Below are 71839 nucleotides of genomic sequence, written 5' to 3'. Positions count from 1 at the left end.
CATCAATGACCCTGTTGACAGCCTGTGCAACACTTGATAGGGTGACCCTATTGCTGCTGACTGTGTTCCCTTTTCACAACTATTCTCGATGTTATCACAGGAAGATGTGTACTTAATTTTAACCGGCTTCAAGCTATTCAACATTTTCAGACGCTGATTTCTCACGGCATTTCTTCAGCTGGTCCTCGAGATAATATGACCACAGACTTTTGTACTTTCAGACAGCCTCCTAATGAGCACCGCACCGTAGACCGACACACTGACCCAGACCAAGCACAGGACAGAGCATGATGGATGGAGGCTTTTATCTGAGCAATAAACATTATTTGCTCTAGCTTATCATCTTATCTCACTTTAACTTAAGCATTCTCCCAGGATGTCTACTGGACTGCTGACACCTATATCCTTCACTTAAGGATTTACTCATTTGGTCAGTATGAAACAGTATGTGCTGTGCAGTCAGTATGGAACAATATGTGCTGTGTAGTCAGCATGCTCTCAGCATGCGTGATAAGAAAACCTTCGTTAAATTCAAATCCGGATTTGCAAATTCAGGCCACTTACTTGCAGTTCAGCTGCATCGTATTATTAACGTGTATTCAAATTACATTTCCGTTTTAATTCTCACTCTAAACCACCCATAACAATGCACGAGATTCAGTTAAGGCCATGCTTGTTGAAGCTATGAGCTAGTTTTCACTGAAAAGTCTATCTCCCAAGCCCATAAGATTAACTCCGGTGCACATGGGGATAATGGGGGCTTTTGTCTTATTATTACATCCTTTCAATACAATGCCTTCTTTAGAGTGACGGATGAACAAGCCCCAACAACATCAGGGGTCACAGCGTGGAGGGGGTGCGGGGTTGAACGGGGGGGGCACGGCAAGCTGGCTGTTTGGCTGAGCGCGGTTCCCCCTCAGCCTCGTACAGTACAGCTTCCATACATCAGAGTGCACATACACCCCCACCCGCCCACGTCCAGCTGCCTTGCACGTTAATATTTGACACGACAAATTGTTAATCGTTAAAGAGCGACGTCTAAGAAGCTGTCACGTTGAATCAAATTTAAAGAAGAAGAAAAAAAACATCTCGCGCTGTGCTGTAACTGCTTTCTTGGGACACTTGTGAAAGTGCAGAAGTGACGTTTCTTAACTGCGGCCACGCAGCGAGCTGGCATAGGTACTCATGAGTCATTGTGGCATTTTGAAAAGTTTGCCGAGACTTTCCAAGCATTATTGACACGCTTCACTGCTCATGCAATGAGAGGGACCTGGTGGAGCGATACAATAGTGCGGATCCCCTTTGTTAGGCTGCTGAAGCACATGCTCTTACTTTTTGCTCTTATCTTTAAATGGTGGGATTACTTACCCCATGAGAGATAGTAGATAGCAGAGTAAAGAGACGCTCCGGCAGTTTGATATTTGTCTTCAGGTGTCCTCACGTATGCGTCAAAGTTCAGCGCCTTCCTCTGTTACTCCAGACCAACGGTGACAATCAAAACTTTGGTAGTGGACCACACGGCGTGCCTTCTCTAGACAGTGGCAAATCCATACCGGTTTGAGAGCCACCACGAAACTGTTCAAAAAGGCGCGATGATCCCCCCCACCCCCCAAAAAAGGAGAAGTTATGAAAGTCAAACCAGACTTTTTATGTTAAAAAAGGTTTTAAAAAATGAAGAACTAGCAGTTTCTATTCTGTCGATCTAATCCAGTCGGCTGTCTGTCTGTCTGTCTGCTCTGTGAGAACAACACTGGGCTGTGGAGCGTCAGTGAGGCACTCACGCAATACGCGCTCACACACCCACACACGCGAGACGCGGCGTGGAGTGTATGGAAACGTCATATTCCCACGAAGAGCCGTGAGTCTCGCTTTTGAAATATAAAACTAAAACGAGGCAGTTCTGCGGCCAACAATTAATATGGAAAATGCCCTTTAAGCTGATTTCTGGACCTTTTCTTCACTTTGGAGCGCTCAAACAAAGTCCAGATGTTCCGCCTCCCCACTTCCTCTTTTCCTAACAGATCCCAACACTTTTCAACTGACAGAGGCCAAGTATTCCTGCACTGTGAAACAATAAATACCACCATTTGATCTGATTTACTGTGTCTTTAATATATTCTTGTTTTTTGTTTTTTTTTCAGCTGACTTGTTCTCGTTGACTGTTTGTGGTGACTCATGGCTTTTATTTTTTTCCATTTATCCCTCAGGTCTGGGCATATAGGTGCAATAAGATGGGTGAGGTGAAGGTAAGTCAGGACTTGTTAGTCAACAGGGCTGTGCCCACAGCTGGCAGGTGTTCGCCCCAGCGAAAAAGCCTCTTTCCAGCCGCAGGAAAGGTAATAATGTCTTCCCAGTCATTATGTTGAAAGCCAAAGTCGTCCCAAGTGGCCATGATGTCATGCGTCTGTGTAAAAGAAGAAGCTGCATTATGTTACTGCAGCAGTTAAACATCAAAAACTGGACTGGATTTTGTGGGATTGTGAGAGCAGCGTTTGGGATTGTTGAGACACCCTAAATAAATGTTTTGTTTGTTTGTTAAAAAAAACAGATTATTTTTTATAATAGAGAAAAGAAAAATCTGAACGACAAGTGAAAGACTTTGGTTGAAACACAGTGAGTCACTTTCAGATACATTTTCCTCTTAAAAATGACCGCAATCCAAATGGCAGGAAACAGGTGGCATTTGTTCATACTTTTGTGTACCAGAATGTGCTTAATGACATCAGAGAGCATTAAAATGAAAAATGACTACATTGCTCTTATGAAGCCCCCCAATAAGAGTGTATGAGACGTAGCGTGCAACAGCCGTCTCCAGATGAGTCTTTGCCTGTCTGTGTCTACAAGACAGTTTGAACAACCTTGACTCATGCTGCGTCTGCTGATGGTTTACTGGGGTTGAGAAAGATTGTGCAATTCTCTCTCAACACACACATGTCTATCATCCTTGCTGTTGATGGTGTGGGGAAATTACTTTCTCTAAAGAAAAAGAAGAACAACTTGTGACAAAAAACATCAACTTTGCAACACTTCTTTTAACGTTGACTAAATCTTCCAATCTGCAATCCCCAAGTGATGGGGTCAATGCGTAAACGGTCTAGTGGTGTATCTCAAATGCTTTTGTTCTCACGGTCCTTCTTCAGCTAGGTGTTTAATGGCTGTGTAGCAGACAGGCTTTATGGACTGGCTGCTCACTGTCAGAGGGTTTATGATTGGACACTGCTCCACTAAAACTGCCCCGCTGCGGTCTCTCTCTCTGAGCCTTTAGGGGAGGGGTCAAGAGCCCTGACCTCACTTCCTGTTGGGGCTCCTCACAAGCATTCCATTGTCTGTGAGAATGTACATGGGCTCTGGGGACTCTGCACATCTGGCAGCTGTTATTAGCAACCTCCTGTACCCACCCCTAAACCCCCGAAGAAGAGTTCCACATGTGCTCATGGATGTGTGCCCCAAAACACACTTCAAAACCAGCTCTCTCCGATGTTGTTTGTCCTTGTGGTACATTTAAGCGTTTATTCTTGACAATAGGAAGGCGAAATGTTGGGAAACATGTTTGTGTTCTTTCTTGCAGTGTTTTTTAAATAATTGATTTGTGGCTTTCTACAGTCTTACTGTTAAAAGCCAGAGATTAGCTCAATAGAAAGGAGCTTGGTTGAATCTGTCTAACTGTAACCTGAACCTCTAAAGTTTTCTGATTAACACATCACACCTTGTTTGTTATTCCAAAACAAGTAGCAGCTTTGCCAGAGGTTTGTGGGCAAACGCTTTATTGTTTGGGATCTGCTTCTAACTGCTCACCTGCTTCTAGGCAGAATTAGAATCTGCCCTATAGATGCTGTTGTTGTACAGAAAAACAAAAAAGATAAGATGTGAAGACATCTGGTGAAATTTGAGGATTGTAATAGGTGGATTTTTGTTACTTGTGACCATGTTTATTGTCCGTGCAGAGCAAAGTGAGCTAACAGCCAGTGCTGAAGAGTAACAGAAAGTACTTAATCTGGTAGTTCAACCATTCATACTTCTATTATACATTTTACTACATGTCCTAACTGAAACCTATTTGACATTTAACAAGTCCTGGTACTTTGTAATTTCGATTACTATGACGTAATGCTTGACGCATTTCTCATTTAACACTATCTGTGACCACACACTTGAACAGTTTATCTGCTAAAATGTCGGGCATTTCAGAGGCATTGTCACCATGAAAATTCCCTAAAATGCCAATATTAACTAATGCCCAGTTCAGTTACTTGGGTAATTGTGCCTGGTGCAATGCCCTCACCTAGACATCACTGTCTAGAACAAAGGTGATGTATATTATGTACACAAAAGAAAAGTTGATATTCATACTTTGTCATTAAACAAAGAGTGTTTTTGCAAGCTTGAAACTTTCTTGTTAGTTATTATTATCGTAATTATTTCTTCATTTCTGCATCCACCCACTTTCCTAAGTCGTTTCGAAATAGATTTTTTTCTCCATAGAGATAGAACAGTATATATATATATATATATATATATATATATATATGTGTGTGTGTGTGTGTGTGTGTGTGTGTGTGTATAGAGAGATAGAGATGGATTTATAGATACAGATTTTCAGTTTGTCTAAATATATTTACAGAGACAAACTGAAAATGTGTCTCATACACAGGAAGCCTTTATAGAGGTGAGTTGCCCTGTGTTTGACTTACCAGAACTGAGGTACTTAGCAGAAGTGGCACGACTGTACAAAGAGAACACAGCGGATTAGCTTTATTACTCATCACTGGAGGTCTTTGTTGTATGGAACCAGAGAACCAAAACTATAAATGAGTCTATGCAGAGGGGCTAAATATGCTATGTTTCTAATTCTTTGAGCACAATTACACCAAGGAAGTCCTTAGTATTGAGCCTGACTGCTCTCTGGCAGCACCGTGTGAGACACAGGGGCTTTCCATCCCATCTGTATCAACATCTGATAGCATGTAAATTCCAGGTACAGATGAACTGTCATAATGTCACAACAACAACAAAAAAAGATACGTTTTGTATTGTTTTCCAGTAATGAGCGATCTGTTGCTCAAGAAAAAAATTCTGTTAATTAGATTTTGTCGTATTTGCTGTACTGCGTGTTCTTCTTTAAATGGCATTTGATGGGAGTCCTACTATATTTTGTATCTTACATTTATTTTGTATTTTTTATTTTAGGCACTTTGGTGTACTAATTTTTATTCTGGTATTTAAAGATGTATGTAGAGTTTGGTTTTTTTTTTTGTTTCAGACTCTTTGTTTTACTCATTATTAGTCTGACAGATGTATATAGAGTTTGTTGGTTGCCTTTTGGTGTATTTTTTGTCTTGGCAAAGCCTTTGAAGCATTTTGAGCTTGTTGTTTGTCTGAAAGGTACTATTGAAGAATTTTGATTGCAAAGAGAAAACAAATATGGAAAGTTGACCACAAGGGAAAGATCTTGCATCACTTCCTCTTCCAAGAAAGAAAAAAAATCTTCCAGACATTAGAAAAAATCACTGCTAATACCTTCCTCTTTCCTATAAAGATGTTTTACCAATGTGATATGAGTATTTTTAGCTTCTTGAATGTTCCTCAGATGATCGGGACCCATGATCCAGATGAAAAGTAATAGCTCATGTGAAACCAACAAAGGATATCTGGCACTTCAGTTCCATAACATGAAGACAATACACAATGACTATCTATGTTTAGCTTATAGTGAAGAACACAAAGCTCTAATAATCACAATCATTGTGAATACAGCATGCAGGCAGACTGCTAGTGGCATATACCTTAGAGCAGGAGTCCTGTCTGGGGTCTAGCAGCTTATCTCTGCCTGCACTCTAAACATCAGACTTAAGTGCTGGCTGTGCCACATGCCTGTGCTGTTCACAGGTTTAGAAGAAATCCGTACACCCTCCATTCACTCCCTGAAAACCTGCAGTGTTATCTTACTGCTTATCTCTGGACCATCTAGAAACTTTTTTTCCCTTCGGCACAAAAGAACTTGATCCGCTCTGTGTGCAGGAGTAAAAATTTGAATAACTGTTCAGGTCACCTTGTCTGCTCATGCACAAAGGAAATATAGACCTTGTGTTATCTGTCAATGTTTATATTTTCTTGGGCATCATTTAATCCTCTGTGTTTGTGACAAAAACGTTACCAGCATTTTCTTTATTCGTGCAAAACTACAATATGCCATTGTTCCACCCATGTGCAGACGTGTCTCTCACATGGGTATAAAGTTACCATAGTTTTATAGCAAGGTTTAAAAAGCTCGTTCCCATGGTCCAGTTTTGCACTGGTCTGTGTACTGGTTACTATGCTTGGGTATTAGTATTGGATGTCCGTTGTATTCATGATTCACTGGTTTGCTGAGGGAAAAGGTGTTTGTGGATAGTAACATGTGGTGCCCACACAGTCGGGAGGGGGGTTAGTCATGACTCTTGTGGCTTCCTGCAGATTAGGACGGTGTTTATAGAGCCCTGCTAAAGTACCCTTAGTAAAACACATTCAAATCCGCACACTCATTATTAGTCTTTTCCATTAACATAACTCAAGCCTGTTTTTAATAGCAGGGGCAGCCAAAGGAGAACTGATACAACTTCTGTCTGCTTTGTGACCAAACAGTCAATTGTTGGTTGAAACTGAGGGGGATTGTCTGAGATGTGGAAACAGCAAAGTTCAGCATCTGGCAGAGCCAGAGATAGGATCCCTGACATTTAATCTTCAGAGGCTTTGCTAAGGGCACGGTTAAAAATCTGATGTTTTGACCTGAAACCATATGGCAGCCATCAGTGGCAAAGAAGCACAACCCTGACATTTCTTGCTAATTTACTGACTAGAAGTTCAAAAGGTTAGTCAGAGGTTTGAATGAACACGTGGGTGTGTTAGTTTTAGAAAATGGTGATATCAGGACAAAAAAAATCAACTCAGTTTTTTCTCTGTTTACGTTGTTATGTGTTTGGAACATGTGATGATAAAAAGATACGTTTTTGCTTTGAACTGAGATTATTTTAGAAGATGACATTATGTTTACTATTCTGGGATTCTGCAAATGTGATAAAAACAGATGCTCTCACTCTTTGACCTTGACTGTTGACGTGGGATTCAAAAAAATGCTACGTGCCTGTCATGGTAAGTAACTTCAATGTGTGTGAAGATGTGGTCACAAGAGACAAAGGAAGTCTCTCATTTTTTTGGTTCTCTCATGCAGAAAGAGAGAAAAACAAAAAAACAAAACGCAGACAAAACCAATGGAGCGGTACACTAAACGTGTCTATAGAGAAATCAGAAAAGAGAAGGATGTTAGGTCGTTTGACAGAGGGTAAACTAAGTTTTCCTAAACCAGGTCAAGCACACACTGAAATTTGGCTATTGTACTGCTGAGACAGGGAAACCAGACTCGGTGATTTAATCCCATGTATTTTTGCTTGAGGCCATACGCTGTGTTTTTGTTGTTTTTGTTTGCTTAAGTGCGTCTACAAAGGGTGTTTCTCCTGACGTATGAGTCCAAAGGTGCACATTCTCAAGGAGAAACGGCTCTTTTCCCAAAGGGAAGCTGACTGCCTGGGTCAATGTTGGAGGTCATCAGATAAGATGGATCAGGGGCAGGCCATTACTTTAATCCAGCTGTTCTCTCGCATGACCTTCACCCCTTTAGCTAAAGGTGAGCATTCACAGATCCAAATTTTGTTGTCAAAGTTATAACTTGGGCAATGAAAAAACGATGGAAGTGGAGCAGCAGGAGTCTAAATGTCACACCTCCCTGATACAGCCTGAAGCACCTCTGTCTTTAAAACTGGGACAGACACACATAAACATAAACAGAGCAGGAGACAGCCAGACAGTCACAGAGACATGAGAAGAAACCAAAGTTTGAGAAGGGATCAGGACAAATCTGTAAATTCATTTCTTGTAACACTGCAAAACAAATGAGGTAGTTAACAGTTAGATAAAGCAGGGCATTGTTGAATTCATAAAGTAGAATGATGTATTTTTATTGTCCTTTTTTTTAAATAGTAGCACTCTTTAAATCACCTTTGAACCAGGGAGAAAACCTCAGAGATTTATTGACTCCACACCGTTGCCTCCCCTGTGTCTAAGCTCTACACACCACCCAGGAAGTGATGCTTTGATCAGCACACTGCACGCATTCTTCCCATCATCATCTCACTTCCCTCCCCGGTGTTTGTTATTGGCTGCAGCTGGAACACCTCAAGTCGCTCAGACCTCACTCCATCAGGGTTGCACTGACAAAATACAGCTCAACAAAGCTGGAATAGCTCACCTCTGTTTGATTTTAACTTTCGTTAGAATATAAAGTCCAAGTCAAACCACTAAAGGGTCTGCGGAGTTTCACAGCAAATGCTTTGTTTACGTCTCCCTGTAAAGCATCATCACTCTGTTACAATAAGCCATCAGAATATGATAGGGGAAAAAATGATGTATGACGTATGAAACAGAAAACAGGTTGGACAATCCATCCATTTGTCCATAAATGAGTGTGTGTGAGAGGAAAAGTACTGTACATAAATCGGGATTTCCTTGACAACTGTGTGTGTGCACTTTAAATATTTTGATCAGATTGGAAATAAGCAGCAGCAAAGCAGACTAAAACACAGTCTGTCTATGTTAACACACAGTTAACACAACTCTGTGGTTAAAACTAGATGTTAAAAAAACAACAACTTTTGGCCCGCCTCCAGTTGTCTGAGGCATCTATTAGAAACGATGAGGCCATTTTCCAGTGAAATTATTTCTCAGTTAACTGTGGTTTCACACCTGTTGATCTCTACTCAGTTACCATGGTAACTCCAGGTAACTCCTGGATAAGACAATAAGCAGTCTGTATTCACCTTCAATATTGCTATAAACTGATATGGATCGGTTTATGGCTTTTATTCTTTGTAATGTTTAACTTTTGGGTGACAGCTCAAAGACAGAGAGGATAAAGAGGGAGAGAAAGCAAGAGAGACGAGATGAATGTACATGTAAAAGATCTTTGATTCCCATAACATGGCCATATGGCCAAATATGGATATGATTGATCTTCACTTGTTTTAAATTGTTCTTTGCTTTTGAATGAAAATTCACCTGAAATTTTACAGGTGAGCAACAAGAAAACATGGCTCGCCTGGAGTCTGTGATACAAAATGAGAATATCATCAAATATATGTGACTGCCTAAAAAGGAAGTCTTTCTGTCTGAGTCATTTCACAACTCTGAATATTTTTTTAACAGCAAATTTTTATTTATTTTTTAACAGAACTCATCTCACTTAACATTCTGTTCACTGTAACACCAATCAGTCAGAATGAGTTAACATGTATGGCAATAGTCTTTCCTGTTATGTTAAATGAGTTGACTTGCTGTAGGGCTTTGAGTGCAAAATGTTTGGGATAACAAACAAAAGTACTTTTCGGGAAGTTAAAAAAGGAAATGGCACTGAAGCCAACAGACATGATGCCCTCACTTCTCACATCCCAGTTCAAAATTTTTTGTCACACTATAAAAAATGGAATAAAGGTAGTGATATGGGGTACATATAGAAATGTACACGTACATATGTTTTAAACATTACAGAAAGATTAAAAGCACTGCTGTGAAGGCACAATATAAACAATACTTAAAAGGATCATTAACTGTGGCTAAAGAATCAACATACTTGCTTAAGAATTGGCAGATCTTCCCACATACAGTACGGTAACTCCTAACTCAATTATCTCTAAGCTAGCTAATGACATCGAGCCATCACTACTCCCTGGTAAAGTCCAAGATGAGACATGATGACTACAGTACGACACCTTCTCTTCAACTTCCCCCTGAAGGAGCTTTCACATGCTGATGACTGTTAGCTCATGCTGCTTGCTTGCCAGCTGGTCTGGTTTTGCTTGCACATGTGTGAGTCATTGCATTAGAGCTTCAACTGTGCACAGTGAAATAAAAAGACTGCTGCATCATTATCTAATCACCCTGCAGGTTTGATAGGGGCAGTATACACTGTTAAGAACAAAATAAAAACCACTCCATCCGGTTGTTGAGGTGGATCATGGGAAATGCAGAGTCAGAGATATTTAAGTATGCGTAATTTGGCAACATTGCAGCTGCCACAGAGAATGCTCCATAAAACTGACGAATATCGCTGCTGGATAACAAAAAGAAAATGTGGCTTCAATTAACAGCTCGCACAAACTCTTCTGTGACTGGCAGTAATCTCGCTAACCTAAAACAGATTGATTTAGGCATTCCTCCTGATCTGAAAGCACCACCAGGACTAGTGTTTTTGTTCAACTTGAATAACACTACAGCCAGACTCTCAGATTTTTGTTTATTCTACTGTCTCTTACCAACCGTGGGACTTTAACCTCTATGTCGAAGAACTGTTTCATTTCCAGATCTCTCCTTTAAATCTGCAGGTTCACTCCACTGACTTTCAGTAGCACGGGCAGGCTTTAACATGCAAGAGAAAATGTTCATTAGCTCTGAATACTCACTTTTTCTGAGAAACATGGATTTGATGGCCCTGTAAAATAGTGCTCTTATCCTGGCTTCATACCAGTCTTGCCCCCTTACCCCTTCCGCAGTCAACCCCTACGCCCCATCTGAGCAACCCCGAATTCCAGGAAAACTTGCAACAAAGTTCTGGCTCGCATTAATCACAGTTCCACTCCCTGTAGAGCACAGAGGGAGAGACATCACCCCCTTCCCTTTCTGTGACCCCCTTCAGCTTCACACACCCACCTTTGACTGTTTTGATGCAGCCAAAAGTAGGAGATGAGAACTTCCTCCCGTTTTACCACAACCTCAACAGGTCTCTGTTTCACTTTGAGTATCTCACAATCTGCTGAGATCTTAACAGCCCCATTTGTCACACCACTGTGGTGACAAAGTCATGCTGCGTCAGTCAGTCTCTCTGCTTTATTTACCTGTTAGTTTTTCTGCATGTGGTCGTATTGTCGTTAACTCTTTATTGCACGCAATCCACTACAATGGTGTTAGCCAGGTCCCACGGGTTGCTACCTCCTGCCAGTTGTTTTATGGTGAACAAACAAGGCAAAGCGTGACTAAAAACTGGTCCAGATGATCCGCTGGAGGGGAGCTCATGTTTCACAAATTTTACACTTAACTGAAAAGGTAATGTGTGCTGAGAAAATGTTCCATGACACAACACAGTTATGTGAGGAAAGAAAAAAAAACATGTTATGCAACCACTGTTTCACACTGCTAATATAAAAGATTTTTATTGATTGGCCCGTGTTTAAGCCTAAAAGGAGTGTGTGAGTGCAACGCTGCAGCCCAACCCGTTCCAGTGATAGACCTGTCTCTGCATGCCCATTAGATGCAGGCGAACTGAATAATACACAGGATAGTGTTCTCATCTAAAAAACGTATACATCCCACTGGCTGTGTTTCTGGGACAATATGGCCAAGATCTCTGACGGGAATTCAGAGCACAGCTCTCGTGAATAGCACATAAACAGAGAACATCCGTAAACAGTTTGAAGGACTCGTTTGGATTTTGTTCCAAGACGGTGGGTGGGAAGGAGGGATTCAGAAAGGGGACTGAGACAGAAGGCCAAGAGAGTGAAGCACTGCAGCTGATATTCCCTCTATGGCGGCCTGGTTGGGAGGAGCAACATCAAGCTGCCTCTGTTCTCCTTTGGGACGTTCTGCCTGTACAAACAAACCGACCCCGGGCCTCTGGTCTAATGGGAACCAGACCTGCTCGAGGACCAAATCTCCTATGTTTTTTTCTTTCCTTTTCTTCGCTCTCCCTCCCACCCCCACCCCCACCCCTATTCCCCCCTCTCTCAACAACCAACGCTCCGTTGACACGCACTCCAGCTGAAGGACGCACTTCAATTATTCTAAACAGACCTGAAAAAATTCCCCTTCCCTTTATCAAGCTTTCCCACACAGCAATTTTACATGACATTCCAAGTTTGTACATCAATGCTGACCTTCTTGATCCTCAAGGAATCAGATTCCAGTGACCTGTACTTATCACCACAGACACACTTTCTCTCACTTTTGCATACTTTCTTTATCACTCTTCCCCATTCCCTCTCTCTGTGTCACATGTGCACACACAGAGCTTCCCATGCATCTGTTTGCAAAAACGTCAGTCTTTTTGACAGAGTGTGAGTACATTTCTGCACCCAAGTACATGCATAACTAGAGAGTTCCACCAAATGACGAAAGCATAGGATTAGAGGCACCAAGGTGATGTGTTGGCTGCTGTATGAAAGAATGTCATCCCTGGCTACAAAGTCTGAATGTTCTCACTGTTAGGGTTCAGAGTTTATCAGTGAATGTCCTCCCAGTCTCACTGGTGTCTCTATCTGAATGTTCTGTTTTACCAAAGTATGAATACTGGCACAGAGTCAGACGGGGGGAAAAAAGGCTCTTAAAACACATAGAGCCTCCACATTGACAGCACATCTGATTCAAAGAGGCCTGATTGTGATACGGCCTGGTGACACTGCTCCTAACAAACATGTGGAGCTGTTTAAATTGCTTCATTTCATCACTATAGTCTCCTTCCTGCAAGATAAGGCTGGGATAAAAATCCAATACTTCCTTCTGTTTTTAATTTTTCTTTTCTATTTAAATCTGCATACGATCTGTAGTCAGGTCACTGACGCCAAGTGCATGGAAAGGCAGATTTATTGACAAGAATGAACCATGTCTGAAGATGTGGAAAAAACTCACAAACACTGGATATGACTGTTCAGCTCTGTCTTCCTCCCACACATCTGGGCACAAACCCGTCAATGTCCCTCAGGCAAAGATCGCTGATGAACTGAGCTGTCTTGCTGCCCAGTTCACAGTCATTCAACCCCACCATCCCCTGAAAAAAATGTGTGCAAACACTCACGCTCAATCCACACCCTTACATTTGATTTTTGCCCGATCTTGTGAGCTGGTCTGGGCTTCTCTCTCTTTCTCCATGGGATTGCTCTGGGATTTCTGGCAGTGTTTACTTCTTTGTGCTCTACAAGCCTGGAGCGGCCAAGCCCAGGCACACACTCACTTCTATGGAAGGGTAGGTTTTTCTGCACTGTCAGCACAAAGTGTTAACAAACGTGTTGCAACTTATGGCTCTGTGGAAGCGTGTAGGAGTCAGAGTTATATACAGGATGTGAAACAGAAACCACTCAGATATTGGGGTCACTTGGAAATGTCCTCATTTACAAAAGAAAACTGAATTGCTTTTCAGCACATATCGGCTCATGAACCATAAACAGCTAATTTTCAGCAACCATTGTAACATCCTGTGTCATATTCTATCATCACAAGTTTCAGCTGTTGATTACAGAAGCAATCATTTTAGCTACTTTGTGTCTGCAGCATCTACCTTTGCAGGTTTGAATACAGGCTGAATCAGTGAAAGGAAAAAAAGAACTTTCACCTGAATTGTTGCTTTAACAAATACGGCCAAAGAATTAACAATTGATTTCATACAACAGTGTGTACTGTTCCTTTCACACACAAAAACCACAAACAGCTTTAAAACAGAGCAGAGAGAAAAATAGGAGGATCCCAAGAGAACAAAACATCTGTGTTTCTACTTACTAAACATAGCAAGTCTTCTGTTTGCTTTGTTTGATGGTAGTCGCATAATGCCAAGGCTAATGTCAGCAACAAATTAATAGATGCTGGCTTTGTGAGCAAAGCTGGAAAAGAAAATATGTATCAGAAAGCAGTTCATAACTGAAAACAATATTAAATGAGCAAAAGAACAAGCACCAACAATATATTAAGCCCACCTGCACGATACTGTGTATGGTGTATCTTCCCCCTGTGCTTCCAAAGCATCTCTCACATGTCAAGACATGGACACAGGACCCCTGAAGGTGTCGTGTAGTGTCTGGCACCAAGACTTTGGCAGCAGGTCTGTAGGATACAAGTTGGGGCCTCTGAGGATCAGGCTTGTTCAAACATATCCCTCAGATACTCAGTCATATTGAGATCAGGGGGAATTTGGAGGCTAGATCAATGCCTAGAGCAATCTGTCATGATGCATGATCTGTTCTTGAGTAGTTTTCTTTGGTAATGTTTAGGTGGGTTGGACATGCCTGCAATGATTTTACTGTTGTTGCTTTGCCCAGGCTATGATTATCACTTCTCATTTGCATTTGGTAGCGTGCGTTTGTGAGCCTTTGTGATTGGATGATACAGCTCCAGGGCATATTTAATTGGTGTGTCATTGATCTGCTGTTTTCATGTACTCACATGTCACGTAGTCCTGTTACATGAAATAGAGATGGGTCAATGCATTAACGCTATCGGGGTCTGAACATTTCAAAAGTTTGTTTGGGGACTATATAGTTGGTTGTTACAGTGTAATAACACACTGTAATGTGACTTTGTCTGCTTTTACAATATCAATAAAACACACTGAATGAAAGATATGTTGAAATCTTGCAACATAACCGCAAAGTAATAATGTCTTATGGTATTAGTGATGACACCAGGTGGGTGTGTCCAGGCAGGAGTTAATGCCGTACTTGTTTATATTCTCACTGATGTAATTTGTTGAGGCAACAGAACTTTGGCAGGAAGGGACTGACAAACAGTCAAGGTCATTGACCCAGTTCAGGGAAAAAGCCACCAATCAGCTGTGTGTCCCTGATGTTTCAAATTAACGATTAGTTCTTGATATAGGACAGTAGATGGGGCAACAGGGCTGTCTTTGTTTGTTAATGATCACACAGCACTATGACCAATAATGGTTAACCACACATAACATCTTTCACCATTTTTTTTTAAAACCTCCTTCCGCTTCTTGTCTTTCTTTTCCTCTATATTGTTCCACTGCCACGTTGCAACTATTCCGAGTTTGGGAAGTAGAGACACCTGGATTTAGCCTTTTTTTTTTCGCCCCCCAGAAAATGTCTTCCTTCCAGGGTAGGTACGCCAAAGGCTATGGCCATGTGATGACAATGATGATGTGGCATGGTCTGATAGTGAGAAAGTATTGAGCGTGGGGACTCCACACCCCCATGGCCTCGCAACGCTCCCCTATCCTGAATCAAATACACAGAGATGTGTGGGATTACTCTCACAGGAGGCACTTGAACCCTTTGACTTCCTGCCCGCTCATGAGTTCACTGGTCTCAGTGGGAGTGTCTGTGAAATGCATGCGCAATAACAGCCGAATGAAGGCAAGAGAGACCAGAAGGAGGAACGGGACGTGCTGTGAAGGAAGAGGAGTGAATGACAGGTTAGTGGGGGAGGTAGAGAAGGAGGATGAGAGGTGGGGGGAAAGACCATCCAGGGTCTGTCTATAACGAGCCTGAGGCTGTTGGCAGCAATAGCATGTGTTATGGAGAGGACTCAGTTCTCTCTTAAAAAACTGGACGAAGGGGGTGGGGGTGCGAATGCTGCGCAGCCAGGAAAAATTCACAAAATAACAAAAAAAAAAGTTCCTCAGCTGTCTGACAAAATGGTCTGTTTTTCATTAATACGGGCAAGTTGCTATTTTGAGGCAGAGCTTCCATGTAAAATATGACCTTAAGTTTTAATCTGTTGGGTGCAGATAAAGATCTGGACTCTATTTGCTAAACACGCTGCATCAGCCTGAGGCTGGCCTCATTTGTGACCAGCCTTTAGCAAGCCTCGTGACAGCCTGTTATGCTTTCTACGTCCATCATATGCCACAGTAAAGCATTTTGCGCTTATAATATTGTACAAGGGCCGATAACGTGTGGTATCATGTGCTGGTCCCTGACAGCTTGCTTGTCTCTCACTGTCTCCCAGCTAATATTAGAGCAGCGCTGATTAAAGAGAGGGCTGATTTTGGTCCCAGTGAAGGTCAAAGTACTTAAAGTGGCAGCATCGAAGTGCTGTGAGGCTAACAAGAGTGAGCACCTGGTGTCCAATGCCTGCAGCTCGAAAGGTAAGGTTTTTAGAAGGAAGGGAGGGGGCAGGATGATGATCTTATATACAAAGCCAGCTTGTTTGAGACCAGGCTCATATGGAGCTGCTCTGCCAAGGGTCCAGGGCTCTACATCCTGCCGCGCACTGAAAACCCAGTCTTCAAATAAGTCACACGAACAAAGAGCCATACAGGCTGTAATCACCCATAAGCAACCCCATACACACATAGAAAGAGTACACTGTACTTCTCTATCTCCTTTGTTTTGTTTTTACTGTTTGCAGTGCCACCCATTAAGCTCCGAGTATTTCTCAAGAAGTCCCGGTTTTAAAATCGAACTCACAAATCAGTGCAATTAAGTCATTCTCCACAAAACACACACGCATACACACAAACACACTAACTCCCCCGTCATCGTCTCCCCGTGTTTCACCCTCGGGCAGCAACTGCGTAATGCCTTCCAGATGTTGGGATGTTGTATTCTCTGGCCTACCAAACCTTGGAAGTCAGTGCCCCTCTCTCATGGTGTTAATGGTGCCCAGGAGGCCTTTGAGGGGGGAAGGGAGGGGAGTCACAAGACCTTTCAACCTCCTATAGAGAATACAAAAAAGACCTCAGGATCCTTTCCCTTTCACAGGGTAATCGGTCAGCTGTCTTCTCTTTGCATTGATCAGCAGGGTTTCAAATGGAATTCCTGATGAGAAACCTGGGTGTGGTTTAAAAAGACATCCTAGTAACAGTGGAGGCAGGAAGGTGTGCTTACAAACAGGATAACAAAGTCCTCTGCAGCTGTTCTTTCTCCAGATGGGTAGTGGTGGTGAACACTATTAGATTTCATATATCAGCTTCCTTGGGCTGAGTATCTTGTGTCAGCTGCTCCTTGTCAACTTATTGCAAACCTGCCATATTATTCCTTTTTCTGAGTCTTAATAAATGAGTCTTGGTATAAAAAAATCAATGGCTACTCTCTTGAGTTAGCTTGTGTTTCCATCTTTCCATTTCTCTCTCCCTATGAGCTCCACTAAATGATCCTCTGTCACAGTCTCAGTTTTATGTTCCATACTTTACTCCAAGCTGAATGGCCAATCATTGGGGTCCTATCTATTTCGCAGTACAGACCATAAAACAGTATAAGACATGGTAGACAGCCACAGTCCCTCAGGGAATATTTTTTAAAAACAATATTAAAACCAGTGTTGGAACTTTTCCAGTCATGGTTATTCATTTATGTTCTTTTACTATGGAGGTTTGCGGTGATTGGATGACGAATGCAACCATCAGGGATGCAGGACAACTTCCAAAGATGGCTTTGGGGTGTTTCTGTTATTCTGGCAACTTGCACCATATAAAGGATAGATCACTCAAATGCACCAGCATGGCTCAGGCAAAGGGTGCAGACCAAGTGATCCCTAGACTAAAACCAAAAGAGGAGCGAGTGAGCTGAAGCGAGAAGAAAAAAGCTCCAGGCCGAGGATCTCTGTGAGAAAGTGTCCATCTGCAGCACACGCTGGAAACGACCCAAAACAAACAGGTTAAAATTAAACCACAGAGTGAAAGCCAATCTGTGTGTTTAACGTTCTTACAAACAGAGGATTACCGTGTTACCATTTCAAAGGTCTGAGAAATTGTCAGTTTTGTGGTTTAGCTTTTCCCACTAACTCCACTGCATGTACCAGCAGGTTGAGTAATATTTTTGCCATTTTTGGATGATAATGTAACATTTCTCTAGAAATTTCTCTAGTAGAAACACAGACGCTCTGTCTTTGCATCTTTTTAATCTGCCTAACGGGCATCCCATCTTTCTAACCAGTTGATTCTGACTTTCCTAATTGGGTTTGGGCTTTGTTATGAAAGTATGTGGTTGCTGCGGTTGCCACCGCAGATGTTTCCCAATTCCATAAGTACTGCATTCCCCTCCTTTTTCAAAAGCCATGTCAGCCCCACAAGTTACTGCACAGCCATAGGGGATCAAATTTGTTCAGCTGCTAAGGACAAAGTGTACTTCTGAGCGGTGGTGATTTGACACTTTGCTGCCATCTAGTGTTGACTAATGGGTCTGGATTTAGAGTTGTGTCTTCCGATAGTATTGGAAAACAGTGGGAAACCATTTATAAATGAGATATCTGTATAACTGTAGCCATTCGTTAAAATAAAATCTAATATTTAAGGTGTGATTCACAGTGAAGACATGTAAAGTGCTGGATAATAATAATAATGATGGCATTCATTATTATTTTGTTGGCTGTGGCTCCAGAGGGAGCCAGAGATAAAGGGACTAAAGTGAGCTGGTTAACAGATATTCAGTAGAGATTCAGCAATAATAAATTAAACAGTTAAAAATTCACATGCAATATTGTGCAAAGGTATTGAGGAACTCATCTTTTCATTATTTTTTGCTTCCAAGCAGCCAGATTTTCTTGTAATTTTTAAAGTGCTCTTGAGCAATCGTTATAGAATTTCTTAAGGTCTCTCAAAGTTTTTCTTCTTTGCTTTTTCTGACCATTCTCCATGGAATGTTTTTTTTAACCCTAACACTGACCCAGGAATCATTCGAACATAAAAAATGGCAGTTAGGTCAAGGAATGAGCCAGGTTTGGGTCTACACATAACAGAAAACTTAGCCAAGAATCAGTTTTAAATTGCATCTTTTGTTGCTTGCATCTTTTGTTGCTTGCAGCTTGTTGCGACACAAGCTGTTTGTTACAATTGTTTTTGTTTAACCTACAAAAAAAAATAAATACAGTTTGACAGTTTGAAAGTGTCAAACTGCTGATGTTGACGTGATCTAGCTAGCTAGCTAGCAAAGACCTCACACAGGACCTGGGAAATGCATGTGGTCCTTCAGTTGATCCACGTACTGGTTGCTGAAGCCTCATCAGAAATGGTCTCAGTGAAAGGGTGCCAGCCAAGAAGCCATTCCTGAGGAAGGGAAACTGGGAAAAAAAGACTGAGCTGTGCTAAATTACACAACAACTGAGATGAAAATCAGTGGCAACAGGTCTTATGGAGTGATGAATCCATATTTGAAATTTGTGGTTCAAATCATTGTCAGTATCCACAGAGGAGGTCGAGACAAATGTACAACATTCCTAGCAAGCAAGCTACTTTCAGCTGCTGCCGTGCCACGAGAGGTTGCCACAGCAGTTAGCTCTGCATATCTGGTATGACAGATGTCTGACGTACACAAAGAAAATTTTTGTCTCCAGCTGGAAGTCATCTGTAAAACACAGTGGAGAATCTGTCGTTCCAGCCAGTGGCGTTGGACTTCTGAACACAAAAAACTACGGTATGATTTAGATCCACCATGCAATACCATCTGGAAAACATTTGATTTATACCAACTTAATTTTTCAGCATTACAGTGTTCCCAAACACAATGCCAGTGGAGTAAAAGCATACCCGGAGAGCAAAACACACAATGGAACACTATCAGTCATGGATTGGTCTCCCCAGAACCCAGACCTCAACATTAACGAAGCAGTGTGTGATCACTTTGACAGAGAACAGAACAAAAGGCAGTCAACATCCAAGAAGAGTGAATGTCCTTGTCTGGAGAACTATTCCTGAGAACTACTTCAGTTCAAGCTGTGTTGCAAAATAAAGACAATCATACCAAATATTGACTTTAATGCTTGCTAGAATTATGCAAACTTTGGTTTTATTTACCTTATATATTGCATTTCCATGTATGTTTGCACATATTTGAGCAAATTGCTGTATCTTTTTCCCATTTTTCTTGCAAAATATAAAGAAATAAAAGGAGACTTTTTTGCAGCAGTGTTCCCCATTCTCCTTGTTGATGCATCTGAACCCATAAAACATATCTGTTGCTGGAGAATATCATGCCAAGGGTTTGATGGTCTTTCCACCCAGATGATGTAGCAGAGCATTTGCCGTTCAGCTGGAAAAGTATTTACAGTTTATAAATCCCAGACTGCATGACATCATTTTTTGCATCCTCTGCACACACCTCTCCTAAACCCAGAGTCTAAAGTTACCAAAGTCCAGATAAATAAATAAATGCATAAACAGACAACCTGGTGCTGCAGTGAGTCGACCAAAGTTTTCTGCGCTTTAAAATTCTTCAAGGCTTGTAGATAAAAAAAAATTACTGCATAGAGGAAACTGAATGCACTTCTGTCACAGCTCTTTATCTATCTGTCTATCTATCCCCACTATAATGTTGCTAAACGTTTCCATGTGTCTATGATGTCAAGCTTAGTTCCAGAGTAACAATCCTCTACTGGGTCCATCGGGCCCAGATAGATTGTCCCTCAACAGAGGGAGTGAAACCTGCTGTCAAAACACATTTTTCTTGCTACACGTGCTTTGTATTTTCTCAGAAAATGCATTTCACACGAAGAGAAATTTCAAAAAAAAAAAAAAGGGAAAGAAATGGTTTTGCTCTGGAATCTGTGTGACATTGTAAGAAATCTAAATATGGGTCTTTTTTAAAACATTTCATTTCTTCTGTGGTAATCAGCAGAAGTGATTTGACAAATCACCAAACTTATCTCCCCTGAGCCACCTAGGAGTGTTTTGGTTGACTCTGATAGTTGTGGGTAAACAGTTGAGCAAAAACAGGGGCCTGGAAGAGGAAGATTGTTCTTGGACAAGCTTTCTGCCCTGACTCAGCTGGACAGCAGGCATCCCATCATTGCAAAACAATAAAGAAACAATGTCATCACTCTGAAAAGAGGCCTTTGGTCTGAGCCAAGGCTTTGAGTAACACTGCTTAATTTCCAAGTGAAGAGAGCTGTTGCATTTTAAAGCACACGGGAGAAAGGAGCAGACAGAGGATATATGGTGTGAAAGCAAGGGTAGAGTAAGTTAAAACAAAAGAAGTCAAGACAAGAGAAGGATTTAGGTTAGCAGACAGGCCATAATCCAAATGTGCTCAGCAAAAGCTCAAAGCACAGGATGTACTGCCTTCATTAGCAAGCACAGGTAGTGGAGAGGGTGGAAAAGTGGACTGAGTGTGAAGGAAACAAAAAAAGATAACTAGGAGATAACAGACAGGAGTTTTAATCGTGAATAAGATCCAAACATGGGATCCAGGAAGCAGAAATAGCCCACCTTCACTGCTTCTCGCGCTGCTTTGAACAATCAGATTTATGCCTTTTCTCTACGGACTCATTAAGCCTGTTTACTACTAATGACTTCCTGTTTGTTATCTGGCTCCTGCACACTTACACGTTTACACTTTCCTATCTAACATCCTAAAAGACTTTCATTGCCATGTGACAGACTTACATCTTCACGTTGATTGTTGGACCGAGCTTGTTTTGGTATGTTTTACCAAAACATCCCCATAAGAGAGTCTGCCAGAATCAATTACTTACTTTTCTTGATTATAATCAACCTCATATGGCTGCTAATGGCTTTGACGGTCCAAGGGTCCAAACTACTGACACTCCAGCTTCAGCTTATACATTTTAATTGATAATTGGGAAATGTTAGCCTGCTAAAACAATAAACTCCCACTGTATATCCACTTGACTTACCAGTGCAATGTATGGATTTTGACAGGACAGAGATGCCTCAAGTCAAATATGGGAAATTATGCGCTTACTGGAAATGAAGATAAAACTGTGGCAAATAAAAGACAAGCAACAAATCACATGCATGTGCTAAAACAGTAGATAACAGCCTCTGTGCTTTATTATTGTGTACTACTATTTCAGAAGTAATTCAGCAGGAGCTTATCTACACAGTTTATAGCCGACTAATGTAAAGCGACGACAGTTTTCCCCAGTTTTGTTATTGTTGTCTCACTCCATGAGAGACTCATTTCCCACAAAATATCTGCTAGGTTCAACTTGAGTCACTCATTTAAGTGCATTTAGGCTTTTGTCACATTGTTGAGTGAAGCACTGGACGCGGGTGAACCGCTGAGGACTTTAGTCTTTAGTCTTATCGTCGACTGCTTCGTCTTCTTTCTCTCTCAGCTTCTCCATTCCTCTCAGCTTTCAGACCTTAAGTTAAAGCTAGACGCTGCACTCAATTGCATCACTTGCCCCACGCTTTCCTTTGCAAGTGTAATTTGTGGCTGGCCTGTTTAAGTCTTAGTGGTTTTGTGCTCTAGTTTAGTTGTACAATCAGAGGACTGTTTGTACAACGTACAACCTTTACCCAGGGTGTCACAGGAAATAGTGTAAAAGTGAGGTCTTACCAACCTACAAAATTTAATTCAAAAATACTAAACACTTTTCAGAATATACATCAGAGTCACCATTTATTCACAAAGTAACAGTGAAAACAACAACAACAACAACAAAAGGATAAAGAAATGAAAACATGAATAAAAAAGAAGAAAAACAGCCTTCTGGGGCCTCAAAGGTGAAAATAGCAAACATAAGTACCTTTCTTTTTACACACAAATAACAAAAAGCAATAAAGCTACAGCATGAAAAAAATACTACAAAATAGGCCCCGTGTCTAACCACAGAAATGGACAAAAAGAAAGAAATTCCCAGAGGAACCCACCCGAGGGATTAATAAAGTTTAATCTTATCTTCTATCTTTTATCTTATCTTAAATAAAATTACTGACTTCCCACCAAGCTTCCACTGCCTTAAGGTTAGGTTTAAACAAACAGAAAAGAACAGGAACTAAGATTTTACAGGTTTTCAAATTCAAGAAGTACATTTTAGGTCACACAAAATAACCCTAAAGCCTCGGTGCAGAGGCTAGAAATACACCTTCACTACCAAAATTTTCTGCTGTAGCCTGCCTGCAGCACACGGACACATGGAAACACACTCTCTCTCTTTCTCTCTCTCTCTCTCACACACACACACACACACACACACGCACACACACACACACACACATATGATCACCAATGCTGAGAATTGAGCAGCATTCCCCCCCAAAAAATCAGTTTATAAAAGACGGAGTTTGGACAATAGCTACCTGGTCAGATAAGTGAAGCCAAAGCTTCATGTTAAACCTGCTTTAATTCTGCAGCTCAAAATGTGAAAAAGAAGTCCAGTTGGACAGAAGTCGAACAGTAAGTGAACCTTCATTTCCTCTAACTGTGACCTCAGGAGACACTGTCCTTGGTGAGTTTGTGGTCACAGTCACAGTTTCAAATCATATTCAAACTAACAATCATTAAAGTTAAAAAGGAGGTTAAAGCAGGTTATCTGACCTACCTTGCTTTAATTTATTTTAATCATACTCACACCTCGAGGAATCATTAAATTGAAAGGTAATGACTTTACATTATTAGACAGAAAACCCTAACAAGGAAATCCCCTACAAGGAAGCGCTTGAGGTCAGAGGGAAGAATGAACTCTCTTTGAACAGGAAGAGACGTAAACCAGACTCCAGGAGCAGCAGCTATCTGTCAAAAACAGACAGTTATAGTTAAAGGGCACGCTCAAATATCGACACCATTTGAGCGTGCCCTCTGTACCCCTCTCAGAGACTACGTCCACACTAGCCTGAATAGATTTGAAAACGGCTTTTTCGTCTAAAAACGCTCCGCCATACTCCGCATCCACACTAGCGTTTTCAGTCATTTTCACAGAGTTGTGCACCGAAAACACTTACGTTCCAGTACTGCGCATGCGTGAAACGCAAGAAGATTCGACCTGCCTCATTTCTGTCTGCCGCTTATTTACTTAAAATGTTGAGGAAACGCACCAAGTTTTTAAAATGGACTAACAATGAGGTGGAGTTGTTGCTGCGAGTAACGCAAAAGTACAAAGTTGCAAAAGCGATTGAGAGTTAAAGAATTTGGAGAAAAGCTATTTGAAGCATGTACAAACTGATATTAATCTTTAATAGGGCTGTCAAAATTGAGAGCAAACAAAACAACTGTGCAATGCCCTCCACTATCTTAGTTTAATTGGTCACATGACTGCATCATATGACTAACATGTATCATCGTTTTAGAAAGCCTCCGTTTTCGCTGTCCACACTGCATACGTTTTCAAACGTATGCGTTTTCGAGAGCGTTTCCAGAACGCTGCGTTTTCCTAGAACGTGGTCTCAGTGTGGACGGGAGGCCAAAACAGAGAGAGAGCGATGCGTTTCCAAACGAAAACACATTAGTGTGGACATAGCCAGATTCATTCCTCATTCGTCACATCCAGTCTCAAGACACAAAGACAATACTCTAGACTCAGGGTTTCACACATCCACCGTTTATATACAGTCTATGTCCCAAACGTACATTTTTGACTACTCTGACGGCACCACACTTGTACTCATAGTGCACGTCATGCAGCTGTATTTTACAGTATGAATGCAATGAAAATGGTAAGTGTGGAAGTATGCAATTTGAGACACCGCATAAGTTAACATTGCAGTTGTTAATCAGTATGTTAGCATCCTGAAGTTAATCGTACTCTAAACATAAAGTGGATTTGCTCAAATTAAGGCTGGGTGTGTGCAGACTAACTTCAGTATTCACCTACAAAAGGTTTGGATAACCTCTAATTCTGGGAGTCTTTCCAAGAATGTCTGTTTACAATCACATGTAGCCTAATATATACAATATCTTTCGCAAAAGTACACACACAGGAGGTAAAGAATGCAATCTTTGGCAGGGGAATTGATGTTTCTCAGTACTGTGGCATGTAGCATATTACAGTTTTTTACAGCCGCTAGGACACATTTCACAATACTTAGGTCACTTTTGCAAAACTCTTCACACAATCCTCCTAACTGACCTTCAGCTTGGCAAAGCAGTTCATTTCACATTCAAAATGCACTACAACTACCAAAACACTTTATTCAGGTCTCAAATAAACTCATTCTTCCAGAACACTAGCAAAGGTTGACAGCCGACAAACACACTTTGTCACCCACAAAACAATGACCTAAAAAACACTAACAACATGTAGCATTACACAGCGTTTTCTTGTGTAAAACAAGGACACATCTCTGTTTAGAATTTCAATATATGTTACTGGAATGAATCAGACATCATGCAGAATTCGTTACAGTTTTTTCTGAATGCTTAAACCCTAACTGTGATTCTTGTAGCACAATTTCTAAAACTATTCAGACTTATAGCAAAACCACTCACTGAGTTTGCAAAACTAAAAGCACAAAAACTTTAGGGCGACCGTGGCTCAGGGGGTTAGGGAATCGCATCTGTAACCGGAAGGTCACCGGTTCGATCCCTGGGCTCTCTGTCCTGGTCGTTGTGTCCTTGGGCAAGACACTTTACCCTACTTGCCTACTGGTGTTGGCCAGAGGGGCCGATGGCACGATATGGCAGCCTCGCTTCTGTCAGTCTGCCCCAGGGCAGCTGTGGCTACAACTGTAGCTTGCCTACACCAGTGTATGAATGTGAGAGTGAATGAATAGTGGTATTGTTAAGCGCTTTGGGTGCCTTGAAAAGCGCTATATAAATCCAATCCATTATTATTAAAAACTGCTTTGCACTCAGTTTGCAATTTTGTAACACACACTTTGCAAAACTGTAGGCACAATTCACTGCACAACACTCAATTACCAAATTTCCAACACACTCCTAGCAAAAGTATACACATGTATGGCTATCATTAACACTAATTTGCCAACTGTCTGGCACACTTTCACATGTGAAAACTTTTTTAGATAATTCGTTCACTTTGCAGTCAGCCTAAGCACTATAATACAGGTAAGTTGTGTGTGCGGAGTACAATGGAGGGAGCAGAAAGAGTGAGAAGTAGAGGAGGCCGAGGAAGAGGACGTGGAGGTGAAGAAGTAGGATGAAGAGGACGACAAGGACAAGGAGGAGCAAGAGGAAGATGAGGAGGGGGGAGAGGAAGATGAGGAGGGGGGAGAGGAAGGGTAAGAAGAGTAAGAAATAGAATTGCTGATGACATCAGAGCTACAATCATAGCTGGACTGGCCATCGGGCATACCGGGCATTTGCCCGGTGGGCCGCTGGCGATTTTTTGTTTTTATGGGCCGATGGATTTTTTTTTTTTTTGATTTTTTTTTTTAGGAAGGGTATATATAATGAAAGGTGTTGGATTGGCCAATTGGTCATGATCGACTCTGGGCTGGACCAATTACAGCCGAGGAGGCCGGATGCACCCTCCCCCCTGTTTAGCAATCACGTGATTTTCGCGCATTGCATGCCGGGAACTAGTGGCAAAACAATTCAAGTACCGCATCAAATGCAAGAATTTGCAGCACCGCAAGACGTTCATTCTCCGGTTCCAATACCTTCTTGTTTTTTCTTTGCCGCACAAAAAAGGAATGTACAGAACAAAAGGAGAACAATGCCGGTCCGTACAAAGACAGACTCGACGAAAAGACAAAGAAAAGATACGAGGAAAAATCAAACCAGTGAAAGGGTCAGACCCTTACGAGCACACAGAGGGACAAAATACGTTAGCGTGCTGCCCAACTTTCACCACGCTCATATTTATAATTATACGGTTCTTGGAGTGAGTGCATACACTCATGAAGTTTAGTAACTTCAGGTCACTGCAACAAGCCCAGGAACAGTTTACCGACGGATGGGTACAGGACCTTGAAATGCACCGTGTAGAACGAAAGACCATCGTACGAACAAAGGTAAGTTTACCAGTCTCACAAATTGTCGTCATAAATACACATTCTTTAACCGTTTATTAATAGGACCTTTGAGCTCAACGGTAATTAATTAGTAGTGGAAATAATTTCTGGTAGGCATTACAGAAATGTAGCAGTGACAATAATATTGTATGCTGTAATCGCACTGGACAATTAGTGATACAAAACAACTGTTTTATCCTGTGAATAAACGTATATGTTTTTGTCAATGTACCATAATAACAGAAGCGAAACGCAATATTGTGTCAGGACAATTTACTATTTATGCACAATAAATAAAGGAGCATAGCGCGACAATTTCTGTTCAGCGCCAGACTTGTAACCTATATCACCAATTATGTTAAGAAAAAGGACGTATTAACGACTAAAAACTCTGATCTTTGTGGGAATGCTTGGAGCAGACTAACATGTGAGCTGGAGTGTTCTGGGACGTTATATTTGGTATATCCAGACCATCCGTCGGCTCTTACTTCGGAAACATGGCTTAAAAAATTTCTCTTCAACTACGTAATCCGATAAAAAAAACGATCTCTTTACCCGTCGGCTTTCCATGGCTGTCATGCGACCAGCAGTTAATAATACAACAGCTTCTTGGCATTTTTTGGGTTTCTTTTTTTATCGCTAGTACCTCTTGCCACAAGTTCCCAGAATCCTTTGCGGTTTTACCCCTGAATGACGTCACATTTTCAATCTTTATCCTGGTGGGCCGGTCTCTAGTCAAAATGCCCGGGCCGATTTTTTGTCCCAGTCCAGCCCTGGCTACAATAGTGGACCATGTAATCAACCGTGGAATGACCCTGAGGGTAGCTGGCCAACGGGTCCAGCCTAACTCGAGCCGCTACACTGTAGCAAGTACCATAAGGTCATCTTGAAATGAGAATCGGTTAGTACAGTCACTTCGCACAAAGATTTGTAGCACTGCCATATGCCAATGAGAAACACACCAATACCATTGATGTAAAAATACTGAAATTGTTACTTTACAGAATTGCTAGATGACCAGATGCTGGGGGCAGAGGAAGCATGTTCACTGCAGACCAAGTAACCCATATAGTCATTATGGCGATTGCAAATAATCCTATACTTGGAAATAAACACTTGTGTTTGTTTTGATGTGTTTGAATAAACACCAGTACTTGAAGTTTGGATCCCTCTATGCTTATGGATCTATGACAGACGTATGAGCTCAAACTGACATAGCCTACCTTGTGCACAGAGAAAGCAAAAGCCAGATGTGTTTTGTATTCATACCATCAGTGTGCAGTTGGCGCATTATGTGCTTAGTAGATGATGGCTTGTGTGTACTGTTTGATACGGAAACACTATTTTTACGAAGGTGTGAAGAGTTAATCTAGCTGTGTTTGCTTTTGCAAGAGAACTACAATGTTTTGATGATTGGGTGACAGGTTTTCTTATCTGTGTGAAGAGTTTTGCAAAATTAGCCAATAGTTACAAAAAATGTGCTTAAGCAATCAGAAAAAACTGTAATATTTGTTTATGTACCGTATTTTTATTTTTTTGCACTAAGTAATCCCAAAATACAAGAATTTGTATACACACCATCCACTGATACACATACAATAGTAATGCTAATCTACTCGGTCTTCTCCATTTGGCCACAGGTTCTCATCCACATCACATCTCATGTCATCTAGGGCAATACACCTAGGAAAGAATCTTCTGGCATGCCAGAATTGAAGGAGTTGAAAAATTGAAGGAGTAACACCTGTGTAGATGTTCATCTACAATGAGAATCAGCTGTGGCTGGTTAAACTGCATTTTTAGATTTAAAATATGTTTCAATAAAATATTGCTGTTGAATTTTGCTGTCTTTTCAAGTTTTGCATTGTGTTATTGTTTTGGCCATAAGTTTAACAGTTTTGAAAACAGTATGTAAGCACATGCAAAATGTCCTGTACGTACAAAGATTTTTGGCAGTTGTTGTGTCTGAGTGAGAAAATAATTCATGAAATTTGAGAGATGTAGTCATTGAATGCATTTTGTGCCAAAACAATGATAACTGATCCTCAGTTTAGCCCACATAGACTTCTGTTGTGCTCACTGTGTGAGGAGTTTTGCAAAAGTGACCTAAGTATTGAGAAATGTGTCCTAGCGTCTGTAAAAAACTGTAACTTTCGTAGGGCAGTTTGTGAAGAGTGAAGTTTGCACAGAAATCAAACGTATTAAAACCAAAGTGGAAACAGTGACAAACTGCTTCCTCCAGTGACAAATTAATTCTCAAATACAAGTTGTAAGAATTAGTCAGAAATTGCTTTGAGATTCTGATAAAGTTAGGAAGAATTTTCCACACTGGATACAAGATGAGTAAGCTGCTGTTTGACTTAATCATGAATTTCCCAGCAGGAAAGATAAAATTACTCTATACTGCAGTCAGGATAGGGCATATCTGATGTTATGTGTGTAACAAAGAATTTTAGGGAATTTTGTCTCCCCAGTCTCCCTGACACTGATGCAATGTGTCTTGCATAAAGTAAAGAAAATGCCAAAGAAGAAAATGCCAGCAGAGAAACAAGGAATCTGTGGACACAGAGGGTCCTCTGTTAGACTCATGAATCTTCCAAGATCACGTTACAACAAGCCGAGCTTCAGTAAGTAAATGGAGATATTGTTGCACTGTGAATGTCTCTGTTGTTTTTCTGTGTTTTCACAAATGAAGTCGATGGACACTGGTTGCTTGCTCGGTTTTATAACGGGGTGAGGAAAGTGCATCTGGTCTCCAAAAGAACTGATGGAATTTCTCTCTAGCAGAACAATGCCATCTTGTCAGTGGTAAGCTATATGATCAGTTCCTGGGTGTTAGTACAGGACTGGCATTAAAACTGCAGGATACAGTCAAGTGCCTTTTTCCTTAGGACTTTGTCAAATTTGAACGGACACTTCCCTTTTGTCACTGGAAAATTCATTCTTTTTTAACAAGCTGTAGTAAAAAGGCCAACATTGTCACATCAGCCTCACGAACATTTGTCACGCCACTAATTGCTCTGTGATTTATTCTAGTAAACACCCGAGTCCAGTTAATCTCAGTGTCCTTGAAATCCTTCAAGGCCAGCTGATGAATGTGGTTCCTGCACATTCTTAGACTTGAACAGGAAGTACCCTTATTAAATGAAACTGATAGCGATCACAGCGTGGCTTCATGAAATGTAAGTGAACCGCACAAACGTTTGAACATTTCTGTTAGGTTTGGCAGCACTTAGCTTGGATTTCAAATGGACTTTGTTGCTGGGAAACACACACCATTTGTCAAGAGAATCAAGCTGGAATGAGACCAGTATTAGTCCAGTGAAATTTTAATAGCAGCCTTTTAAGTCTGATATGTGTATAAACCTCCAGGAGAGAGAAAAAAGAAGACAGAGGGGGGTGTAATCCTTGCTTGCTTTTTCTGCAGCATGACTGGAATTTCAATGCTTGTTTTCTTCACTGGAGTGTGTTGTTTGTCTTTCAGAGCATTCCTTCTTGGATATCCTCTATCTTTTCTGCTTCAACCTAATGGACCTTTCAAATAACCTTTGACCTACACTGGATTAAAAGACAACTTGCTGCACGTAGCTGCTTTTTCTCACTTGCCCTTAACCAAAAACATATTGTTCTTGTTCCTATTAAACATTTCTGTGGGTCCCAAGAGCACAAGGAGGATGTGATTACTTGCTTTTAAAGCCTCCCACAGATTCACTGTTCTTGCTGTGATTTGTTATTTAATGCAGGGGATGCATCCCAAAAGAGTTCATCACCTTAAACTGACTCAGAAATGATTCCTACATCCATTCCTTTAGTGTGACAGGACAACTTTCTTTCAGTTTCTAGAAAATCACATGCTTATCTGGGAGTATCCCACATTTCCAGACTGTGCCACACAGACACCACACACATACACAAAAATCTAACTGAAAGTGAAATCTGGGAAATTCCAGTTTTTAATATTGGCTTCTTTTGTGCCATAACATGTTCTTAATCAACAATCCAAAATGGGCACATTCCTTTTCTCTGATGTTAAGATGATAATGAATCAAAAGCAAACGAACAAAAAAAAACCCCAATCCCAATACATAAACCATATGATACATATTTCATTTCTGAATGAATCAATTTGGTGTAAAAATTCAACCAGAAGGGACAAAAAATGGTCCAGTTTTGGTCTTTAAACATTTGGTCTAAATTATGAAAACACAGAGCAACAGAGCCGATGGTGCGTGGGTGTGAATCTATGTGCTGGTGACCTTAAGATGTGTCTGTGCATGTGTATGTGTGGGCAAAACGACGGCTAACAGCCAACAACCAAAAAAATCTTCACTCTTCAGCTGATTTAGAGGGTTTGGGTAATTTTTTTGTTGTTTTAGTAGTAAAATGTAACTGTATATGCAACAGTGAAGTCGCATATACAGTATTTTAATTCATCCTTTATTTTTGCACATTTTCCATTCTTTTAAAGTGTAAAACTTTCCAAAAATAATCACATTTATGCTTTTTCAGGGGGTTTTCCCACAGTTCTAAAGAAAAGACAGGATGTCTAAATTTACAGACTTATGGAAAGAGGAAGTGTAAATGACCTAAACAGATTTTTTTTTTATTATTTGTCTAAAAGTCAACGGTCTAAATCCATTTTTATGTGTTTTTATGAATATAATATCATGAATTAAAGTTTTCACAGCAAATATCAAATTGTGTTAAATGGACAAAAATATTATTTAAAGCTATTAATGTCTGTAAATACCTCACTCAAGACCTACAATAGTTAACAGTGCAAACATCAGACTGTGTAACATAGCCTGACTCATGAAAAACAGAAATATCGCCCCCCGCATGCAAATTACTAACTGTGCAGTGAAAGTGGGAAGAGAGAGAGAGCAAGAGAGGGAGAGAGAGATAGGACTCTGCTTGTACTTATTCACGACAGCTCGGAGCTGCACAGTCCAACAGGGGAAGCTGAGCAGAGGAGTAACAAATGACTGAGGGGTCATTGTTGAGTAAGGCAACTCAAATGAGTCAAAGTAGATTATTTGTTCAGCTGTCAGTGGGGCTCCTTCTCATTGCGGCAGGTAAGATGCTCTCATTTTCATTGCTAAAATGACGGTCTTCGAGATTTATAATGCATATTTGGTGTAATTTTGTCATATGATGTCTTTTTCTCAGTGGCCAAGACTTGTTTTTATTTATTTTTGTTATTTATTTATTTATTATTTTATTTTCATTACCCACAAGGTCTATACGGATCAAGCATAAATGTGAAGCCATATTCGTGTTAGAGAAAGAGTCATTGGCGTGATTAGTAAAACAACAGCAGCTAAAGCTGTGACATGCCCCAGGTGCAGGACTTAATTTAACCAGAAGGGTGCGATAGATTGCCGTGTGTAAAAGAGAGAGAAAATAAAAGAAATGAAAAACAAATGGTGGATAGTTTCCCAGATTTTGTGAAAGAATGTGTAAAAGTACCCAGGGAGAAAAGAGGTGAAATCTGAACCAAATCTTTTCCCCTCAAATGAACACTTATTATGTGAAATCCAGTCTTCTTAGATGTGAGTTAAGGCTATTTATGCAACAGCAATTTCAACTTGCTGGCACTGGCTGTGACTCTGAATGTTCATTAGTGGTTTATTGGATTGATGTAGTTAAATGTATAGCCAGCTGTGTGTTGTTCTTTCCTTTCACTTTCCATTAAGTATATTTTTTTTTTAAATATGTCTTTTTTTGGAATTGGGAGAACATGGAGGAATACTGCAATAAGGCTTCAGATTAATCAATAATTTCTTTCTATTAAAAGGTTTGATTTGTACAACAACTTCTTTTCCCCTTTAAAGGTGTTGTCTTCGTAAGGGTTCATTGTTCACCGTGAGGTCATGGACTGTAACCTCATCAACCTCTTGCTTTCACTGTTATCATTTAGGGAAGTGTGGCTGTGTAAAAAAACACTCTTTGGCATTATGATAATCTTGTTTCTACACGAGTCCTCCTGAATAACAATGTGGGGGGTACGGTGAAAGACAAATCCTTTAAAAAAGCTCTTTTCTGCTTAACAGGAAAATATATCAAAACAAGGGCTTGATAAAAGAAAAGTCTTATCTGGTGAGAATATTCACTGACATATTTTTTGTTCAGTTAGTGCACTGACTAAAAAAAGGGGGGAGATTATCAAACTCATTGTCAAAAGAATGACTCACCATGGGAAAGGAATGTACACAGGCAAATGAAGTCAGCTTCCAGGAAAAATATGTGTTGTTTAATGATTTATTTTATCCATGGTGAGCAAGCAAGCAAACGGTGGAGGGAAGAAACTCAAATACAGGTATTAGTGAGCAAAGCAAAGAAACACACAGGAGGAGGTGGTAGATCCCCCCAAATTGCTAATTTGTTTGTTTGACTTCATCTGCCTTTTTTATTGTATTTTGTTGTTTAGTGAGACATTTAATATGCTTTTTTACTTGTGTTTTTTTAAGGTCTTAATGTCTTACAGAAAGTTATTTTACTACAGCAAAAATCTGTAAAACACTACAGGTCCATAGGGTGACTAGTTTTCCACTTCCCTCCAACAAAGAGGGAGAGTCCATACACTTCCTTTTCTGATTTCTTAATTTGTGCATCCTTGATGAGTCTCCTTACATTGTTCACTTAGTCTTTCGCACAAGAGATAGGACAGGAGAAGGAACAAGGAGAGAGGAGAGGAGGAAACAGGAGTTTAACAAACAAAAAACCCATTCAACCTTCATTTTAAAGCAATGTCAATTAAACAGATGAATTATAAGTCGACTTGTTAGCTTTGTTTATTTGCATCAACAAGGCGATTCCCAAAGAGCTAATAGCTGAAAACTTGGTATATATCTGCACAGTGTCCACTGTGGCCTGAGCGATGCATTTGGCTTCAGTTGACCTGTGTCTCATCAGAAATTGTCTCAGTGGAAGGCTGGCTGTCAACAAACCATTCTTCAGGAAGGGAAATGGATAGAAAAGACTGAGGTGTGCCAAATTACACAAGAAATGGACTGAAATAGTGCCAACAGGTGTTATGAAGTGCAAATAGTCATACGTATTGAAGAGGGCATCTGAAAGGTACAACAGTATGGTGGAGGTTTTGTCGTGGTATAGGACTACGTTTCAGTCTTTGGTGTTGGTAACTTTGTCAAAAGTGATTGAATTACAAATGCAGAAAAGTACCATCTTGCAGTACCACCTGGAAAGCATCTGATTGGCCTAAAACTCTTCCTAAAAACACTACTGAAGTCCTCTTCACTGTTCTGCATGCGCAACATTTCTATCAGTGAAACTACGCTGTGAGTAACTGTGATGGGCTGCGGCTAGGCTGTTGGCATGTTGGTTTGCTGGAGCCTTACGTGTCCATGAGAGCATCATCTCTAACCTGGTTGTTCTTGTCAAAAATCTGACTGCACAGAGGTGCTGAGATGACCAGTACATGTGCTGTTCTTGCAGTAGCTAAAATAGCTCTGCAGCTGTTTCAGCAGGGCATTGCCTGACCCAACACAACCAGAGGAATGCAGGACTTTCTAGATCAGAAGCATATCCAGACACATCCTATTACACATATTAGCCTGATTGTATATACATATGTCGTAGTGTTGGTCTATAAAATATGCTTAAAACACAAACTTGCATTTCCTTTTTGACTAGTATATTTGGTTTGATTTGTCGATCCTACATTTTAGTTTTACTACAAAACAAAAACAATGTGAAGCATCTAAATATATATAATATTTCTATGCTGCAGGTGTAGGTGCCTCATGTCCCATTGAGTTGAGCCCCTCCAGTGTTGTGGTGCGGTATGGAGACCCAGTTTCAGTCAACTGCACCGCAACAGTGAGCCATGATGGAATGGGTTGGGAGGCTTCAGTTGGAGGGATAGGGATTACAGAGGTCAACCATTTGCCCTGGAATGTGGAGAGTTTAACAGAATGGGGCATCTCTGCTGTTTGCTTTATTAACACTAATGAGCAGTGCCAGAAAAATCTGAACATCGTTGTTTACAGTAAGTCCTGGTTGTTGTGCGTATATTATCACAATTATATTATGATAACTCTAATAACTCTGGTATCTAATAACTCCTTTCTTTTTCTCAGCATTTCCAGAAAAAATCCAAATCAACTCCACCGCTGACTCCAATGGTATGATGGTAGAAGGGGAGGAATATAACATTACTTGTGAAATCCCCAAAATAGCACCAGTCCGAAATCTTACTGTAAAGTGGTACAATGGAGACAGAATCATTGAATCAGATGTCTTAGAAATCATTGAACCAAATAACTTAAAAAATACTAAACAACCAGTGAAACTTTTATCTACCTTCCCGTTTACACCAACTCGAAACAACAGCGGTGCCAGGTTCAGATGTGAGGCACAGATGGACCTGAGCCCAGTAGGACCACATTTGAATGTATCGTCACAGGAGCTTACTATTACAGTTGTCTGTAAGTTTGAGCTTATTTGTTTGTAATTCACATAAAATACAATTCTGTCTCAGATAGTATTTGTGACTATTATGTTTACCTGGCAAGATGGTATATGTCTGAAAGAAGGATAAAACATTACATTGTAACAAATGGTTGGTGCTTTTGCTTCTTTTCAGTTGGACCAGATGTACAGTGTTCCAATATTATTGAGCTAATGGAAAATGAATCTTTGGAGGAGAATTGCAATATAGCAGGAAATCCCACCCCCTCGGTTAAATGGCTGAAAGATGGACAACCCTTCAACTCAACCACTCCGATGAGAAGGGAAAATGCAGGGATGTACACACTTGAAGCTAATGGCTCACTCTCTGTCCAAAAGAACATCCAGGTTCATGTGTTATGTGAGTGTCACATCCACTTTTATGACAAACTAACAAAACTAATACTACATTTGAACATTATACATTTAAAAATAGCAGAAATTGCTGGATGCACAAAGTGGAAGAAGTGCTCAAGTCCTAACTGAGAGTAGCTGTCACTGTTTTAATCAAATGACTCAAACTTACAACACAGTACGCAGGTTTAAAGGTTTTAATTAACAGAGTCTTGGGAAACAAGAGCATTGAATTTCAAAGGAAGCCTGGCTACTTAATCAGGTGAAAGTCTCCGGACTGTCACTTTATCTGTTCACATGCTGGGATGAAACACAGGTGAATATTCAAGAATGATCTCTTAAAATGTTTCTCTTAGTTCTGGTTAGTGTCAGTCAGGCCAAACTGCGACTGGAGCAGTATCTCTGTCTTCCAGCAGATAAATTCCTTTGAAGGACAAAAACTCAGTGTCATACTCAGCTGTGTGGGAGGATATTGTGGACATAAATGCAGGAGGCAGGACCTTGACTCGAAGCAAAACTTTTAATGCTGACTAGACCAAAGAAAACACAGAAAGACCAAAGTTCAGGAAAAACAAGGAAACCATGCCAGACAATCCAAAAGCCATAAATAATTGGGAAATAAATATTCTCAGGGCATTACAGAGCTGGAAGACAAACAACTATGAGGGTCAAAGCAACAAAGAACAAGGAGAGACTCAGACAATATACAATGTAATACAAGAAGGTGAAGAGGGTTAACATGACAAAAGGGAAAGGGAGTAGGACAGGACAGTGTAGGAAGGCAAAAAAAAGACAAAGCAGAAAGATGACATGAATGGAAACTACAAGGGAACTAACTAAAGGACAAGCTGAGAGTAACAAAGTTAAGAACAGAAGACTCAAACAGCAAGACTGAAATATAAACCATGAAGAGCCTATATAAAGCAGAAGATAAACAAGAATTGTAAATACAAGGGAAGAATAACAAAAAACTCAAAACCAAGGGTCCCAAACCCAGGGAGGACCACACTGAGTGTTTGTCCTTTTCCTTTGTCCTTTCCTTTTCAGACGGACCAGAGTTGAACTGCCCAAGCATTTACATGGCAGAGGAACATACTCCTCACAATCTCACCTGTACTGTTGATGGCTTTCCTGAACCTGTCATGGTCTGGTACAGAGATGATGAGGTGGTGGAACTTCCAAAGACGTTGACGAGACTTGATGCAGGACATTACTTGATCACAGCTTCAAACAATCAGTCAAACGTTAACGCCACTGTGGAAATTATTGTTCACTGTAAGTCTTTCAGACACACGTCAAGCGAGAGTGATTACATACGTATATTTTACTCCTTTTTGTCTTAAATGAAATTATTGTCTTTAGATCAGCCATCAGAGATATTTGAGCTTCAAGACCTTGAAGTCCACATTGGTTCCACTGTGGAGCTGAAGTGCTCCTCCAGTGGAAACCCACGACCAACGTATACCTGGAATTATTACCAGACTGACAATGTGATGGAGGAAAATGAAGATGGAGTATCCCGTTTGGAGATTCACAGCGCTACTGCATACAACATGGGTACCTACACGTGCCATGCATGGAACAACAAGGGAAGAATTTCCAGAACAATCAAAGTGACAGTTATAGGTAGGTGAACTGCAGTACACAGTATGCAACATAATCGATCTACCAATTATAGCCTGCTTAGATAATGTCCTGGAAAGAGTGATAAAGTATCATGGATTGTGTGTAATATGAGAGCATTAATAAAAACCAGCTGATCCGCATGCTTTTTGGCTTTTGAGTCTAAATCGAGAAGTATCGATTTACAGCTTCTCACCATTACCACTACTGATGTGTTGTTCAAACCAAATGGGGAAGAAGGGTGATGTAAGTGACTTTAAATGAAGCATGGTTATTGGTTCAGTTTTCGAGAATTTTTAAAAACTGCTGATTGACTTGCTGATAAAAAATATATATACCTCAGTTCAGATCACATTTTACCTTATATTAAGAGTAATTTGGCTAAGTAAATGTGACACATTTAACTGATATGTGTTGCAGGTGCAGTCCACCCCAAATAATTCTTTGAGCTAGGGAGGGGTGTATCCTTCCTGGGATCTTTTCCTGTTGCCTCCAAAGAAACAGCTTAAAGACCTTTCCTTTCATTTCACTACAGTGCTGGATGTGGAAATCTTGCATTATTGTAATGAAGGAATGTAGATTTGGACTGAAATAACATTTCTCACTCCCACCCTTCCTTCTGCAGGTGCTGAGCAAGAATGCCCACTTGAAATAACTCCAAATCCAATGGTGCTTGAGTACAGAAGCAGAGCGCAGGGTGCAACGTGCAGCTCAACATCCGCCATCTCCACAAATGTCAAGAGAATGTACTGGGAGGGTGTAGAATCTGATAATATGACTTGGTTTACTAACACCAATGAAGACTGGGGGATGACGCCAGTTTGCACTGCAACATTTCAAGGAATAGGAAAATGCCAAAAATCATTGAACTTTACTCTTTACAGTAAGTATTCTCAACCCGAGCTGGCAAAAATACAGACATCCTGTACTTGAGTAGAACTACACATCCTTGTGTTAAAAAATACTCTGGTAAAAGTACTGTTTTAAACTTCTTTACTAAAGTAAATGGGAAAAGGTACAGACTCAGAATGTACTCAAAGTAAGAACGTATTGAGTAGTACCTTGTGCTATATTAATGTAATAAAATTGTAGTATATGGGAATAGAATATTTTCAGTCTTCAGTTATTTCAGTCTAAATTTTATTCTAATGATTGTTCTCAGCATGACTCAGTAATGAGCATAGGAAAAAATGATTTTTTGAAAGAGCTCTATCTTCTGTTTCCTACATTGTAGAGGATAACTTTGCCTCCACACATAAACAGGAAACACAGTCAGAGGTTAAAGAGAGATTCAGCAAAACACCTGCCCACTTTATCCACTATTAGTATGCCTTTTGTGTATTACAGTTTAGGATCAAATTGATTTAATGTTTAAAAGCACAAAGTGATGTGAAATAATATCTCAACTTGAATGTGTTAAACCAAACGTAACAAGGTTGTTTTGAAAACATAAGGAATGGAAAGTATAGACAGCTGTCAGAAAAATACTCAGTATTGAACACTCAAGCAAAGTACAGATACCTGAGAATTATTTGTGCTTTGTTACTTTCCACCTCTATTCACAACAATTTTTATACTTTTGCTGCCTTCAAATTTGAATCTTAAATTGTGTTACTCTGCTCTTTCCTCTCCCAACAACTCTCCACTGTAGAAAAACCAGACAGTGTTTCCATTTACCACGTGCGTCGCTTGAGCTCTGTGGAAGAGGGCAAAGAGTTCCAGCTGCGGTGTGACATTGTCAGCATCGCTCCAGCACAAAACGTCACTGTGTTGTGGTACAAAAATCAAGGTGAGGAGCTTTTCTGTAAATATTATAGACGTACTGTGTGAGACTTGCAATACAACACAATACAGTGCTTTGAGAGTCTTTCTAGTGTCCAGCAGTGGACAACGCCACTGGATGCAAAAGAAAGATTGATCATAGAAAGAGAAAATTACGCTACCTTCACCTCCACCATATATAATAATGATGATTTAAATCAAAAGGATCCAATTTGAGTTCATCAATCTATAAGACATCTTGCCTCTGATTTTCAGTCCAGTTCTCATGTAATTTGAAGACGACTTCTGATGAGGCTTCAGCGAACATTAAATGGATGATAAACCTGTAAATGTTAGTTAAACCAACCAGTGCACTTATATAGAAAAAACAAAGTGCCTTAAGATCTAATTAAAAAGTGATTCTTGTATAGGTTTTCTGCTATGTGTACACACAACACTAGTTCATCCCTTCAGTTAGGTGTCTTTAATATGGTTGAGTGGTTCATCAGCTAGTGTTAAGATGTTTAACAAAGTGGTCATATTACAATGAGTTGACTGAAAATGAGTGAAAAAAGTAGCCAATAGCAAAAGAAAAAGCCTTTAAAAGACCTTCACAAAGCCTGTAGTAGAACTATTGTTCAAGACCGCTTTAAAACTCATTGCTTCTTATAAACTAAATATAAAGAAATAAGGAGTGGCTCAAGATCTTCTCACAGTACTGTAAGTTATGCTTAACTTCTGTTGTGTCTCCCGCTCATACATAAACAAGTAGAAATGTCAGCTTTTGTCTTTTTATTTTCTTATTTTCTGTCAGACATACTGAAAGAAACTGGCTGTCAGCTTGAAAACAACAAAACCTGCAAACTCAGTGATGTCAGATCCCCGGTAAATGTTTCTGCCACGATTAATGTCAACCTGCAAAGGAAAGACGACGAAGTGGTGTTCAGATGTGAGGCTCGGCTAAACCTGAGATTAAATCCTCTTCCGACTACAACATCCAGCACCCTTAAGATCACTGTCCTGTGTAAGATCCCACTTCATATTCACTTTTCCCTATTAGGGGAAGCTACCATTCCTTTTGTTATGTTGAACATATACTGTTACTCTCTTAAGTGTTTATGTTAAAAGTAGTGAAATGTTCAGACAAAGATGTAAAGATATTTAAAAGTACACCATTTGACTCTTTGCTCTGAACATCAGATTTCTAAAATTTGTCTTTCTATTGTGTCACTGTCATATCAGTTTATGAAAGATTTCCTTATATAGTCAACTGCTCCAGGCATAGCACATCTTTAAAGTCAAACAATAATCTTGCTAGTGCATATAGATTACAGCATGTAATTAAAAGACTAAATCCATCATTATCTATAACAATATGAAGGTAAAGATAATGTAATTACAAAACAGAGACACCCTGCTTTAACCTTGTTGCAGATATTTGTGCTATTCACTCTTTCCATTTAAATTTACTATTCTTAACATTGGTGTACGGATGAGTTTTAAACAGCATATTTGTTTATTTTGGGTGGTATTGCTTGAATACTCAGTGTTTGACATTATTCTGTTTACCTTTGTGTCACAACAGATAAGCCCAAAATTAATACCACAAAGCTTCCAAAAGAAATCCCCGTGTTCAGAGGCTACTCTGAGGAGCTTGTTTGTGAAGCAGAAGGTTACCCAATCCCAAAGATCCAGTGGCACTACAACCCAGAGTCCCATGTGAATGTGTCTAAAGGAAAACTCACTGTGTCTGAGCCGGGCATCTACAACTGCACTGCCAGCAATGACGTTGGTTCTGCATCACATGTGGTTGAAGTGATTTTAAAAGGTAACACACTTTTAACACACAGATTTTTCACCTTATGCACCTTTTCTGTACATTTTTACATGTATGTGTTTCTGGATGAACTTAAAGCCAAACAATCAGAGGGTTCCACTGCTGTTAGCCAAGACAATAAAAATATAAGACTGCCCTAGATGTTTTATTAAAAAGTCACGGCTCTTTACATGAGGAGTACAGTGGATTCACGAGGGCAGTGGAAACAACTAGGTAACAAGAAAAATGGTGAACTAGGTAGGGAAAGTAAAAATTGAGTGAGTTCCATTTCTAGGTTCTTATCTGTGACTAAAGAACCTAACATTCTTAAATATAACACAGAAGGGGAGAAGGCTATGAAAATACCACAACAAAATTTACAAAATAAACCCTAGGCAGAATACTAATAGAAATGAAAAGGAGCTGAAATAAATACTAAGGAATATAAAAATCAAATATAAGCAATAAACTTGGAAAAAAAAACTTCAGTTTCAATTCAATTCAGTTCAAATTTATTTATACAGCGCTAAATCACAACAACAGTCGCCTTAAGGCACTTTGTATTGTAAGGTAGACCCTACAATAATACATACAGAGAAAAAAAAACAATCATATAACCCCATATGAGCAAGCACTTTGGTGACAGTGGGAAGGAAAAACTCCCTTTTAACAGGAAGAGGTCTCCAGGTGACCCCAGGTCCATTATTGTCATGACAACAATGCTTTTTATTAAATCCTTCAACATGCAGACTGGAGGGACTTGGCACTGTTTCTGATTAGTAGTACTTCCTGATTCACAGCCATCCATCCTCTTAAAGGGCCTGTTTTTTTGAAGTCACATCTTGAAGTCATTCACTGAACATCTGCCTCTATTTTGGCTGTTTCCAAAATAGAGGCATATCTGACTCTAAAAAAGAGGAAACTGCACACTCATATGGCAGTGACTTATCAGTCACAAGCGCTATGTCCTACAAAATTTCCTATTTTATGTAAGCATAATTTGCAAAATATCCCCCCTGTAAATAAAACTGTATTAAATAAAACTTGAAACTACTAACTGAGATTATAAAATCTACAATGTCGAAGGTATATATGCACCAGCTTCACTTTTAAACCAATGGGGTTATGTCTGTCTTACAGTCATGGTAAAAAGAAATGCTCTCTTTAAATACAGTATAAATACAGTCTATGGATTTTGCAGTATGCACTGGTTCACTGCTGCTGGTGACATTAGGGAATGGGTAATGATTTGTGCATGTGATGTTTCTAACACCATCATAGTAACATAATAACCATAACAATAACCATAATACACTTGTTACAGTTTTCTTTCTGTTTCTGTTGCTGAAAACATTACTTTGAATGGACATTTAAGGAATTCTAAAGCATTAAATCTTATTGATATTTTATTATTTTATTTCCAGCCCCACAATTTCTGGGTGAATATGATCTATAACTTCTCACCTAAAATGCTTTCAAACTTCACCGGTATTACTACTACTGCACATCTTTACTTATACTTTAGCTTTTATTTTGTATGTGTATTTGCTGACCTCTTTAAATAGTAGAGTTACATATAGAGTAAAAATGTTACATTTCTATTGTTGCACACTGAAGTGTTTCCTGTTTGACTGTCTTCATTGCAGAGGACTACCTACCTCTCATCGCTGGATTTGTGGCTCTTGCAGTTGTAGCCATCACCATTGTCTTCCTCTTAATCTACTCAGTCTACTACAAGAACACCAAAATGCGCCACTACAACTTTAAAAACCCCAAATTTAGCGAGCACAATGGGAATGTAGCTCACAGCAACGGCGACCTGCAGTTCCCTATGACCAGACTTTCAACGCAGTACATCTCTGCGTAGTAAAGAACAGACTGCTGAGCAATCTGAATTGGCTGCAGTTAACAGTGTTTTTAAAGTATGATTACCACTTCGACAAAGATCTATTCATTCAAATATCACGCAACCTTCTACTGCATATCGATTTTCCAATACATCATAATCAAAGGTGTAGTCCTATTTGTCTAAGTAACATTGTGCATCGGTCACGACAAAAGCTTTTTCACTGCAGAAGCAAATTTACATTATTCAACTACAACTGAGCAATAGTGATCAATGCCAGCCTGACCTTAGTAATATAAAACTCATCTCTCTAATCCCTTTCACCAGTTCTTACATGCTGCTTACAGCTCTTTCCTTTCTGGATGTGTCTTCTTAATTTTCCATACTGTCTGTTTGATAGTTGCCCGCTCTCTCTCAAACTTGCCTCTCTCCCTCATGTAATCTGTGGTGAATTTTGCACCACTTTTCACACATTTAATCTCAGGGTTATGAACATATCTGACTGCTAGTTTCTGAAGCCCTAATTTGCCCTTGCCGTGTAATTATTGAAATGAATGTAATTATTGTAATGTATGTAATTTGGGGCATGGTTAGATCACCCAAAGCTTTCTTTCCCATGAGCACATTTTAGTGAACGCATCATCACGGTAATTTGCTCTGGTGCTTTCAGTCACAAAACTGACACTCTGTCTCTTCGGTAAACTCTAGCAGAGCCTTTCTGACCTCAAAAGAAGGTTTTGTGATGGCACAGGTCGTTACTAAATCTGGCCCTAGATGTCAAGATGACATTGTTGACCAATTACTTTGTTGTCTTTTAACTAAAACTCTTAAAGTGACAGCTATATTTTGAATGATTAAGCTAAGTGGATGTTTTATTTCCTGTCTTGGAGAAACAAAATGTTGGGCATGACTCTGGACTACACCTCTGATTATAATAGTGTTTCATCCTTAAGAGAGTAATGCTAGGTGCAACCACAGTTCCATGAGTCTAATCATTTAAAGAAAAAAATAGCATCAACCATACTTGATTTAAATTTGACAGGGTCTCTCCATGTTCCCCTCTTCCTTCCATGAAAGTTTTGTTCTCACCACTCCACTCACAAAACTGTAATTTCACTGTGAATCCTAAACTTGAGCACTCATCAGCTTCACTCACAAACTAACGTGACATCATATCCACAATTATCACTGGTCATTAGAGCTATGTGAGCACACTGAATACTGTTTTTGTGTATCACTAATTCAATCTTTATTTACCAAACAACCCACAACATTTCAACAGTTTATTCTTTCAACTCGTAAATGAGGCTCAGTCAAATTTTGATCAAGGGGTTTTTTTGTAACTTGATTGCACCTACCATATTTACACAAGTGTGTATCTACTACTGGATTCTTGCCAGTTTTCACTGGATAGAAATATGTGAAGGAGTGATAAGTTTGCTTCTGACTTGAAAGTAGAACCTTTCCTAATTTAATGAGCACAAAGATATTTGATGTTTTTATTTTTTGTTTTTTTCATGGTTCTTTTTCCTTCTTAAGGTTTCAAATCAGTATGCTTCAAGCTGAAATTCAAAATATATATATATATATATCAATTACACCGTCTTGTCACCAGGTGCATTTCACAGGGAGATTTGGTACATAATTTTTTTTTTTTTAAACATCTCTGCAGAGCTCAGCAGTGCACACACACACAGACACACATGCAGCAATTTCATTTTTTAACTTCCCTTTATCACAGTCATACATATCATATAAAAATGTCAGTCAAAATGTAGCTGTTAATGTGACTGTGTTATGTAATCAAAATGTGCAGAGATGCTCTAACAATGTACCAATCTCCATGTGAAATTTAACAGGTGAGGACCTACAAGCATTAAAGTACTTCAGTGTATACCATGTATTGAGCCAACTGTTGTTTCAGTCATAACTTCCTATAAGTCACTCTGCATTCCTTTCTACATATGTAGCCTTTTCTGTGCCTGGTTCTTTCTATGCCAAAATCTAAAAGGTCTCTCATTATGGGACAAATTGTCCTGTTCCACAGATGAGTGACCACAGGCACTGCTACCCCAGTGTCTATATGAGCTGTATGTAAATGCATATATATATATATATATATATATTTATTTTTTTTATTTTTTTTCCTTTTAAGAAAACGTAAAGACTATTTAATGTATTATGAAAATGGACTGCATGGCGATATGATGGCATTGCAAATTATTGAAGGGTTAATGGAGTTCAAAGCCTTTTTGTGAAGGGTGAGGAGACCTTTATAACACATATGTATATACTGTTGTAAATATTTGTGACTGAGGAAAAAATAAGTATTTTCTTATTAAAATGATCACTTTTTAAACATGTTGTTGCTATTTATATGCATGTACAGCGAGTATGGCATATTGAAGAAAACTGATGGTTTCAGTTCAATTCAGTTTTATTTATATTGCACAAAATCATTACAACAGTCGCTGCAAGGCGCTTTATACCATAAAGTAAAGACCCTACAATAATACAATAATACCCCTTTCAAGCAAGCACTTGGCGACAGTGTGGAGAAAAAACGCCCTTTTAAGCAGAAGTAACCTCCAGCAGAACCAGACTCAGGGAGGTGCAGCCATCTGCTGCAACCAGTTGAGGGTGATGGGAGAAGGCTAGGAAAGGAAGGTGGAAAGTTCCAACAAAGGAAAACAGTAAATAGGGTTTTAAAACTCTTTACAAATAATTAAGAATGGCTGTTGAAAACTAAAGGAAAAAAAAGAAAACTAAAATCAAAAGAAAATTGATGGCTAAATACCAACATTAGCATGTCTTATTTAAATGATAATAATGTGATGAAATACTAACGTCTTGATGCATTCTCAATCATCCAGGAAAATAAATCTCCAAAAGTTGATTCTGTTCATCTGGACGTAGCGTTTTGTGGGAGAAACGTTTCGTCACTCATCCAAGTGACTTCTTCAGTCTCAGCTGACTGCAGGTTTCCCCAAATCCAACTTTACTCGTAACCCGGAAGCTCTCCCCACACACAGCCTTATGGGAACAGTAGTCTACCGCTACACTTATAAACAGTACATTTGCATAATTACTGAAGTCATTATGCAAATGTACTGTTCATAAGATTTGGGGAAACCTGCAGTCAGCTGAGACTGAAGAAGTCACTTGGATGAGTGACGAAACGTTTCTTCCACAAAACGCTACGTCCAGATGAACAGAATCAACTTTTGGTGATGAAATACTAAGTTCTGAATCGAAAAGGGAGTCCTACCCAGTACTAAACAAGGTGTACCTAATATACTGACCAGTGAGTCTAGTATGACTGTGACTAAAAAGATTACATTACTCCATACAAGCTACCCAACACGAATCCATCTACTTTTATCTAATCCACTTCAAAGATCTACTTTTTTCCTCTGCATTTATGTTTACTGACTCTCTGCATCAAAGAGCCACTTGTGTCACTTAATGCATCACTTTAAATGAACCTTTTCTTGTCTTTACACTAAATGTTGCTACTTTACATTTTAACTAACTGCATTGTCTTTGTCACTTTAAACTGTGATTTATTAGCACTGCTGCGGTGTTTTCTTAGTCAGGGGTAGTGAGTGCACTCAGTGTCTCTCTGTGCCCACTGTTGGGGGAGGGACAGTTTCCTCCCCGGTAACTGCTGGGAGCTGGGAGCGGCGTGCTGCTGTCAGCTGTAGCTTAGCTTAGCTTTCTCCTAAAAAAGTCAACAAGTCGCCGCTGGTTTACTTAGCAGCTGAGCTGAAGCGATATACACTCCAGCTCACTGTAAGAGAAAGGAAAGCCAAGGAAAAGGAGCGGCAGCTGTTGGAATAAGAGACTCAGAAAGTTTACTCTAATGGATTATTTGAGCTTTCTTCGTCTTCTTTCAGCCCTTTTGACAGTAGAGCTGTTATCGCTTTCTAACGGGGCAGAAACCAGTAAGTAAGAAACACTTGAGAGCTCATGTTTTCTTTGCTGTTGACATGGAAATAACAGAGGCTAAGGGTTCCATCCCTGCGTGCTTTGGAGTTTGCCTATAGCAAAAAGGGAGTGTTTAAAAAGTTGGGAAAGTGTGAATGAAGTTTTTAGTGAAATCCTTTATTTATCCAGGAAAAAGTTTCACTGAGTCTAGTTTTCAAGAGAGGCATGTACAGGAAGCCTATTCCTAAACGATTAAATGGGAGACAAAAAATGACAAAAGTGGGAAAATTAGTGACTTTTATTGTTGGGGTTATAAGGATCTTCTGTATATTTACATTTTCCCCCAACAATCTGTTTATTGTAGATGCATGGTTAAAAGATATATGTCTCAGGTGTCATAACATTGTACTTTGTAATACGTGGAAATGAACTGAGTTGAATGTGACGCATTTAACTGATATGTGTTGTTGGTATAGTCCTCCTCAAAGAATGGTGGGCAGCAAGTGCAGACTTCCCTGTGGGAGGGGTGTATCCTTCCTGAGTGTTTTCCTGTTGCCTACACAGGAACAGCTTAAAGAGCTTTCCTTTCATTGCTATTTCACTACAGCGCTGGATGTGGAAATCTTGCATTATTATATATAATGGAGGAATGTTGACTTGGACTTTTACTACCACTCATCTTTCTGCATGTGCTAAGCAAGAATGCCCATTTGAAATAACTCCAAACCCAATGGTGACTGAATACAGAAGCAGGGTGCAACATGCAGCTCAACAGCCACAATCTCCACAAATGTCTAGAGAATATACTGGGAGGGCGTAGAATCTGATAATATAACTTGGTTTGCTAACACCAATGATGACTGGGTGGTAACGCTAGTTTGCACTGCAATATTTCCAAAACTACGAAAATGCAATAAATCATCGAAATGCACTCTTTACACTTTTACCACCTTCAAACTTGAATGTCAACTTTTGTTACTGTGCTTTCTTTCTGTTACTGTGATTCCCTCTCCCAACAACTCTTTACTGTAGAAAAACCAATCAGTGTTTCCATCAATCACGTGGATAACGTTACCTCCATGGAAGAGGGCAAAGAGTTCCAGCTGCGGTGTGACATTGTCAACATTGCACCGGGAAAAAAACCCACTGTTTTGTGGTACAAAAATCAAGGTGAAGAACTTTTTTTGTAAATGTTATAGCTTACGCCAGGTTTCTTTGTCTGTATTATGCTGGGGGAGTGAGAAATGGGTACAGACGAACGTGAAAATGCAAGACATAAGGCAAAAACTGAGTTTATACAATTCCAAGTTTAATTATTATATCCATATTTGTTAGGACCTCTTTAATTCTTCAATACAACCCAAACTTTCTTGGGGAAGCTTGTAGTTTCTTTAAATAGTCTTGAGAAATAGATCTCCAGGCTTCTTGAAAGACATTCAAAGCTCTTTTTTTAAATATTAGTAGCCTTTTGTTCTGTTCTTTGTCAAGATCCCACACTGCTTTGATAATGTTGAGGTTCGGGTTCTGGGGAGGCCAATCCATGACTGTTTCATTGTTTGTTTTTCTATCCAGGTATGCGTTTATTGTGTTGGCAGTGTGTTTGGGATCATTGTCATACTGAAAAATGAAGCATCTGCCAATCAGCCACTTTGCAGATGGTATTGCATAGTGGATGATGGTACTTTTCTGTGTTCATAATTCCATCAGTTTTGACAAGATTCCAAACACCACTGGCTGAAATGCAAACACTTACTGCATGTCTCTCCTGACCTTCTCCATGCATATAGATGAAGATTTGAACCCAAAATTTTTCATTTTGATTCATCAATCCATAAGACCTGTTGCCACTGATTTTCAGTTCAATTGCTATAATTTGGCAGCTGTTTTTGCATGTTGTCCTCCACTGGTCCAGTATTGCCTTACATTTCTTTAAAGACACACAGCACACCAAAGTCTCAAGATAGTGGTTCCCTGGGAATTACTTGATTGATGCAACAATTCTATTTTATGCCTGTAAAACTGTGTTATCTTTGGTATTTTTATGAAATAAAAATACAACAAAATTTGTGTTTGCAACAGGATGCTTGATTCTTGCAATGTTTTCTGTTATGTATAGACACAACACTGATTCATTACTTGAGTTAAGTATTAAGACATTTAGCAAGCAAAGAAAAAATTCCTCTGAAAATGGTTAGGTAGGAGTGGACTGAATAAGTGAAGGTAATAGCCAATATCCAAAGAAAAACCTTGGAAAGACCTCCAGAAAGTGTGGGGAACTATTGTTCGAGATCATTTTAAAATATTACAAGAAAGTCAGGCAAAATGTAAAGAAATAAGGTGTTGCTTGAGACTTTTTCACGGTACTGCAAGTCATGCTTCATTTCTGTTATGTCTCCGACTGATATGCAATCAGGTGGAAATGTCAGCTTTTGTCTTTTTGTTGTCTTATTTTCTGTCAGACATACTGAAAGAAACTGATTGTCAGCTTGAAAACAACAAAACCTGCAAATTCAGTGATGTCAGATCCCCGGTAAATGTTTCTACCACGATTAATGTCAATCTGCAAAGGAACGACAGCGGAGCGGAGTTCAGATGTGAGGCTCTGTTAGAAACGGGAGCAAACACCCCTCAAAATACAACATCCAGCACTCTTAAGATCACTGTCCTGTGTAAGATCCTATTTTCATATTCACTTTTCCCAATTAAGAGGAATCTACCATTCCTTTTGTTATGTTGAACATATACTGTTTTTAAGTGTTTATATTAAATGTCGTGAAATATTCAAATAAAGAGGTAAAGATATTTAAAAGTACACAATTTGAACAAAAAGTTCCACTTTGGGATTCTTTGCTCTGAATACCCAATTTCTAAAAAAATTTTCATGCTATTCATTCTTATATTCTCAATTGGATTCATCTCAGAGGTGTACAGATGGGTTTGAAAATATGCTATTCAAATTGTAACGCATTGTTTGTTTTTCATGGTATTGCTTGAATACTCATTGTCCTGACATTACTGTATTTACCTCTTTGTCACAACAGATAAGCCCAAAATTAATACCACAAAGCTTCCAAAAGAAATCCCCGTGTTCAGAGGCTACCCTGAGGAGCTTGTTTGTGAAGCAGATGGTAACCCAACCCCAAAGATCAAGTGGGGCTACAACCCAGAGTCTCATGTGAATGTGTCTAAAGGAAACCTCACTGTGTATGGGCCTGGCATCTACAACTGCACTGCCAGCAATGATGTTGGTTCTGCATCATATGAGGTTAAAGTGATTCTAAAAGGTAATACATTTCTGTACTACATGTTTCTGCAGAAACATAAAGCTGAAGTTCTGCAAAAGCATGAATATAAGGCTGTCCTAGACTGTATATAAAAGATGGACATGGCCAATGTGGCATTTCCCATGTAAATGGTACTTATGTATTGCTCTATTTGAGAACTTTTACTACAAGTCACCCAATCACACACACATTCATATGTCTGTCATATTTTGGAGTGTAACAGAACCAAATGGAATATGGATAAAACGACAGATAAACAATGAGCACAATCACACAGAACACAGTACAATTCAACAAAGGACAAATAAAAAGACACAACTCTTTAGATGAGAACCACGGAGGGTTCGTGAGGGCAATTGAAACAACTAGGTAACAAGAAATAGGTGAAGATAATCAAGGCCAACCAGACAAGAGGAAGTAAAAATAAAAACAAGATACTGAAGACAAACAGTTAATAAAATAAAAAAGGAAGTCACTGACTAACATACAGACAAGACCCTAACATACTTTGAACTAATGAACTATGAAATACCACAAAATAATATACAAAAAACTAACACCAAATAATAAGTGCAAATAACTCACAATTTTGGGTTCAAGACCAAGGATCATAACAACAATGACCTGGGTTAACACAGGTTCAGTATCTTGTCCATGAATCCTTCAACATGCAGACTAGAGAAGCTAGGGACAATTCTTAAAGCCATGCACTGTTTCCTTTTTAAACCCATGGAATATGACTGTCTTATTCATGGTAAAAAGAAAATCCACTCTCTTTAAGTTCTCAGATTTCTTCATCAGAAAGAAGAGTGGGCGAGAATTCCCCCCAAATCACTTGCAAACAATTATTTAACTTATTGCTGCTAAAAGTGGTTGTCCAAGCTACTGAATCATCATAAGTACTTGGTTTTTGTTGAATAAATAATGATGCTGGTGTTCATCTCGGGCTTAATTCGTTTTAAGACCTTGTAAAGTCAAGGTGATATGATATGTAAAACCCTACAGCTTTCTTTTTACCATGACTGTATATTTAAGTATAATTGATGACTATGAGGGTCCCTTCATGCTCCAAAAACAACAGCTTCGGGAGGTGGTAGAGTGGTAAATGTGTAGCTAAAATATCTGCAGGAATTTAAAAAATTTCAATTTGCTGCTATAACTTTGCACTGTCCACGTTTTGCTGTGACACAACAAATTTCCCACATGTGGGACTAATAATCTTCTTATCTCTCTTATCTTTTAAATATGTTGGGGAGATCCGCCATGAAAATTTGAGGCTATGATCAAATACAGGATATATCCACAATAAGTTTGGAGTTCCTAATAAAGTGCTCAGTGACTCTATGATGCCCTATGTTAGTTTTCATTCAGTTTCAGAAAACATTACATTGAATAGTAATTTCAATAGTAGTGCAGGAGGCTTCGAAGAACCTGGGCAGATCACCAGTTTCTCACAGGGAGACAGACAGCCATTCATACCCACACACCTGTGGACAGTTGCCAATTTTAAGGAAATATAAATCATAAAATGGACAATTTAGAATTACCAATTAACCTAACCACACTAACTGCATGTTTCTGGGCTGTGGGGGGGAAGCTGGAGTACCTCGAGAGAACCCAAGCAAACACAGAAAAAACATCCCAACTCCACAAAGAAAGGGGTGTGTGGAGATGGTAAATCATAAAATTATATTCCACAAATCTCTCTGTAAATATAACCTATAGCCTGTCACGTAGAACACACTAGAAACTTAAGGGGTACTACTACTTTGCAATTGATCTTCCTGCCCCAATACTTGGTCATTTTAAAAAATAAATTAGAAGCTATCAATCTTTATTTTTATTTGCACTTTTTAATTTTGCATGTTTGTTTGTTGACCCCATTAAATTATAGAGTAAAAAGTTTACATTTGTATTGTTGCACATAGGAAATGAACACCCTTGCATTGTTTCCCGTTTCACTGTCTATATTGCAGAGGACTACCTCCCTCTCATCGCTGGATTTGTGGCTGTCACTGTGGTAGCTATCTCCACCATCTTCATCTTCATCTACTCAATCTACTACAAGAACACCAAGATGCGCCGCTACAGCCTTAAAAACCCCAAATTCAGCATGCACAATGGGAATGTAGCTCACAGCAATGGTGACCTGCAGTTCCCAATGACCCGACTATCAAAGCAGTACATCTGTATATAGCACAGAATAGACTGCTGAGCAATCTGAACGGTCTGCATCTCTCTGCCACCAGGGTTAACAGGTTTTTCTTGTTTTGTTTTTTATTGCTGTTGTTGTTGTTGTTGTTTTTTTAAGTCTGAATACCGAGCCAAATACAAAGAAAGACTATTCTGTCCTCCAAACGTCAATCACCCTGTTATTCTCACATAGATTTCCCCTTACATTATAATCAGAGGTGTAGTCCTATTTGTATAAGTAGCGCATCGATCACAGGCACACAGCCTTTAGAGTTATTTGTTTTTAAGGCTATATCACCAAAGTGGCAAGTTTAAATTATTCAACTATAACCATAACATGCTGCTTACAGCTCTCTCCTCCCTGGATGTGTCTTCTTTGTTTTCCATGCTTTCCTGTTTGATAGGAACAGTCTCTCTTTAACATTGGTGCCATCTCTCTTCCTCACTTATTCTCCAGTGAACTTTAAATTCTACCGTTTTTCACATAGTTGTTACATTGTAGGCACACAGCTGTGTGCAGTGCTTTTGGTTTGTGCTGAAACTCTTCACCGAGTCTGCTCTAAATATGCAGAGTGAAGAGTCCCTTTCTACTCTGGTGTTTTTCTACACATCATACGTGTCATCTTTTCCACACAGATTTTAGGTTTATACTGTAGAGTAGTTTGGCCCTAGATAGCCCAGCTTTGATTACTTTTTTTTAACTTTGTTCCATGAAATATTGTTGACGTGACAACTGAATTTCGACCGATTAAGCTAACTGTGAATATGTTGTTTCCTCTCTGGTGGGAAAAAAAGAGGTGGGGACTATACCTGCAATTGTAAGTGTTTTATCCATAAGGCAGTAATACTAGGTGTAATCACAAATTTCCTTGATTTGAATAATTTAAAGAAAAAATAATGAAAACCATACTTGATTTAAATTTGGCAGGGTCTCTTTAAGGTCCTCTGCTTGTTAACATGTTCACCACTTCCATCATGGCTCCTGTTTTTAGATCCTTCAATGAAAGATCAGTTCTCACTACTCGACTCACAAAACTGTAATTTCACTGTGAATCCTAAACTTGAGCAAATATCAGCTACACTGACGAACTGATGTGACTTCATATCCATGATTAACACTGATAATTAGATCCGTGTCTCACGAGTCCAAGCCCAAAGGCTGAGCTAAGGTAAGGACTATGTGGAGTCACCACACAGCACATTGAATGCTTTTTTTGTGCCACCAAACAAAACACAAGACTTATCTCTCGGGGCCTTGCTTCATCCTTTTCCTATAAAGAAAGTAGTCAGAATGTGATTTACATTCAGTGATCTGAAAATAGCAGCCACACTGGAAGCAGTTTGGTTTTAAGGAAACAACAAAATAAAGTGAGGGTCAGAAACATTTAAATCAGGTTTTTGATTTATTTTTTTTATTTTTATTGTAGCTTTTACTCTTTGTGACTGTTATTGCACCTGGTGTAGTTACACAAATGAGCAACCTCGGCTTGAGATGTACAAGTCTGTCTATACTACTGGATTCTTACCAGTTTTCACTGGATAGAAAGAAGTGAAGGAGCAATCCAACTCGAAGGTGAAAAATTTTCCCATTTTATTTTTTTATATCTGATGCATGGTTGGTTTCACTAATGTTGATGTTTCTGTTAACCTTAAGACTTCAGATCAGAACCGTATGGGATTTTTCACGTCTTTAGGACATTGTGAATCTCAGACTGCTGTCCTTTAAACTGTTAAACTCACGGGAAATGCAAAGCTTATATAAACTGCTTTTACTTATTGCCTGCCCTGCCAGCAGTGCACACACAGCAGTTTTCTTATTTAACCTCACTCTTCAACGCATATCATATTGAATGTCTATATGAATTGTATATTCAGGGTAATATTTGATGTAAATCCAAAAGTTTATATTTATTTATGAGAAACAGTAAAGGCTGAATAATTTAGTGTTGAAAATGGACTGCGCACTGGTTAGTAATGCAAATTATTGAAGGGTTAATGGAGTTCAAATCCTTCGTGTGAAGGCTGAGGAGAACTTTATGACACATTTGTATATACTGCTGTAAATATTTCTGACTGGGGCAAAAGTGTATTTTGTTATTAAAAATGTCGCTTTTTAAAACATGCTGTTCCTATTTATATGCATGGAAACATCCAAGTATTATAGTGTAATAAAGACAACTGAGGAGTTCAAGAAAGGACAATTTGGATATGTAGTTTTAAACCTTTTTTACAAGTAATTAAGAATGGCTGCTTTATTTGGTTATTGGCATGAATAAAATTAAAAAAGAAAATTGTATGCCTAAATACAGACTCAGTAACCCTAAGCATACCATTGTATTTAAATCATAACAATAATATTTTTGGGGGGGTAAAGGAGGAATAACAGTACAGTATTTATGCTTTACCTGAACCTGCAGCACAGCACAATACATATGGAAAAGCTCTGCTTTGTCCACCACACATATCTCTAAGAACATCAACTACAAGAACAAAAAGTTAATATCATTCTTTTGCCTTCCCCCATTTTTCAGAATGGTTCATTAGTGTGTTGAAGCATAGCATGTCCATCCTGTTACCCTTATTTATAAAATAAGCTGATATTTTATGTGTTTTGATGGTGGATGCACTATCAAATCCTTTTTGAAGTCTTCCTCTGCTAACCTGTTGTAGATCACATGGTTAATTGTGGCTGCTTTAAACATAAAACTGAGAATATTCTTTAGTGTATTTATATAATCCATGTATCACATTTTTTATACCGTATATATTTTGATATGTGGATCCCAAACATGTTGGGTAACGAGACTTTTCATGTAAAAGAAGACTATAAAATGTGTTTAAATGATCATTTCAAAATAGAATACAATGATTTGTTTTAATTATCCCTTACATGTAATATATGAGTTATATTTTAAAGCAGTCCAAATGTATACATACAGATAATTATAAGGATGGTGAGATCATTAAAATAAACAAGCATTTTACAAGAAACTGTAACAGTGAAAATTCCATGTTGTCTAAACGAATCAATGGGGTCTCTTGAATATAAATATATATAACTAAGTTCAAATGGTGGGCTGGTATATGTCCCATTTACATTGGTGCATACAATGTAAAACTAAGGAAAAATGTTCCAAAAGATTCCAAAAAATCTTGATTTTATTTTGAAAATATGCTCATGCTCTACATACTGGGTTCAGTACTGGTTTAGCATAGAGTATGTGAAGCATTCACAGGTGTGATGTCATCTCAGTTATCTTCTCTCCACCTTTTCTCCCTTTTTTGTTTTGCTCTTTCTAACTAACCAACTAAATAAAATAAAAAGATTTTAGTCATATCATTTTATACATCATAAAAAATAAACATTAAAAAAAATATACTGTGTTACTACCTTCAATTTTGGTTTCAGTTTTGGTCACAGCTTGTGGGCAGAGCAGCAGGGGCGACACAGGTGTGTGACTAGCTGTATTCAGCCAGGTCTAATTTATTTGTCATTTCTTTGAGAGCGTGTTGTCCTCTATGCTGAAACCATGATGTGGTTCTTCTTCTTCTTTGGCTTCTTAATCACGTGTACAGGTGAGTTTGTTATCTATCGTGTTTGTTTCTTTGTGATATAAAGTTACAATATTATGTCTCCGTTAATTTATAATTCATATCAGCTCTGTTAATGTACCATATAAAAATACTGCCATACTGTCTATGACCTTATATTTTTATATTTGATATTTGCTTTATTTCGCTTGATGGGTTTAGTTTCAGTTTTCGTGTGATTCTGTAGGTTAAGCGAAACTTGTAAATGATACAGCATACTTGTGAAACCTGTTAAACTTGTAATTCCTTGAAAGGTATGACAGAGTTACCAAGTGACAAACAAGAATCTTCTGTTCATAAAATATTTTCTTTTCTACTAAACGGCTTTTTTTCTCCTTCCTATAAACCACATTATCATCTACAGGAGAAACAAAGCATGGTCCCACAAAGCATCTTAAAACTTGATTTATGGGGCTATACTAATTAGACCAGCTTTCATTATTGTTCATCTAATTCATGTAATGTTGTTCATTAGATTGGGCATATTTCTGATGTCATGAGTAGATAGTTTTAAGCTTCTAAAATTGATGTATTTTGGTGTAAAAAAAAAAAAAAAAATAGCCTCTGTTTGTGGCACCTGTTATGCTGTAGATACTGTCTGATCCACAGTCCTAAGGAAAATCTAGTATTCCAGTGTAGTTTGATGCTTAGTGGCTTTTTAAGAGGTTTTTAAAACCAACATATTCTGTTTTCATGAAAATGAAAAAAGACTCCTTTAAAACTTTCTGTCTGGGGCGTTAAAGAGGATGACTGTAGTTTTAGTTGTCTAATGGTTTTTTTTTACTAGAATGACAACAGGTTCAAGTGTTAATGCACAAAGTCAAGTGAGAGGAAAGAAAGTAGTGTTGGGTATGTTGTGATTTGGGAAAAGGTGTTGAAATATCAGTTTTTTGTTTTAAAATATTGAGTGGCTCATCCTTTAAGTGGAGATTCTTCAGTCCCCTGAACTGAGTACCAGCCATGTATACATCGCTGTTTGTGCCATATGCCAAACTTAAGTCTACTTCTTCTCTAGGAAACCCTGCAAGTGCCTCCTGTCCATTACAAATTAGTCCCCCTAGAGTTGTGGTGAGACTTGAAGGCTCCTTTTCAGCCAACTGCACCTCACTATCTGACCAGATTGATGGAATGGGCTGGGAGTCTCCATATGGAGGATTGGACCTTACCCAGGGTGTCACTTCTCTTCTCTTTTCAATTGACTCTGTGCCAGTGTGGGAGTTAGAGCCAATGTGTTTTGTAAATCTCCATGATGGTGATCAGTGTGTAAAACTGTTACCAGTCACTGTTTATAGTAAGTAGCCTTAACTTTCTCATATATTTCCTAGAAAGGTGTTTTAATATTAGAACAGTGAATGACATTAATTCATTTTATTTCTTCTACTTGCAGAAATGCCAGACAGTGTGTCATTGAGACAAAATTCAACTACAGTGAAAGAAGGTGAACAGTTTGCCATACAGTGTGACATTGTTAATGTTGCACCAGCAAGAAATCTCTCTATGCTTTGGCACAAAGGAAATAAGATCTTAAATTCTGAGACATTTGATGACTCCAGTCCATCTCCCGTCAGTAAGTCATCTGTCCTCACTCTGACTGCTCATGGAGATGATGATGGAGCTGAGATCTGGTGTGAAGCAAAACTAAACTTGTGGCCAGGAGAACAAGGTCCTGCCATGATGCGCTCAAAGTCACATAGTGTGACTGTACTCAGTGAGTTTTCATCACTTGTAATTGTATTTTCATTTCTTGAAGTTTTTCTCTGTTCATCTCTGTATTCTGATACATTCATAACATTTCTTATTTCGTTATACTTTTTTTATTGTCATAATATTTTGTGCTGTGATTCTCCATTGAGTAGTCGTCATGGGACCAGTGCTGGGATTTTAATTGTTTTGGTGTTTGTTTTAGGGATGTGTAGTTTGTTGTGTTTGTATATAACACTGGAGACAATGGCTCGTTTTTAGGCACACTTTAATGTCCATCAAACTGTTTACATCACACTCACTTCACTTCTTCTCTCTCCTCCTCATTGTACCCGTTACACAGTAGCACCTTTGGCCCAAAGGAGTGATGGCAACCACAGAGCACACAACACCCAGATTCAGTCCACACAAGATAGTTTATTACAGACAGAGCAGAAAGACTGAGAAGATGAGCTGAGAGCGACAATGTTAACACATTTCCCATCTCCCACAGGGGCTCGAACAACCTTTGGAGTCAAGCTGGCAATAGGTGTGGCCATTGGAGTTTTGCTCCTCATTGCTGTTGCATATTATGTGACACCCAATGGCACAATCTCTTTCCACAATTGTGGCTATCAACCAGGAACTCCCTCAGGATGAGTATAAGGTAAACCTTTATCTTCTTATAAAAATGCACATCTCTGCTATTATTATTATTTCTAATTATTTTATTTGGTGTTTGGAGAAAACATCTGTAACATGTCTGTTGATGGCCGACGGACATGTCTGCTCTGCGTGCTCTGTGGGTGTTCTTCTGTTCAAAGCTGTAGCTTTAAAAATGCACCTTAAAACACATATGCATCAACACTACAATGAGCGGGTGGAGGGAGGTTTGGAGTCTTCTCTCACCCCCATTCTCTGCGACCTGCTGGAGCAGGGGGGCTAGGAGGAGGAGTTGGCCGTCCAACTGCGGTCTGGAGTATGGAGCCTTCCTGCTGCTGCGGAGTCGGGGCGGTCTGCCTCCCCCCACCGCAGGGAAAAGGGAAACACCACCTGGGTCTGGGTGCAGTTCCCCCCTCCAGGGGCGGGGGCACCTAGACCCGGTTTGTAGAGTACGCTTGGGGAGTGTGATCGTGTGTACAACGTCTCTTTATGTCTGTCTCCACGTTGGTTGAGTGTGGAGTAAGTGCATATGAGAGCATGAGGGTGGGAATGGATGTTTGTATCTGTGTGAGCCTGTATGTCTGTGTCTATATGTCAGATTGGGTGTCAGGCGCCACCTCTCTGGGGACATCTCAGGCCCTCCAAGGTTTGGAGGCCTATCTCCCCCTACCACCACTTCCCCTGCCAGTGGCGGACCCCCTCAGATATCGGTGCGTTGGTGGTTCTTTGTGTCCGGGGATGGGCGTCCAGGTACACACCAGCTCACTCCTTGGCGGCCGCTTATCGGGGCCTGGAGCCTGGGGCTCGCTCGGGCCACTTCGGAGGTGGGGTGCCCCCGGCCTCTCGGCCTGGGGCTCGGTCACTCAGGCGCAGCTGGCTGCCGGCGGAGCTCACGGGCGCGTCACTGCAACTCCCCCTGGCTTCTGCTCCGCGGCTGCTGAGTGAGCCCTCATCTGGGACTCTCCTCAGCTCTTTCCGGGACAGTGGCGCAGCTGCCCCTCTGTTGGTCTTCCTTGGTCTCTTGTGTTCTGGGGGCCTCTGGATGTCTGGAGTTTTGATCTCCTCCACACCTGCTTCATGCCCTGGAGGACGGGGCTGTGGCCCCCCCACACCCTCTAGCAGATTATTACATGAAGGAACCTTTTAAAAAACAAAAAACAAGCGCGTCCATGCTCACAGGTGTACACACGGGTGATCACACCCACAAACTACACCCTTTTTGGCTCCTACCTCAAAGCACACTGTGTTCTGTTGATCTTATGTGCTGCACAATAATGTTTAACATTTAGTATTTACTGTCATATTCCCATATATCATTGTGATGTTGTTTATTCTATTACTCTTGTTCTCTTCTGCTTGCTTTCTTTTTTCTTTCTCAGCAGGTGACCCAGGTGATTGATATATGCATTTTTTTTCTCTGCCCGTTCTGTTGGTTTTTGTCTTTTGCCCTTTTCCCCCGTCCCTCTTCTCAGCTGTTTCTCTTTCCCTCTTTCTTTCTCCCCTTCTTTCCCCCAGTCAAGTCTGTCCCGTATTCAGTAAGTGAAAATAAAATAAACAATAAAAGGTGAATCAAATGGACCATTACGGCAAGGCTGGGATGGTCAGTTTGGTAAAGTAAATCCGTTGGGCATCTTTCTTTGCCTTTAGACAACAATTCTGAGGGCAAAAGAGCCAAACGGGACAGGCCAAAAAAAAAAAAAAATGCATTATCTTGTCAGCTATCTCTAAAGCTCCACTAATCAAGACTGCTGCCCTAACACATATTTGTGGTACAGAAAATGTGTCAGGCTTATTATGGAGGCATGACTCACTGCTTCCTGGACTTTTTTTGGACACCTTTTCCACGCAGTTATTTTCTGTTTCAGTTTTAGGCAAAGTTTTCCATTGTATTTGCATGTCTGTAGCTGATGTCAGGATGGTTATTTGAGTGAACTGGTCTTGTTGCTACTGAAGGTGGTTCTACTACCCATTGAATCACATGGCTTTTTTTCCGTTGTTTTCACTAATTTGCTTATCCATTTTGATTTAGTTTTTGTTAAATACAGTGTAGTGAAAAGGTATTTACCCTTTTCTTGAATTCTTAGCTTTTTGTATTTTTGTTACACTTGAATGTTTCAGATCATAAAATAAATGTTAACATTAGACAAAGATAACCTGAGTAAATGAAAAATGCTATTTTTAAATTATGGTATATATGATGGTATGGGATCCAGTCAACCACAGAGAGAGCCACAAATGGAGAAAACTTGGAATAGTGGCGAACCTTCCCAGAAATTGTTGAACCTACCAAAATTACTCCAAGAGTGCATCAACATCAAAATCTCATCCAGAGGTCATAAAATAACCCAGAGAAGCATCTAAAGAACTGCAGGTCTCACTTGTCTCAGTTGAGGTCAGAGTTCATGATTCAATAATAAGAAAAAGAGTGGGCAAAAAATAGCTTCATTGGAAAGTTCCAAGTTTAAAAATCACTGCTGACCAAAAAGAACACAAAGGCTCAGATGGCCCGTCTTCTGTGGACTAGCTAGACAAAAGTTGAACTTGCGTCCCGTTACATCCATCGCAGCAGTCCATTTAAAGGACATCATAGCACCAGTCAAACATGGTGGTGGTAGTGTAATAATCTGGGGCTGCTTTGCTGCTTAAAGACGTGCACAACTTACAATTTACTGAACAATGAATTCTGCTCTCTAACAGAAAATCCTGAAAGAGAATATGCAGCCCTGAACCTCAAGCATGATTGGATTGTGCAGCAAATCCAGAACAGACCAGCATGTGCACCTCTGAATCGCTACAGAAAAAAATACAATAATAAATTACGGCACTGTTAAACTCACGGGAAATGCAAAGCATTTATAAACTGCCTTTCCTTATCACCTGTCCTGCCAGCAGTGCGCACCGCAGTTTTATTATTTAACTTCAGTCTTCCATATATGTCGTATTGAATGTCTCTGTATATTCAGTTTAATATTTGATGTAAATCCAAAAGTTTATATTTATTTATGAGAAACAGTAAAGCCTGAATAACTTATTGTTGAAAATAAACCGCACACTGATGTGTTAATAATCCGAATTATTGAAGGGTTAATGGAGTTCAAGTTCTTCGTGTGAAGGCTGAGGAGAACTTTATAACATATTTGTATTTGTTTGTATGTGCTGTAAATATTTGTCACTTAGGCAAAAGTGTATTTTCTTATTAAACATCTTGTTGCTATTCATATGCATGTAAACAGCAGTTATTAGTGTAATAAAGGAACATAAAATATACAAGGTTGTAAACCTCTTTGCCAGTAATTCATAATAGCTGTTTTCTTTGGTTGTTGTTATGAGCAAAATTAAAATCGAAAGGAAAATTGTAGGCTTAGATACAAACTCAGTAACCTAACCATATAAGCATACCATTGTATTTAAATCAGTAGGAGCACAATATAGTTTTGTCTCAGCCTGCTGCACAGATACAAGGCATATGGAAAAACTCTGCTCTGTCCTGCACACAGATTTGATATCTCTATAAAAGGCATAAACTGTTTGCTTATTTCGGGAACATTTGGCGCACATGAAACAACGGCACCTGAATTTTCAGTGTTTTGTTGGAGTCTGTCCTCGGGAGGGTGCTGTGGGAGAATCCAACAGGTTTACAGGTATGGACGCCTTCAAGTGCAGTCGGGAATATTGCTATTAGACATTTCTACCCAGTATGAAAAGACGAAGTTTTAAGCCTTGCGACTTGGTTGTATAAAAACTGCATACACATTTATCATTTACATGCTTTAAAATTGACGATTAAATGCTGAAGTCTTGGAGGAGGGGGGTTTAATTGAGTAATTAGCTGAAACTAAAGGTTGAGCTAAGGTTAAATGAAACTAGTTGCTATACTGCAAACTTTTGAAGGTTTTCTTCAAAAGTAAATCAAATGTTTAATTTATTAAGTAAGAGGTTGAACAATAACTTCGAACTGTTCCTTTAACTCACAATGTCGCTTCAGAGCGAGCAGAAGACGGGACGCTTGGTGAGGTAATCGTGTGACTGTCGGGATAGTTGCTGCTTGACTACTTTTGGTTTCGGATTTTTTTCCCTTACAGGTTTAGGGTTTGGTCACAGCTTGTGGGTACAGGAGCAGCAGGAGGAGGGACAGGGTGCTTGACTAAGTTTATTCAGCCGGATCTAATTTATTTTTCTTTTCTTTGTGAGCGTGTTTCCCTGTTTGCTGAAACCATGGTGTGGTCCTTCTTCTTCTTCGGTTTATTAATCGCGTGTACAGGTGAGCTTGTTTTCTTTCTTTGTTACATAAAGCTACCATATTGTGTCTTTATGAATTGATCGCTGCAGCTTCGAGCTCATCTTCGGGAGAAAGCCTACGCCCATTGTTTGATACATATCAGCTCTGTTCGTGGACTGTATAAACATGCTGTCCTACTGTCCGTGACCGGGTTTGTATTTGTTTCTTATAATCGTGAATTTCAGTTTTAATCTCTGTGTTGTTAGATCTTCTCGACTAAACACAGCTTGTAAATCATTGACCCAAGTTTGTGTATTTTATCAGGTCAGTGTCTGAGCTGTTATTCCTGGAAATGTATGAAAGAGAAACTAAATGACCAAGAAGAACTATAGTAACATTTGTATCAACCACTGTAAACTAAACAACAACAAAAAGTTAGAACCCCTCAAATCCAATCAAGTCCGACCCCCGTCACCACCAACAAAATGAAAAGAAAGTGCTACCAGAAACAAAAGTAGGGAGGGGGGTTACATTCAGTGAAGCAAAAATAGATATGAATAGAAATTGTACTCTATGTGTCTACATAAACTTGCATCTCCATATTTCATTATCTTGTGTGAACCCAGAAAAAAACAACAACTTTGAAACATGATTTATGGCGCTACTAGACAGACCAGCTTTTCTCAGAGATCTGTTTCTTTACAGAAGGGGCAGATTTCTTGCTAATTTTATGAGGAGATTTCCTTAAGGTTCATAGGAATAAGGAGGAAAATTTGCAGTTTCCATAACAAAGCAATGAATTATTATCAGTCATCAACTTCTTTGCAAGAGAAATATGAGTCATGTCACTGAGTAAGGCTGGTTAAATCTTAGTCTCTGATACTGATCCCAGACAATACTTTAAATTACTTGAATAAAGTTTCCAGTGGATATTTTGCTTCTGAAATGGATTCATTTATCGGCTGGAGGTATAATGATGTAAGATGAAGTAACTCTGCAACAAACTTGTGGTACCAGTTATGCTTTAGATACTGCCTGATCTCCTTTCTTGGGGGGATATGCCTTTTAGATTAGAAGTCTTTTTTTTGCCTGTCCCATTTGGTTCTTTAGCCGTCAGAATTGTTGTCTGAAGACCAACAAGGATACCCAATGGATTTACTTTGCGAAATGGATAATCACGGCCTTGCCGTATTGGTCCGTTTGATCAACCTTTGTTGTTATTATTTATTTTATTTTCAGTTGTTACAGACGGGACAGACATGACTGAGGGATAGGAAAGGGAGAAAGAAAGATGAAGGAAAAGAAAAACAGAAGGGAAGAGGGACAGTGAGAAAGGGCACTTAAAAAGAGAAAGAAGAGAAAAAAAAATCTCCTGGATCACCTGTTGAGAGAAAAAAAAGAGAAAACAAGCAAAAAAAAACAGAGCAACATACTAAACACAACACCATCACTTTAATCTAGCTAAGTGTAAACAGCAGTAAATACTAAATATTGAATGTTGTTGTGCAGCACGTAGGACCAACAGCGCACAATGTGCTTGGAAATAGCAGCCAATAAAGGTGTAGTTTATGTCTATGAACAGTGGACACCCGTGTGCACACCTGTGTGGATCAGCGCGCTTGTATTCAAAAGATTTCCCCATGTAATGGTGTGCTAGAGGATGTAGAGAGCCATAGCCCCATCCCCCAGGGCATGAAGCAGGCATGGAGGAGAGATTAGAAGTCTTTAAATCAAAATATCAAATCTTTATGAAATTTAAAAAAAGGTCCTCAATAAATTTTCATCTGGAGAGCTGAAGAGTATGAAATTGATAATTTTTTAATACAATAATCTTTCTGGCTATCCTGGAGTAGCTTGGCTTTCAAATACTAATTGGGCGAGAGTTGTTTAGTGTTTGTGTTCAGATATTGAATGGCTCATCTTTTCAGCATGGAGTCTTAAGTCCTCTGAACGAGGCCAGAGTACTAACAGGACCGTAATGCTTAGTAGAACATCAGAGTAAATGTTGCCATAAACTTAAGTCTTCTTCTTCTTCTCTAGGAAACCCTGCAAGTGCCTCCTGTCCATTACAAATGAGTCCCTCTAGAGTTGTGGTGAAATTTGGAGACGCCTTATCAGCCAAGTGCACCTCACTATCTAACCAGACTGATGGAATGGGCTGGGAGTCTCCATATGGCGGAAGGGACAATACCAAGGGTGTCACTTTTCTTGACTTTAAAATTGACTCTGTGCCAGTGTGGGAGTTAGAGCCAATGTGTTTTGTAAATCTCCATGATGGTGATCAGTGTACAGAGATTTTACCAGTCACTGTTTATAGTAAGTAGCCTTAACTGTCTCATATATTTCCAGAAAAGGTGTTTTAGTATTTGAACAGTGAATGACATTAATTCATTTTATTTCTTCTACTTGCAGAAATGCCAGACAGTGTGTCATTGAGACAGAATTCAACTACAGTGAAAGAAGGTGAAAAGTTTGCCATACAGTGTGACATTGTTAATGTTGCACCAGCAAGAAATCTCTCTGTGCTTTGGCACAAAGGAAATAAGATCTTAAATTCTGAGACATTTATTGAGTCCAGTCCATCTCCCGTCAGTAAGTCATCTGTCCTCACTCTGACTGCTCATAGAGATGATGATGGAGCTGAGATCTGGTGTGAAGCAAAACTAAACTTGTGGCCAGGAGAACAAGGTCCTGCCATGATGCGCTCAATGTCGCATAGAGTGACTGTACTCTGTGAGCTTTTAACTTGATCTTAATCAAACATCAGAAGATTTTCCTTGTATTTTATTTTCTAATTTATTTCACATTTGTCTGTATTTTATTTGCATGTATGTCCTCAGACCCACCAACCTACACCAAGGCTGGAAATGAGACTCTGGAAATGACAGTTGGTGATAATATGACTTTAAATTGTAACGCTAAAGGAAACCCTCCACCATCATACCACTGGGAATTCCCAAAATTCACAAAAGAATGGCATGACAAAGAAGAAGTGATTAAGCCAATTCTGACCCTACCGTTTGAGCTTCCAGGGGTCTATACATGCACAGCCTATAGTAAACAGGGCAATGTGACCAAATATTTCAATATCAGCGAAGCTCCAAGTAAGTTCTCATTAGTTACTTCATGACATTTTGTATCTCGTTATACGTTCTTATTGTCTATAATATTTTGTGCTGTGATTCTCCATTAGGTAGTCGTCCTGGGACCACTGCTGGGATTTTAATCGCTTTGTTCTTTGTTTTCATTTTTATTTTGGGATGTGGGGTTTATTACAGACAGAGCAGAAAGTCTGAGCAGATAAGTTGAGAGCAACAATGTAACAACATTTCCCATCTCCCACAGGGTCTCGAACAACCTTTGGAGTCATGGTGGGAGTGGGTGTGGCCGTCGGAGTTTTGCTCCTCATTGCTGGTGCATATTTTGTGACACCTAATGGAACGTTCTCTTTCAACAAAGGCGGCTATCAACCAGGAACTCCCTCAAGACCAGTATAAGGCAGACTTTTTTTTAAATTCAGATTTGCATGGCTATTATTTTTATTTTTGTTAATGATCTTATTTGGTGCTTGGACCCAAAAATTCTGTAACATGTCTCTTAATGGACAAAGGACATGTCTGCTCTGCGTGCTCTGTGGGTGTTCTTCTGCTCAAAGCTGTAGCTTTAAAAATGCATTATCTTGTCAGCTATCTCTAAAGCTCCACTAATCAAGATTGCTGCCCTAACAAAGATATATAATACAGGAAATGCGTTTAAATGCACTGCAGTAACCTTTACAAGTCTGTGTATAAAAATGCAACAGATAAATAATTAGATTTCATCCCCACTACAGTCTTATTTTGGAAGCATGATGTGCTTGCTGGCCTTATTTGGAAATCTTTACTACACAAATACTTCCTGTTTCAGTTTTAATCAGGATAATTCAAACCTTTTTGCATATGGATGTGATGTTTTCCTCTCTCCTGCACATTTTCACAAGTCTGTAGCTGATGTCGAGATGGTTACTTGAATGCACATAAACTCATTTAATGAATCAAGCTGATGTTGGACTCAGGGGAATTAACACCTAACAGGCGCTCTTTTTCTAGCTCATCATTTTGGTTTTATGGCTTTCACACATACTGTATGGTTTGTTCTGTGCTGATTATCAGCTTCGTGCTGCAGCAAAGCTCCGATGAAGCCACTATATCCTGTCCATGCAAAACTACAAATGAAGACAAAGGTCGTATCAGAGGAATTAAACAGAGCATATATTTTGGACACAATTGCTGTAATACGTTGATACAGCTATATATGGTCAGAGTGGATTTCTCAGCTTTTTGTGCGGTTGTGCTTTTGGGTTATATTTCTCATCTAGTAATTGTGTTAAAAAATATTGTTTTTATTGTTCATATGACTTGATAATTAGGTACTATTTAACAGCAATTGTTGCCTCATCTGAATTGTAGACCTCTTGTGTGTCTTTAAAAAAAATAACAATTCATCAAGAAGTACATTAAATATTTGCATAAAACTCATTTTTTTAAAGCAAAATTAGCAATTCTATGTCAGCATTTTATATATTCATTTTGTTTCTACTCATCTAAACATGTAAATGCTTTGGAGGTACTTTTTATGGAATTACTTGAGAGCACAATGTAGTAATTACTTTTTTTAAGTATTCATTTTTAGGATATGCATAAATTATTCATATTTCTTTCTCCTTTTTTGTAAAATTCGATTTCTGTATGCACTGGTAAGTCTTTCGGATCGCTTCATAATTTTTGCACTGAATAGACTGATAGAGTTTATCAAGTATTGCGCCAACTTTTCACATGACACAACAGTTGTTTTACTGAGTCTGCATTTTACCAGAGTTTGTCTAATTGTACCAGTGACATGTTTTTAAGAAACTACATGTGTGTGATTGTAAATCCTGAATTAAACAATTCAGGAGACGAGGCAAAGTCAAACCAGTTTTCTTTCTCACTCTCTGTCTTTGAGTCTGGCTACATTTTACAATGTTCACTCTGCCATACTAATTAGTTCTTTAAAAAGTGAATGTAAAGAAGATCATTTGTGATCCAGACTACTGTTGCCAATATAAACATATTTCTTATGAAACCATGTTTTTTTCCTTCTCTGTCACTGTTCAAATACTGTTTCTGTATGCTCTGTGTTGCCCTAACAACCTGGCACAGCCACCAGTGCTCAATTAGTCATGGACTTAAAGAAAAAAAAACAAGATTTTTCAAATGAGCAAACGCACAACATTAACGTGTTTCGATAGAGAACTTTTAGAGGGAAGAGCATATTCAAAGCTGCAAGTGAACTGAGCTCATACTGCAATGTGTAAGTTGAGATTCCCAGCTGTGCTGTCCATAAATACACCATAAAGCGTTCGATTACTCGCTCCCTTGCACTGCAGTTGTGGTCAAAGCTGATAGGCTGCGTAGCATTCTGGTCACAGTTGGGAGTCTTACAAGCTACATCCTGCACAAGACCAGCACTGCTGCCTGCTGGGATTTCACAAAGCATGGAGGTCAGGAGCAATAGGAGGCAAGCATGCAAGACGAAGGGAAAACAAGCGTTTCTTCACAGAGAGTGACACTGAAAGGAAAGAGAAAATGTGGGTCAGGTTGATATGCTTTCACCTCTGTGTTCTAGGAGACTCACATGACTCAAAAATTAAGGAATGAAAGTTTGGTGTTTACATTTTATTCTACTCAGATTTCAAGCTGGATGTTGGAAAATAGGGGTAGGGGGCGGAGGAACTAGACAGATGTATTCATCCTATATTAGTGGCATTTTAGTTCTGCATATACTTCGATGTCTCTGCAGGCTTTTAATATCCTGCATACTTGCTTCTAAGATTACTGCAGTGCAGTAAGTGTTATGCTGTTTTTCAGAGGCCTGCAACCTGTTACATTTCCCTCTTTCCCTTTCACCCCCTCCATCGCCCCCCAAAGTCAGCTGGGAGGGAACTTTTGTTCCAACATAATTCCCTGCAGGGTTGCCAAGGTCTTTCAAGTTGGAGTTCTCTTTCTCTAGTCTGTTAATCCACGGCTCGGTGCAGAAAATAACATGGGAAACAACTTTCTCACATGGATTCTTTTGCTTTGCACATTTTGTTCAGGTAAGATTTTGTCGCAGAGGTGTTTCTTTTCACTTCTTTGGGTTGTAGATGACGTTTGGTCTTATGGAAATGCTAGTAAGTAAATCCGGGTTGGAATGATCAGTAACTTCTGTGAAATAAATCTAAAGGCGAGCTCGAAGAATTAGAGCAGCCAGTTTTGTGCTGACAAAAATATTTGTCTTCATGCCAAGACTGTTATTTACTCAAGTGATGAAAGGCCCTAAAGAATAGGATGTGTGGTTGCATGCTGGATGCTTATTAGGTTGCAGCCAAGATATAATGTGGGTGACGCCCTGTAAGTAGGTCAGTTTAATTCTGCTGTCATAGCACATGTGACTTATTAGTAGTATAGCTATAAATCCCCTATTAGCAATGCACACTTGTAAACTTTGAAAGTATTAGACAATTCCTGCTTGATTACTTGTGAGTGTGTTGTAACAGGGTTACATAATGTGCAAGTAGTTACGGCTTTTTCATGTAAATATGAATATGCATTGTGATGATGATGACAGAAAAACAGTGAGAGATATCACTGCTGTGTATCTTAGTGTCAGGTGAAGGCTGCTCCCTAATCCTCAAGCCGTCCAGGGTCGTGGTGGGCTTTGGGGAGTCAGTGTCTGTCAGCTGCGAGGCTGCACGCCCTGTCCGTGTCCTGGGCTGGGAGTCAGCCATCAGTGCTTCACATACACAAGAGGACCGGTCTGTCCAGTGGAAGGTGGACAGTCTCATTGACTGGATAGAGGAGCCCATCTGTTATGGGGTGTTTTTCACAGCTCCGAAACAATGCGAGGAGAAGCTCAACCTCGTGCTCTACAGTGAGTTGTTTAAAAGCTGTTGTTAAGATTGATTTCTCAACCGAGCCCTTTTTTGATTGACCTGAACCCTGTGTGTTATTCATTTAGAAACTCCAGACAGTGTCTCCATCAGACAGGTGAACCACACCGGCCCCATGGTGGCAGGGAAAGAGTACCAGCTGCTCTGCGAAGTTCAGAATATTGCTCCCGTTCAGTATCTCAGCCTGAGGTGGTACAGAGGGCAGACTGAGGTTTATAACCACTCCTTCTCTGATCTCACCTCTTCCTCACCTGTCCAAGTATCCTCTATCCTTGTTATCACACCAACTAAAGCTGAGAACGGAGTGCAGTATAAGTGTGTTGCAGAGCTGGAGCTTGGGCCAGAGGGACCACAGCCACCTCCCACTGTTTCCTCAGAACCTCTCAATGCTTCTGTTTATTGTGAGTCACTAAGCTCTTCTCATTCTTAAAGCAAGTTCCTGCATGCTCGATACAGTGAGAAATGATATGTGTAACTTTCTCTTTAGTTCCCCCGACATTCCTGAGTCCTGAACCAGAGATTTTGGATTCTATACTGGGGGGTGAGATCATATTAAACTGCACTGCAACAGGAAACCCCACCCCAATATACAGCTGGCAATCTTCCGTTCCCATGCAGGAGAGGGTGGAGAATGAAGCAACTGTTACCTCCTCCTCGCTGCTCCCAGGGACCTACACCTGCACTGCATCCAATACACTGGAAAAGAAAAGCAAGCAGTTCATTGTCAAGGCAAAGACCAAAGGTAGAAGAGAGAAATGAGGCACATGCGCAACCTGTCTGTGCATGCTGCAGCCTAACTTGTATCTTCTTTTGCTTTCACCTAGGCGTTTGAAACAACCACTGTGGAGAGGGGGTTGGACGACCACATCAGAAACACAGCGAGAAGTTTATCTTTTTTACAGTTTTTATTTCTGGTGTTTTTGTTTTTTTACTTTCACATTTGCTACTCTGGCGATGGAGGTGCATATTTATGAGACGATCTTCTTATCATCCAGAATTAGTTCACACAGAGAAACAGACCTGAATATGCTGTGCTTGGTAATTACCATTTAATTTGTCAGTGTTGTTTTAGGATGTAGTTCACATTTTATGAGACATTCTGTGTCTAATTTATATTTGGATAGGCCCTTTTTTCCTATTAATGAAACTATCTTGTAACACTACAGAAGTGTAGCTACTCATCATAGCAGTATGACTAGCACCAGGACATGGCTGTAAATATGACGTCTTTGTTTTCTCATCTTTATCAATACAAGTTTAATAAATGAATTGTAATAAACTTCTTTCATGGACCAACAAGCCACCTTTAATCAAACATCTTTCCAAAGGAAAAAAATACTAAGAATACTAACACATAATTTACAGTAGTCTGTCCAATCCAGATGAAGCTTAAATGAATCATGCAGAACTTAGAACATATAGATAGAATTCATATTAAAGGTAACCTTTATAATTTCCTATATTCATTTTAAGTAAAATTACATATTCTATTTTGTTCTAATTTTAAAGATTATGACTTGGAGCTCATGGAAATCAGAAGCCAATTTCTCAAATTCTTATTTGAGATATTGTCTTATATTAATGAAACAAAGATTTACAATACAGAAATATCCAACTTATCAAAAGTATGTTCATCTGTACACTCAATACTTAGTCTGGGCTCCTTTACCGTGAACTGCTGCATGATTGCAGAGCAGCGTGATGCAGCCGATCAGCCTGCAGCACTCCTGAGGAGTTATTTAAGCCATTGCTTTAATAGCCACCTTCAGCTCGTGTTTATTTTTGTGTTGGGTGTTTCTCAGCTTGACAATACCCTGCACAGCCTCTCTGTGGCAGGGCTGGGCAATTACCCACCCCCACTCTACCGGATTCAGTTCTGGCAAGTTGACTGGCCAATTAAGCACATTAATAACCCAGGCAGCAAATCTGGTAGTAGTTTTGAGACTCTGGGCAGGATCTAAGTCCTGCTGAAAAAGGAAATAAGGTTTATCAGCAGGTGGAAGTATGAAGTGTTCTATAAGCTCTTGGTAGACAGCTGCACTGACATTGCACTTTATAAAACATGGTGAACCAACCACATCACAGACCTTGGATTCTGTGCCTCTCCACTCTTCCTCCACGCTCTAGGACTTTGATTTCCAAAACTAAAAAGTAAATCTGGTTCATCTCTGATTTAGGAAAAGTCAGTGTTTGCTCTTGATGCACTGGCACCACGCTCAGCCCATTCCTTTTCACCAATGACTTTCTCTGCCTTTCTCCCTTTGTGAACAGCGTCATTGATCGCTGTCTGGACAAGTGCCAAGTCAGCAGCCTTCCCCCATAATTGCGATTGCACGTGGCATGCCCAGGAGATTAACAGTATTCATGCTGTAATAACATTAATTTAATCAAACTTGTGAAAATAATCTAATATCTGAGACACTGATTTTCACAAGCTATAAAACACTCTAAATTAACCTAAAAAAAAAGTTTATTTCACTGTGTTTGAAATTAATGCAGAATACATACGTGTTTACCTTTTTAAAGCTATACCAAAAAAACACAACTTTTCACAATATTCAAACAGCTGCCATTGCATCATTTTCCCTCTGTCACTGGGTCACTACGACTTCTCACCGCGAGATGGCGTGGTTATACTTCTACAGTCATTGATCTTAGGAGGTGATTGGTTGTTGAAGACTCACATGATCAAAACACTGCCTCGTAAGAGGATTTTTAAATATATAGAGAACTAGTATATGAGTGTTGATTTTAAAAATTTAGTGCCATCTGTGTGTGGATTTTATCATTTGGACCCCTGTCACGCGGTCACTGCGGCTTCTGACCACGAGATGACGCTGCTGTACTTCCTAAGAGGTGATTGGCTGTTGAAGAGTCACATGTTCAAAACACTGCTTAGCAAGGGGGGACTAGCATGAGCAGCTAACATTAGTTAGCTTTTTGAGACTAATTATTAGGTCCATGACAACTACTTAAAAGTGATAAAGGTGGGAGTCATTTCTTGGGTTCTTTCTTATGTTAAGTCCTCTTTGCATTTGCTCACAACAAAGAATGTCGTGT

General features: G+C 39.5%; 3 protein-coding genes and 1 long non-coding RNA gene across 8 annotated transcripts in view; 2 read left to right on the top strand and 2 right to left on the bottom strand.

Moving 5' to 3' along the window:
- s1pr2 (sphingosine-1-phosphate receptor 2) overlaps positions 1 to 1956 on the bottom strand; it is a 17919-nt gene extending 15963 nt beyond the window's left edge. The window contains exon 1 of the mRNA XM_080904488.1: positions 1369 to 1956. The gene's annotated coding sequence lies outside the window, so the exon portion shown is untranslated. The remainder of the gene's footprint in view (positions 1 to 1368) is intronic.
- A 29363-nt stretch (positions 1957 to 31319) lies between these two features.
- Positions 31320 to 53796, top strand: LOC308412249 (hemicentin-1-like). Of its 3 annotated transcripts, none has more exons than XM_080906465.1 (14): positions 31320 to 31476; positions 34155 to 34412; positions 34504 to 34851; positions 35010 to 35234; positions 36275 to 36502; positions 36590 to 36853; positions 37476 to 37733; positions 38502 to 38639; positions 39426 to 39635; positions 40197 to 40439; positions 47233 to 47370; positions 48660 to 48869; positions 49242 to 49484; positions 51461 to 53796. In XM_080906465.1, exons 1-14 carry the CDS (start codon positions 31383 to 31385, stop codon positions 51679 to 51681), a joined length of 3078 nt encoding a protein of 1025 aa, XP_080762591.1. In that variant the 5' UTR covers positions 31320 to 31382; the 3' UTR covers positions 51682 to 53796. The 3 variants fall into 3 exon arrangements, with proteins under 3 accessions (XP_080762591.1, XP_080762592.1, XP_080762593.1); XM_080906467.1 differs by lacking the exon at positions 31320 to 31476 and having other exon boundaries at positions 34340 to 34412; positions 34504 to 34548; positions 34757 to 34851; XM_080906466.1 differs by lacking the exons at positions 47233 to 47370; positions 48660 to 48869; positions 49242 to 49484; positions 51461 to 53796 and adding an exon at positions 42074 to 44373.
- On the bottom strand, positions 44399 to 45333 carry LOC308412251. Its single transcript, XR_013974546.1, has 2 exons — positions 45121 to 45333; positions 44399 to 44927 (listed from the first exon to the last, which is right to left on the bottom strand). It is a non-coding gene; the product is annotated as an uncharacterized lncRNA (long non-coding RNA).
- Positions 53797 to 53941: 145 nt separating the features above from the next.
- Positions 53942 to 70071, top strand: LOC308412250 (vascular cell adhesion protein 1-like). Of its 3 annotated transcripts, XM_080906469.1 has the most exons (10): positions 61448 to 61872; positions 63871 to 64146; positions 64243 to 64563; positions 64671 to 64934; positions 65176 to 67438; positions 67779 to 67945; positions 68494 to 68760; positions 68848 to 69180; positions 69267 to 69521; positions 69604 to 70071. In XM_080906469.1, exons 6-10 carry the CDS (start codon positions 67894 to 67896, stop codon positions 69609 to 69611), a joined length of 915 nt encoding a protein of 304 aa, XP_080762595.1. In that variant the 5' UTR covers positions 61448 to 61872; positions 63871 to 64146; positions 64243 to 64563; positions 64671 to 64934; positions 65176 to 67438; positions 67779 to 67893; the 3' UTR covers positions 69612 to 70071. The 3 variants fall into 3 exon arrangements, 2 of the variants coding, with proteins under 2 accessions (XP_080762595.1, XP_080762594.1); XR_013974545.1 differs by lacking the exons at positions 67779 to 67945; positions 68494 to 68760; positions 68848 to 69180; positions 69267 to 69521; positions 69604 to 70071 and adding exons at positions 53942 to 55253; positions 56284 to 56559; positions 56656 to 56976 and having other exon boundaries at positions 57463 to 61872; positions 65176 to 66933; XM_080906468.1 differs by lacking the exons at positions 67779 to 67945; positions 68494 to 68760; positions 68848 to 69180; positions 69267 to 69521; positions 69604 to 70071 and having other exon boundaries at positions 61595 to 61872; positions 65176 to 66933.
- Positions 70072 to 71839: the final 1768 nt, after the last annotated feature.

The sequence above is a fragment of the Rhamphochromis sp. 'chilingali' genome, assembly GCF_963969265.1.
Source record: "Rhamphochromis sp. 'chilingali' genome assembly, chromosome: 15".
Taxonomy (NCBI): Eukaryota; Metazoa; Chordata; class Actinopteri; order Cichliformes; family Cichlidae; genus Rhamphochromis; species Rhamphochromis sp. 'chilingali'.
The sequence above is the reverse complement of the archived record's forward strand: the minus strand, read 5'-3'. Positions and strand labels throughout refer to the sequence as shown.

Bases quoted from the DNA above. Each gene is read 5' to 3' on its own strand.
- LOC308412250 (XM_080906468.1), top strand. From the start codon at position 61,827: ATGGTGTGGTCCTTCTTCTTCTTCGGTTTATTAATCGCGTGTACAG. The intron at 61,873-63,870 runs GTGAGCTTGTTT...CTTCTTCTCTAG, and splicing joins TTTATTAATCGCGTGTACAG to GAAACCCTGCAAGTGCCTCC. The intron at 64,935-65,175 runs GTAAGTTCTCAT...CATCTCCCACAG, and splicing joins CAATATCAGCGAAGCTCCAA to GGTCTCGAACAACCTTTGGA.
- LOC308412249 (XM_080906465.1), top strand. From the start codon at position 31,383: ATGACTGAGGGGTCATTGTTGAGTAAGGCAACTCAAATGAGTCAAAGT. The intron at 34,852-35,009 runs GTAAGTTTGAGC...GCTTCTTTTCAG, and splicing joins GCTTACTATTACAGTTGTCT to TTGGACCAGATGTACAGTGT. The intron at 35,235-36,274 runs GTGAGTGTCACA...TTTCCTTTTCAG, and splicing joins CATCCAGGTTCATGTGTTAT to ACGGACCAGAGTTGAACTGC.